The sequence below is a fragment of the Mus caroli genome, unplaced genomic scaffold (assembly GCF_978045245.1).
Source record: "Mus caroli unplaced genomic scaffold, Mus_caroli_1 scaffold_9, whole genome shotgun sequence".
NCBI lineage: Eukaryota > Metazoa > Chordata > Mammalia > Rodentia > Muridae > Mus > Mus caroli.
The window spans coordinates 117774830-117846628 of NW_028227264.1; the positions used below are offsets into that span (position 1 = coordinate 117774830).

Sequence of the window (71799 nt, forward strand, 5' to 3'; positions counted from 1 at the left end):
CTCTCTAGTCCCAATGCAACTCAAGCTCTATAGGACAGACTTCGTTTTAGTCTCTGTGGCAGTTCAGTAACAGGACTCAGCACATAGTAGGAGATTTCAAATGCTGAAGGAATAAATTAATGCATGCGTCCAGTGGGCGATTTAAATTTGAAAACTTGTGTTTTTATTCTAGGTTGGTTGCTTGTGTTGTTTCTTCTGTTGTTTCCTCTGTATCTGTTCTCTTTCCAAACTCCTATCACGGTATCAGAGCCTGGACACTATCAAGTGCCTGGTGGCGTTTTGTAAGCCCACACTTTTTTAAAAAACAAATTATTTTATGTATATGAATATACTGTAGCTGTCTTCAGACATACCAGAAGAAGGCATCAGATCTCATGACAGATGGTTGTGAGCCACCATGTGGTTGCTGGGAATTGAACTCAGAACCTCTGGAAGAGCAGTCGGTGCTCTGAACCTCTGACCCATCTCTCCAGCCCCCACATTTTTTTTAAAGATAAACTCTTGCTAGGTTTTTCTGGGCTGGTCCCAAACTTCTGGGCTCAAACAATCCTCCTGCCTCAGTTTCCCAAGAAGTCGGGACTGCGTGCAAAAACCCTTACCCACTATTTTAAGTTCCAGTAACATGTGTTTGGTCTCTAAGAGTGCTTCTGTGTTCTATCTCACATGGATACAGCCATTTTACAAGCTAGACTGAGCAAGGTAATGCAGATGCAGGATGCTCTGCCCTTCCCCAGCTCTCCCTGTTAAATCCCATCCCTGGCTGTGAGACCCACTGTCTCATCTAGATCTCGGACATGTTAGTCTTATAAGGAAAAAAAAAAGCCATTGGTCACTTTTAGGGACAAGGCAGTGATCTTTAAAGTTCCCAGATAACAAGACTTGTCAATCTTCCCTTCCCAAACTGAGTCCTGACAGCAATGCTTGATCAGGGCTCTGGTTCCTGAAGCTGAGAGATTGTGCGTAGCATGCCTGGCTTCTCTATACCCCTGCTTTCCCGTATCATTGTTGTTTGTTTGTTTTTCTTTTTCTTTTCTTTTTTTTTCTTTAGCTGCTTTTAAAATCAAGTTCTTAAACTTTTCCACTCATGACTTCTTTTTGACTGAGAAAATTTTACATAACTCTGTGTATACAGGTATGTAAGATAGGTATACAAATCAAACTGATAGTAAATCATAATAAAATTTGCTTTTGAACAATCCTCTGGCATGCACAGATCTTACTGTTCATTAAAAAGAAAAGAAAATTTGCATACATGCATATATATATATATATATATATATATATATATATATATATGCGTATATAATCTTGGCTGAATACTCGATCCTGCAGGGGCATAGAGCATCTTCAGTGGTTTCACCCCAGTGCAGAGAATGTCACTTTGCATAAATAAGTAGTTCAAAATGACAGTGTGTTTAGGGTCATTCCAAAATTGTTGGAAATTATGTCCTAACCACAAGACAAAATTTACTTAACTTAAAAAAAAATTCAAGTCAATAATTGAAACAGAAAAATTTAAAGTCAAACACTCTGATACAATTCAGTCCAAAGACACTAATTTGATAATTATCTGCTGAGAAATGTAGGCAGGATAACAAATTAAAGAGTTTTTTTGTAATCAAACCATGGTGTTCCTACAAGAGCAGAAAATGTTCTACATACAGTTAAAGCTCTGCAGCTCATAACATAGAGTAGCCTTGACCCTGAGCTGAGGTTTTTCAGGCACCAACACACACAGTATGACAGCTTGTAAATGCCAAGTGCACGCGCTGTGTATGTTCTAGATGAGTAGAAGTGTATGCCTCAGAAGCTCACCGAGATACCGGCATTATGTTAAAGAGAACTATTGTGACAGGCACCAAGTATTTCTATCGATTTTGAAGAGTCGTTCAAAGTATGATCCTGGTCACCAAACAGGTTTGGGTTTGATGGTCAGCTCTGCAACCACTAGCATGTATTAATCCTAGGCAATGTATTTAACATATGAGATTTTTCTCTGTCCAAAAAAAGTTGCTGGGAGTGCCTACCTTTTATATAGTAGTCTCTGTGCTGGGTGGCTCTTTGCCTCCAGTATCTGTGCAGTCTGGGTCTGGAACTACATTTCCCAGAATCCTCATTTGGTTCTGGGTTTGTGTTTGTTATTAAGACGTTGAGTCTGTGACTCGTGCAAGACTTGGAAGACAGAAGTAAAGGGAGATGCTGTTCTTGGGATATCCATTGCTGAGATTCACCAGTTAGGGTTTCCATGAGCCTGGAAGCTCACAGCCCTTCCTATTCTTTCACTGGATGGTGAGGGGAGGGTTCGCAGACTCCGCCCATGAGCTACTTTCTCAGTGCACAGTCTAGGCTTCAGGCAGAAGACTTCAGTGGCTTTTTCCCTTGTCCATTGTCACCTTCTAGACTTTCTCTCCTTTAACACCCCTACATACTAATGTAACTTTGTATTTGAAATATGAAGCCCCAATTCCTCTGTCCCCAGTTACAGTGCCAACTGTCTCAGGGTGCGCAGCAATTACTTCACAAATAGTAATAAGCCTAAAAGCTATTCTTCAGAATAAATTTGGTGCTAACAGACTAGTGAGGTTCGACTCTAGGAGTCTCATTTCTTAGCAAGAGTGAAGATGAGGGACAGAGCCAAAGGGGACTTTTCAAGGGTGTGTGTGTGTGCTAATATTAAGAATGATTCACATGGAAGGCTCTATGCCCCACTATAGGGGAATGCCAGGACCAGGAATGGGAGTGGGTGGGTTGGGGAGCAGGGGGAGGGGGAGGAGATAGGGGATTTTCGGAGGGGAAAATAGGAAAGGGGATAACATTTGAAATGTAAATAAAGAAAATATTTAGTTAAAAAAAGAATGATTCACATGGAGGCTGGAGAAATGGCTCAATGGTTAAGAGCACTGGAGTTAAATTCCCAGAAAACACATGGTGGCTCACAATCATCTGTAATAGGATCTAACACCCTCTTCTGGTGTGTCTGATGATAGCTACAGTGTACTCCTATACATAAAATAAATAATATTAAAAATGATTCACATTTTATATCACTCTTCTATTCATACTTGCTCACTGGTTATTCACATAGTTGTAGAGTTTAGCTCTCTGATCAGCGGACTGGACATACACTTTGTATATGCATTTGTTATTGACCTGTGTGCTCATTGGGCAAAAGTGGTACTAGCTGGTTTATAAATTCTTGCCAGGGGGATGAATTTTAAGGAATCCACACTACTTTTCTTGGTTCACCAATATCAGCAATTCTTTTTTTGTTGTTTTTGTTTTTGTTTTTTTCGAGACAGGGTTTCTCTGTATAGCCCTGGCTGTCCTGGAACTCACTTTGTAGACCAGGCTGGCCTCAAACTCAGAAATCCGCCTGCCTCTGCCTCCTGAGTGCTGGGATTAAAGGCGTGTGCCACCACACCCAGCCAATTCTTCTTTACACTGTGTCTTTGTTCATCCCTATGGGTGAACAAGAGGCCGGAAGTGGCGCTTCCGAACCAATCTCTTTTTGACTTGACTTCTAGAATCATGCATGGGTCTTTTGATTTTAATGTCCAGTTTCCACCCTTCTTTTGCCCATGGAGATCTTAAGCAGAATGTCCTGCTGTCCCTTGGATCTGCTGTTCTTAGCTTGAATGGCTCCAACACCTCTAGATTCTCTGCTGCAGGCCAGGCTGTGGGCCAGCTGTCCCAGATCTAGGAGCAGAGTGAAGACACAGGGTAAACCTAGGGAAGGGGAGGGATGAAATTCAGAGCGAGTGCTTGGTCACTGGGAGCTTTGAACTAGAGCTACAGAGGCTTTGAGAAGACAGCGACTCTGTCTTAGATCCCAGTGGTACTGGGAGTTAGTTCTTTGTTAAGTCAGGATGAGGTGGTACTTAATTGAAGTCTCGGTAGAGTAGCAAAAGGGACCAGTGCTGACAGGACTGTTCACCACTCCTGAGGACGTTGGGACTAAGACTCTAACTGGTGCTTCCTGGGGACCAAGAAGTAAAAGTCTTAGCTACCTCTGTAGCACCATGTCTGCATAGATGTGACCACGATGAAACTGTAAGCCAACCCCAATGAAATGTTCTCCTTTGTAAGAGTTACTTGGTCATGGTGCCTCTTCAGAGCAATGGAAACCCTAAGATATGTTGTACCACTTCTGTGAGTTTTCTGTGCTGTCAGCCCCCGTGAAGGATGACCTCCTCAGAGAAGAGAAACACTTGGCCCAAGGCTGTGGCCTTCCTGAGACATCGAGGAAAGGCAATTCTGAAAAGCCACCTATTTCAGAATTCCTCCTCTGGTTGGACGAGGCTGGCACTAGCCTGGCTTGTGGCTTGTCTTTGTGTGCCACCTTCTCCTCCTCTGCCCTCCCTTCTACGGTGTTGATCACAAGGGTAGAGATGGCTAGCATCCATCATTCCGTCTTAGTTAGGGTTTCCATTGCTGTGAACAGACACCATGAGCATGACAACTCTTATAAAGGAAAACATTTCATTGAGTCTGACTTACAGTTTCAGAGGTTCACTCTATTACCATCATGGTGCTGGAGGAACCAAGAGTTCTACTTCTTGATCTACAGGCAACAGAAAGGGATGGCGTCACACTGGCCAGATTTGAGCATATATATCAAGCCTCAAAGCCCTGCCTCCACAGTGACACACTTCCTCTAACAAGGCCACACCTCCTCCAATAAGTTTACACCTCCTAATAGTGCCACTTCACGTGGGCTCACCATATTCAAACTATAACACATACCATCTGCTTCTCTGAGGACTCAGTCTACAGCAGGCTCTGCTCTCCAACACTTGCTGCTATCTCTATTTTATCAGTGTCTCCTCTAACATTCTCCGCGACTTTTCCTAGTTTATACTTGATTTATTAACATATCATCATTTTGTGGAGTTTCAAGAGGGAACGGAGAGAAGTGCATATATCTAGCCTGACGTTATATCCGCTAGAAATGAATTGAAGAGGAAATAATTTATTCTAGCTTTGGCAAGGGTTATAGCGCTAAGGAGAAAGGTGGGTGGCTGCCTCTGCTCTGGAGAGAAGGGGCAGGGAGCTGAATAGCATAGGACTTCTTGGGGAAGGAGTTTTCCAGGGTAGAGATTTCCAGGGTGGGGATTGGTGGGATTTCAAGATAAACCCAGCGATTGGTGGGATTTTGAGTTCAGGGATTGGTAGGTTTCAAACCTGGAAGTGGTTTGGGTCCTTTTCGGTATAGCATTCTCACCAAAGAACACTTGTGCAGGAAACTCAGACTGAGATGAACTCTTGCTGTCGGAAGATGAGGGCCCAGGTAGCACGTGAGCATAAGCCTTACTGAGGCCAGCTGGGACCAGACAGTCCAGATACCCTCATCAGCTGACCACAAATTCATGAACACATTTATTGAGATTAACCAAAGTACAATGAGAGCATCAGAGATGGCGAGCTGACCCAGACTCATAGTAGCGAATACACAGCTATAAGTTTAAGCGACGGCCTTCTTACTATATTGCTTATACTATAGCAATGGGAGATTAACAGAAGAGACGGAAAGAACCATTAGATGGAAGTAATCAATAGGAGAATGGAAGGAACAAGGCTCTAGGGTCCCATCGCTGAACACTTGTGAGAAGAGCTACAGTTGGGAAGTTGTAGAACCAAGAAGCTAACTGAGAAGCCATGGCTACAAGCCCTGGCTTGAGTCTGTTTTAAAGAGTCTGTTATGCCCACTCTACAGGAATCTGCCCACTCAAGCGCCACGCCACAGCCACTGTCGCTGTGACTGACAACAGATGCCTGAGTTCTGCTTGTCTGCAGCACAGCCATCTAAGTCCAAGAGGCTAGAGGGATTTTAAAGTTCCCAGATCCCGTGGTTGTAATAGATTTGGACCTAATCAGTTTCAATGTTTGCCACACCTACCACTAGCTAAGATGAACAGGCGACTTCTAAAATTTATTCCATAGCCAGTGGTAAATGATACTAAATCAATTTCTTTGAATTTTTAGGTGCACTGTTTTACAACTGAGTGTTCACTCTCTATACTGTCACGCACCGTTGGCTCATACTGAGAGACTGGAGGGTGAGCAACATAATACTGAGATTTTCTGTGCTCATCCCTCCAGCAATAAATCTGTTAGGATCATTAACAATGAAAACACACACACACACACAAAGCAGAAGAAATTGATGTTATATTCTGAAGTGCACATACATTAACTACGTGGCAAAGAATTAGTTCTAAGTTTATGTTGGCAGTTCTTAGGGGGTTTTGGGTCAGACCCTCGGATGATGCCTTAAGAGACTGGAATGATAGCATTCGGGGGCTGGAATGATGGCTCAGTGGTTAAGAGTACTCATTACTGATAGAGGACCTGGATTTGGCTCCCATCATCTCCATGCTAACTAATGACATCTGGAACTCCACTTCCAGAGGATCCAACACCCTCGTCTGGCTTCCTCAGTTCTCCCTGCACATGGTGCACATACATACAAGTTAGCAAGACTTGAATACATATAAATACCTATAAATGTATACAAAATACAATAAAAGTTTAAAACATATTATTGAAAGAAATATGGCACCTGGGCCCTACACAGAGCATATAAGAAAACAACTGGATTCATCGATTTATTGAAATAAAGGAGGAGGTGGGGAGGGAACTGGGAGTGAGTCTGAGAGGAGTTAGGAGGAGGAGTAAGAGGCAGGTGATGGATATGACCCAAACACAAATTTGTATGAAATTCTCAAATGATTAATAAAACTATATGTATAATACACACACACCCACACATTACACACACACACACATTACACACACACACACATTACACACACACACACATTACACACACACACACATTACACACACACACACATTACACACACACACCCATTACACACACACACACATTACACACCCATTACACAGATGCCATTTTCTATATATGAAATGGCATCTGGTTTTATGAGGAAAGAAAACGCTTCCAAATCTGCAGTGAGCAATTCTGCAGGGAAATGTATGCCCCTGTGGGTGCTCTGTGAAGGGACGGTGACTTAAGACAATGGGGAATCAGGGAAGGAAAAGGAAGCAAAGTCATCAACAGTGTCAGTGTTAAGATGTAAGGCATCTCTGCCCCCAGTTTTGTTCCCTGTGTCTACCATCCGAGGCATATTTTTATTTTGGGATGTGAGACTCAGGGTATTTTTTGCTTCCCTAAGAATTACTTTTCTCAGCCATGGCCTTGTATGATAAGGAGTCCTTCAGCCTCACCCAATGGCAAAAGTCCTGGAATTTCTCCAAGGTCCCCCAAAGCTGCTCCATTTGATACAAAAGCCACACACACACACACACACACACACACACACCCTGACAAGAAACTATTCCTACAATTAAAAACCCAGGACAAATTCAACTTGACTCATTAGCAAGTCTTAACCACAGATCTGCCTATTCAGTTCTGAGGGACACTAATGTGACACTATCAGATGGAGAGCCCCGAGTTGATTTGCTAGTTCAGTTTCTTTCCCAGTTGTACAATCAGAAATTCACTGGTGTGAGGAAACTGAAGGTTGATGCCTGCAGAAAAATATTGAAGAGCTGTTGTGTTCGAGCCATTTCTTTCTTTCTTTCTTTTTTTTTTTTTTTTTTAGTTTTTCGAGACAGGGTTTCTCTGTGTAGCCCTGGCTGTCCTGGAACTCACTCTGTAGACCAGGCTGGTCTCGAACTCAGAAATCTCTGCCTCCTAAGTGCTGGGATTAAATGCGTGTGGAAGATTGTGGAGCTTAAAATTTATTAAGGAACTTTGTAACTCCTTCCATGGGTATTTTGTTTCCTACAGAGACAAAGTTCGGAGCTGAGATGGAAGAAGGGACCATCCAGAGACTGCCCCACCCAGGGATCCATCCCGTATACAACCACCAAATCCAGACAGTATTGCATATGCCAGCAAGATTTTGCTGACAGGACCCTGATATAACTATCTCTTGTGAGGCTATGTCAGTGCCTGGCAAATACAGAAGTGGATGCTCACAGTCATCTATTGGATGAACACAGGACCCCTAATGAAGAAGCTAGAGAAAGTACCCAAGGAGCTAAAGGGGTCTGCAACCCTATAGGAGGATCAACAATATGAACTAACCAGTACCCCCCAGAACTGTGTCTCTAGTTGCATATGTAGCAGAGGATGGCCTAGTTGGCCATCAATGGGAGGAGAGGCCCTGGTCTTGTGAAGATTATATGCCCCAGTACAGGAGAATGCCAGGGCCAGGAAACAGGAGTGGGTGGGTTGGGGAGCAGGGCGGGGGGCGGGGAGGGTATAGGGGACATTCAGGATAGCATTTGAAATGTAAATGAAGAAAATATCTAATAAAAATTTTACTAAGGATAATCCCAGAAAGTTGAACTGGGAGCAGGGACACCTACAGCTTCAGTCACTTCATAAGGCATCCCAGAGAACACAGGAGGCCGCTCACTCTGTGCACTGGGTTTCCGAAACCAGCCTCACCGTGATTTCCAAAGCAGCAAGGAGAGGGGGCGGGAGATATTGTGATAGGACACAGCGATTTGCACTTGGTGGAGCGAATGTTAGTTACATCTTCCCAAGGAAGGATCCAGATAGCATCCGCCCGATGTGCTACTTGGGGACAGAACAAAGAAAAAGTGAAAGGCCCTAGATCAGGTGTTTCTGAGGGTGGCATTTAAAAGCAGCTTCATTGTCCCACCTCGTCTTTAGTCTCGCCTCCGTGGAACTTTCCGGCAGAAGATTTAAAAGCATCGTTATCATATCCAGGTGCGCACAGGCAGCCCTTGCCCGGTTCTCGCCTTTCCGTTTATTTCCTGCATTCTTTGTCTGCGTGTCCCTCCCCGTGCGAGATTGTAATCGGCTTTGACATCAGGGCCTCCTCTCAGTCATCTCTGCAACACCTTTCCCCATCCCTTGTCATCTGGTGCTTTACCGTGTATGGTTTTGTGTTGTTAAATAAAAGCAAATAGACTCAGAAGCAAATGCAGGTTCTCCAATATTGCTACCAGGAGAAGAGACAAAGGCTGCATTTGCAAGGCGATGAGCTCCTGTGTTTAATTGGATGATATGCAAGTAAAATAAAAGAGCAATAAAAAGTTGCCTCAAAGGATTTCTGTTACTGTTTTAGTGTTTTAAGAAAGCTGGCAGTATTGTTGTAGTGTATGTAAATTAGAATGGCCCCAGGAGGGACCTGTGGAAGGAATTAATTTATTTAAGGAAAACGACCCTAAAGGCAACTGTTAGTACTGACTCCAAAAAGCTGTCCTCTGACCTCCACATATACAGCATACCAACATGTGTGCCTCCTCCATTAAAAGTAATTTGCATACTCTTATAAGTGGGTTTCGTAAAACACCTCTCTCTCTCTCTCTCTCTCTTGCTGCTGCTAATAGGGTTCCGGTCACCCTGTGAATGTCATCGTATCATGACACACATCTTTTCCTGTATTTGTCCTTTATTTCAACTGTTGGCAGATCATATTTGTACTCTGCTTCTTGTTTTTATCTCTGAGATTCTTGCACACTAACTCATGGAGACACCCCTGCCTCCTTTGTTTTCTCAAGAGACTCTCTGCAGTCCTGGAATTTGCTCTGTAAATCAGACTGGGTTCGAACTCATAGAGATCTGCCTCTGCCTCTGGAGTGCTGGGATTAAAAGTGTGGGCCACCACTGCCGGGCTGGGCTGCCTCTTTTTTTTTTTAAAGGATTATATGGGTGTGGGCAAGTTGCCTGCCAGTTTCTGCCATCTCAGTTCAGACTCTGCAAACCATAAGACCAGCACCCTGTTAGGTTTGCTAAGAAAGAACCCCAGAGAGAGGCCGGTATGCTCTGAATGGAGCTGTTGGCCCTCTCAGTGGTACCCAGAGACCTCATAGCCCCTGGTGGCAATCTACCCTAGGCTCCAGCTTCCCGCTTTCTTTTCGCCCTAACCCTAACCTTTCCTTGGTAGCCTCCTGCGGTTTCCTCAGGGTGTTGGCATCACGTTGGCAGTGATACTTTCTCAGAGGCCCGTTTCATAGGCTTCTCTTGTAAACCTCTTCCGGGTAGGAATCCTTTATGGACATACCTAAGACACGCTCGCTCCTAGCCACGGGTGAGGTGTGAGCTGCTTCCTGCTAAATTACTAATCCCTCTTTCTCCTTTTTTGCGTTGAAAGTTCTCCAGGAACCAAGAAAATAAAGCCCATGAATTTTCTCTTGGCAGAAATGCCTGGGCAGTTTCTGTTTTCTTGCAGGACTCTAACAGATACCGTATTCGATACCGGAAGACCCAACACACTCAGGGCTGCTGTATCAGAGACCCTAAGTAGCAGAGCACCTGACACTTCTCTATCTGCTGAAAAGCCTGTTCTTTCCCCGGGCCTCAGATGAGCCATATATATTTAGCTTGTCCCCGTGGATGGACAGTTAGATTGTCTCTTACTGTATGAGTTACACCTCTCATTGCTTTAAACAGACGGTGCTCTACTGCCTGTGCCTCTTTGCTGTTGGCAGAAGCAACTTAAAGGAGGGAGGGATTTATGCTGGTGCACAGTTTAATAAGGGATGTAGTCGGTCACTGTGGGAAGAAATGGCGGTGGGAACATGAGGCAGCTGGTCACGTGGTCACGTGCAGGCAGCAAAGAGCAGATGGATGCTGCTAAAGTCCGTTTTTTTTTTTTTCCTTATCCCGCCCTCTTTCCCTGCTTCCTGAAGTCCCAGCCATGGAACTTCATGCCCCCGTGCAGGCTGAGTCTTTTTCTTCCTTTCTCTGGAAACACAGAGACTCACTCAGAGGTACGGCCGAGGTGGTCTTTAACTCACCTTTCATGATCGGCAACAATGCATCAAACAATCTTTTTTTTTCCATAATTTTTATTGATTCTTTGTGAATTTCGCATCATGCGACCCAATTCCACCCATCTCCCAGTCCTTTCATACCTGTCCTCAACCCTTGTAACCTCTCCCAAAATAAAAAATAAAAATTAGAAATTAAAAAACAAAACACTCTCTCCTGGAGGCTGGGATGTGTCATAGTATACACACCTCTTTACTTGCAAATGTTCATTGCTGTAAGTCACTGGTCTGACTTGAGGCCTCTGGTTTCTGCTATACCATCAATTCTGGGCCCTCGCTGGACTCCTCTCAGATATCCGATTGTTGCCCCAGTCATGGAGATCCTGTAGCTTTGGTTCTGCAGGACCTGCCTTTTCAAGCACTCTAGCAGCACAGAGGGTGGATGTTAGGGTGAGCCAGCTTGATGCTCCGGATCTGGGCCTGGATGTTAACTGAGTTGGTCAGCCCACACCACTGGGCTAGCCAACTCTCCTGTGCTCACACCATCAGGTCAACATCAAACAACATTAAGTGTATATTTTTTCCCATATCATAAGATAAATTTGTAGAAGAGGAATTGATGTGTCAAAAGGACGGTCAAATTGCTCTTGTTTGGGGTTGTAGGAATTCTACTTGGAGGGGAAATGGAGGCTCGTACATAGAGAAGCAGGAAGCAGGTACGGTACATTTCCTGTCCCACTGTGGGAAGCGCAACATGGAATCTATCCTAAAAGGACTCACTTTCTGGATTAGTTTCCAATGGGCTTCACTCTGAGACCTTTGGAGATCAGAAAACCAAAAACCAAAGCAAAGCAAAGCAAAGCAAAGCAAAGCAAAGCAAAGCAAAGCAAAGCAAAGCAAAGCAAAGCAAAGAGCTCTCTAAGATGCTTTACCATTTGCTTAGTAGAGAGAAAGAGAGGAGAGAGGGTCCTCTGTGACATAGCTGCAGGCTAAAGTGTCTTTTTCTCTAGTGGAGACTTAGTAGCCAGCTACCATGGTTGTAGCCGGCAGTAATAGCACATCTATAGATATATGGCTGTTGGAGAGAGTCTCTGTGATGCTGCTGGGCATACCGTGCATGGCTGTACATACCAGTGAGGCAGTTCACACCGAGTCCTGAAAAATGTGTGTGGGAGTTTGGAATCCACTCCATCCTTGTGGTTTTTTTTTTTTTTTTTTTGTAGCAGAGAAGGCAAGAGTTGAGTTGGTAACACAGAGACTACATAATTTATTCAGTGTTCAAACCTTTTTTTTAAAATCCCATATCTTTGATTCATTTCCCTGGGGTGGGGGATGGGGGGAGTTGATTTTTGCTTAACCGTGACAAAGTAAACATTTCTCCCTTGAGTCCCTGTAATACATCTCTAGCAAAGCTGGGTGTCACCAAGTCATCTTTACCAACGGCCACTTGCGTTTCCTGTCATTGATTCCCTGCCCAGCAGAGCTTTATCCCAATCGCCTTTGTTCCTTTTTAAACAGACAGGCTATGCTCTTCTACCTACTTCCCCTGAGACTGTGTGGTGACAAAGCTTTGTGTACAATCAGAACTGGCTCTGTCTTATCCTGTAAGGTCCTGGCTGGCTTCCTGCAGGGGGTTTTGTTTCATGTTCCACTGTGTCTTGCCTGTGTCATTTTTAATTCACAGGAGTGGGGTTCTGCCCTCACTGATTAACATTAACGAAAGGTCTCCTGGATGCATGACAGCACAGGGACTTATTTAATATTCTCTCTGTTTTAGAAACAAGGTGGCTTCTTCAAATGAATTTTTAAGTTATCTCCGTGATAATAAAGAAGATCGGAGACATCAATTAGGAGCCAAGAAGACAAGTCTGCAGGAAGCGCTTGAAGGGACTGGGAAGGGTTGATGGGAACATCCCAACACAGGACAAAGGTAACAGGTAAATTCATTATTCCTAGAAGAACCGGGGCAACTTTCTCTCCAGACATCTGTCTTCCTTGATCATCCTATCTTCCTCTTCTTGCAGTTGTAATTTTCAAGGCCAAGTCTGAAATTTTCCCCTGAGCCTCTTCTAATCATCTCTACCCTCAGGGTCCACTCTGCTTCAAACTTCCCATTCATGCCTCTCACTTGGAAAGCGAGCCCAGGACACAGTATACTATGATCGACTAAATAATGTATTTAGCATGTCTGGGTAATTTTTTTCTGAACTTTCAGAATTAGCAGTGTTTCACGATGGGCAATAACCTATAAAAGTCAAATGGAATTTTATTTTTATTTATTCTTTCAAGACCGAGTTTTTCTGTGTAGCCCGAAACTGGAACTCACTCTGTAGACCAGGCAGAGATCTCCCTGGCTCTGCCTGCCCAATGTTGGGATTGGTGGTGCATGCCTTTAATCCCAGCACTACGGAGACAGAGCCAGGTAGATATCTTTGAGTTCCAGGCCAGCCTGGTGTACAGAGGGAATTTTACTTTTAAAAAGGATGAGTTGGCTTTGCGGTCTTAATAAACTTTACTTGAATCATCCTAGGTCGTATGTATTTTTGGACCTATCCTTTTTGACCCAAGGCTCGTGTAACGCTTCTCTCCTTAGCAACTTCTTTTCAGCCGGGTACTCTAGGGGCAATTTCCTTTATGGACAAAGAGACTTTGGGTTCTGTCGTGCATTCTGGAATGCCAGGCACACTTTCACGTTCTGTGATGTCAGGGAGCTGGAACCAGTGAGGCAGGCTCTTGCCGAACCCGGCCACAGTACAGAGACAGTCAGCGGTGAGCGCACTGCGGGGACTCTGCCTGCAGCCTCCTGGACAAAGCTCCCGCGGGCTCCGCCCACCGCAGCTCCCGTATCCTCATTGGCCAGCTCTTCGCCCGCCATTAGGGAGCGGGGGCCGTGCCCTTACGAGTGCTGGTTGGTCTAATCGTAATGACGGTGAGGGCTGCCATTGGTCTTCAGGTCTCAAAATGGGCGGAGCAAGGTTGAGAGGCGGTGCGGGAGGGCGGCGCGGAGTGCGCCGGCGCGTCGTCGGGGACGCCGGGTCCAGGATCTTGCTAGGGAACCAGTGTTGTCGCGTCGCCCCGCCCCCTTGGGGCTTTTGCTCCCGTTAACTGTCGGCCGGGCAGGCTCCGCAGCGCAGGGCGACATGCCGGTGCGCTTCAAGGTGAGGCCGGGGTCTGGGCGGCGGGTGGCGGGGACGCCGCGGGGTGGGTGCGTGACGCGCCTGTGCCGTACCGAGCCTCCTGGCCGGAGCCTGTGCGGGGCGGAGGATGCTCCGGCCCGTGGCCCAGCGCGGAGGGGCGGGTGGGGAGAGTTCGATGGGGGCCTGACGGCGTCAGTCTGGGGTCGCCAGGAGCGGAGGCGGAAGGAGGGCCCTTGACAGTGGGACGAAAGGCTGCTGTCGGTGTAGGACACCTGTGGTTCCTCCGAGGATAGCATTCAGCTCCTTTCCTGCAAAACTTGAAAGCGCGCGGGTCTTTTAAACGCTTGGGAAGCGGGCCCCAGTAAGAGGCGAGCGTGGGTAGGTGTGCAGCCTGCTAGTTGCACGTTTGCTTTAGGTTTTGCTCACAGTTCCAGATAGCTGTCTGTGTCTAGCGCCTTTCCACGCAACAGGTGGCCACCGTGTTCCTGTAATCCCCGACTCTTTAATTCTAAAGTGCTTGCCAGACAGAGTGGGAGGGGACCACGTCTTTCTCTAATTGCCTTTTATTAAAAGGAACTACGCATAAGCCATAGCATTATGCACTCGATGAATTTAGGATAAATCTCTGGTGGTGAGGACTTAGGTTTGTTACCACACCTTGGAATCAGAGAACCAGTTATAGCGCAGCCTCACTGAGGGACTCCGGCTTGTCTGTCTCGGGTGGTTGTGAGGATTAAGGGGCTACTTAGCCCAGGGCTGGGTAAATATTAGCTATTATTAAGGAGCTTGACTGGGGTTTAATTCTCATTCTTGGGCCTTTCAAGAACACTCTTCAGAGGTTGAGGTTTTTTTGTTTTTGTTTTTGTTTTTGTTTTTCTTTCTGATGCTGGATTTTAAAACACCTCTTCATTACACTGTGCTCAAATTGCACTTTTCATTATAGGGCCTGAGTGAATACCAGAGAAACTTCCTGTGGAAAAAGTCCTATTTGTCAGAATCTTATAATCCCTCAGTGGGACAAAAGTACTCATGGGCAGGACTTAGATCGGATCAGTTGGGTAAGTCGAGCAAACCAATAGCTGTCATAACTTGAATAAACCTTGGGTTCTGTTTACAAAACAATTAAAATCCACCTGTGTTGGCTGACTAGCTCATGTATAATTGGCAAATATTTATTGATGCTATACTGCGATCCCAGAATCCCTTATGTACAAACAAACAAAAACAAACAAACAAACAAAAAACCCAAAGAAACTCAACAAACCGGGTTGTATATAAAATAGCATGATAGCAAAAAAGGTTGAATAGTAAAACTGAAGGGGAAACGCCTGAGATTGGTTGCTCCGGAAGAGGCTTTTCTGGAAATGTTTGAGTGGAGAGGAGCGAGCCCGGGGATGAGGACTTTCAAAGTCTTGAAGAATGGAAGGGTAGGTAACAGAGGCATGGCTGGAACTTGCTGGTTTTGGTCAGTGCCATGAGTTCAGAAATCATGTTCTTCCTCTAACATAGGCTGCATCTCCTGACCTCAGAGAATTTGAGCCCTCGGGCCAAGGTTTCCTACTGCACATTGAAAGAGTGGACTGACTGTTGTAGCTACTGTTTCTCTCTCACCAGCTAGGATATTGGAGAGTAGCCCTCTGTCTCCTTGTTTGTCAGTGGAGGTGCGAGGCTTTGAGACACCCTACTTTAACTTATTTTTATTTTTTATTAATGCGAGTACACCTGTGTGATATGCATGCAGAGGCCAGAGAACTATCCTGGGTGTTGCTCCTCAGGAAGGCTGCCCACTCCATTTTAATACAAGGTCTCTCACTGCCCTGGAGCTCACCAGTTAGACTAGGCCTCCTGGCCAGAGAACCCCAGGGGTCCACCTGTCTCTGCCTCTCCAGTGCTCAGAGTATAAGAGCATGCGGCCACACTTAGCTTTTTTGCATGGGTCCTATGGGGTTAAATTCAGGGTTTTGTGCTTACAAGGCAACTGATCATATTATCAGCCCTAAAACCAGATTTTAAATTAATGAATACATCTGAATTTAGATATACAATAATTATAATTTTGAGCAAATCAAACTTGCAAAGTGGGCTGTAGGAAGCTACACTATCCTGGGTTGAAGGAGGCCTTGCTTGGTAAGGATTTTGTGTACATAGGTCAGTACTTAGTGTCCTATGGATGATGTGTGAGAATGATGTATAAACCCCTCAAATGTTAGGTGTTTGAAGCCAGGGAAAAACAAGACTTACCATGAGGGCACGAGTCTGGGAAGGCAGTAAAATAAGGAGCGTGTTTACATCAGATTTGGAGAACAGAAAAGAGTGTGGGTAGCTCTTTAGGGCTCCTCTGCTGCGTACATAGTGCTGGACTTCAGAGATAGGATGTTTCCTGATTCTCCGGCAGTATCCCGGAAAAACCTCTCTGCTTATAAGTTCTGCACTTTGGAGGGTTCGCTAGATCGAGAATACAAAATAAACTGTCTTCAGGCATAACCACTTCACTGAAAGCTATGGGGTGGGGAGTGATAACTGCACACCAGACAACTGGTCAACCTGATTAACTGCCCCTCAGCATTTTAGCTGAGACCAGCTGCGTTCAGGTGGCCAGTGTGAGAAGAGTCCGGGCAAGTGAAGCCATTCTGGAGCAGGGTACATTGTGAAGGAAGTCATGGTGTAAGGCAGGAAGGCTCCTGGGAGTTCTCAGTAAGCACAAGTGATAGTGCAGGAGTCTCAGGCTGATCAGCAGGGGAGGGAGGAGGTTAACGAGGAGAGCAGGCTTCCCTAGAACTGGCCGGCCATTCTGGCAGTGCAGTGCATCCCTCACTGCCTGGAGCACTTGCTGGAGCTGGGAGGACAGAGGGCCCACTGGCTGGAGAGTCTTCCTCTCTTCATGCTTCCTGTAAGAACTTAAGAGGGGCTGGGGCAATGGCTCGGTGGTTGAGAGCCATTGCAGAGGACCTAGGGTTAGTTTCTGCCCCCACATGGCAGCTCACAACTCTATGTAACTATATCTGGGAGCTCTAACTCCCTCTCCCGGGCCCTGCAGGCACCAGGCATGTATGTAGTATATACACACACAGGCAGGCAAAACGCTCATGCATATAAGCTAAGGATTAACAGAGAATGGGGAGGATAGCCGGGAGTGCTCCCCACAACGTTAGGAAAATCTTGTTAACCCTCCTCCCACTTTAAAGTTGATCTTTACTTTTTTCTAAGCTTTTACAAGTAGTTTCAAAGGATATAGATTTTGGTAGAGTGTATATATGTCATATATATATATATAATCTGTTCAAACTTTTGAGCTGCCACCTCGGCTCATTCAGTTATAGAAAATGTTTATAGTCTAATTTGCAAAGCCACTCTAAACAGCAAACGGGCTTTCTGAGAGACAAGTCTAACTTTACGCCCTGATTCAGGGCTCAGATGTATGGTGCACTTTGCATGCCGGCGCTCCACCCTGAACTTTGTGGGTGGATGGGCAAACGGGAACTGGCCACCACTCCTCTATTACTTCTATTCTGTGTCTTTGCTTTCCTGTGACAGTGTCCCTTAGGACACTTGTGCTTTCTTGTCCTGTTGTCTCCCTAGCCCTGAGATCTTGTACTATGTCACACATAGTCTGAGGCCGCTTGAGATGCGTGCCTGTCTGTTGTGCAGTGGAAGCAGGACCATGTAGGCTGTAGCAGATAGAAACACAGATGACAGGTCCAGCAAGAGCACACATGGAATTCAGAATTGCCCCTTTCTGCCCACCCTGTCCCCAGGATGTCTCTGTGTGCCTGTCCATTGAGGGTTACTAGTCAGGGAAGCCCGTGAGCTCGGGACTCTTGCTTCAGTGGCAGAAAGAGCTCGGAGAGAGGTTCGAGAGTGATGGCTTTACCTCATGTCAGCTTTTCTGTCACCTCCTCTTCCCTTCGGTGGCCGTGCTCTTTCTGTGGCGGGAGCAGCTCTCCTCCTGTTTAAAGAATGGCCAGAACTAGGGCATTCGCTCAGCCCACACACCTCGGCAGAAGGCCGAGGTCCTGGATGTTTGCCTCCTGGACAGAGATGTAGAGAAATTGTACCTTCGCTCTTGTCAAAGGTTCATTCTTTTTAATCCTCAGGAAACCAAGGCAGAGGAGGGCCGAGGTCTAGCATGGGGACACCTCATCTCCTTTCATCTTGGTCTGTTCTGCTTAAGAGAAGCTTTGGGAAAAGTTCCAAGTGTGGACAGACCAGGGCTTATTGTTATGTTAAGTAGCGCAGGAAGGTAACCAGAAACTGAGGGAGCATGCACTTGCTGGCGCCAGGTCTCTTGCCTAGTGACCCCTGTGACTTGTATGAGAACAACTTGGACACTGACCTCAGCATTCAACTTTAATACTTCTTCAAAGCAAAAATAATTTGATATTGAAAGCTATATCTTGTTAGGTTTTACAGGTACTACAATCTGGAGGAGGGTGTGTGTGTGTGTGTGTGTGTGTGTGTGTGTGTGTGTCTGTCTGTCTGCATGCATGCATGTGTGCACCACAGGCATGTGTAGAAGCCACAGAACAACTTGTGGGAGTTGACTTTCCTTTCTCCCAGAGGGGTCCTGAGGACTGAACTCAGGTTGTCAGGCTTGGTGGCAAGTGCCATCTTGCTCTCTCAACTGAATGTTAAACTCCATCTCTCTCAGGCTTTTTAAAAAGCTCTTCTTGACCATGAGCATTAGTAGCAGCTACTTTCATGTTCTATGTTTTGTAGGGATCACGAAAGAACCAGGTTTTATTTCAAAAAGAAGAGTTCCCTACCATGACCCTCAGATTTCAAAATACCTGGAGTGGAATGGAACCGTCAGAGAGAAGGGTGTGCTTGTCCCACCAGAACCCCAGACCATTGGAACTCCAAAGCCACAAGAGGCTGAGCAAGGAGGAGATGCCAACCAAGAAACAGTTCTCTCACTAGAGGCCTCCAGGGTTCCCAAGAGAACTCGGTCTCATTCTGCGGACTCCAGAGCTGAAGGGGCTTCAGACACTGTGGAAAAGCACCAGGGTGTCACGAGAAGCCATGCGCCAGTTAGCGCAGATGTGGAGCTGAGACCTTCCAGCAAACCTCTCTCCGAGAGCATAGATCCCAGGGTAGGAAGAGCCACCATGTTGCTTTTAAATGAATATTTAGGTTTCTTATTGGTTCTTCTCTTGTCTTGTGTCTCTGGCATAGACGCCAGCAGGCTGCTGTAAGTTACTGAGAAGGGCTCTGTTCTTACTGGTTGCTGTTGTGTACTGGATGTACTAAGACATGCCGTCCCTACATGGGCAGTCTGCCTCTGGATTTTATTCATCAGAGACTAGCAGCCGAGTCCCCAGGACGAGGTCGTGCTGAGGCAGAAGGGCAGTAGGCCGTTTCTCTGGCCGGGAGCTCAGCTGACTTGGGCCTATCCTTGTTTGACTTTCCTATTGTACCAGCAAGAAAGCAAACAATCTCAGCTGTCAGGAGGCAAAAGGAAGAGAGTTCTGGCTGGCTCTCAAAGATCTTGCCGTTCTGTCCTCTTATGTCACAGCTGGCTTGCAGCAGGTCCCCAAAAGCACATAAGCAGAGGTGTCAGGGGCATGTGTGGGACATCTCACTGCCTTCCACAGTTCGTTCTCCAGGCACTTGCCCTCTTCCTAATTTACTGCAGCCACTGACTGGAAGCCTGGAGCCACCCAGGAGTGCTGGAGGAGAATCTGTGACTTGTTGAGAAAGCCAGGGCATGCAGGGGTCCATGGAAGGTGATGTGTGAGATTGGTGGGCAGAGGGAAGGGGGCCACAGAGGTGTGTGGACAGGGCGAGGTGCTATGATTTATTTATTTATATTTGATAGTAGATTTACTTGTGAATGATTGGCAGAAAGGAACTGAGCAATGGCTCTACTCTATTTTTTTTTTTGAGATGCATTAGTAGCATAATAGCAGGCTTAAATATTTAGATAGTGTAAAAGTGATGATTTCAAAGTTAAAAGTTTGCCATGCTGCTGTCTGAATGTAGTTAGCAAAACTGTAAGGTACACTTAAAACTTAAAGGGATGAAGCTCGTGTCGCATGCTTTACAGCGCAATTTAGATTTAAAAGGAGTTTGTGTAGCAAATCTTAATACCTTTAAGTGGGTTTTTTCCCCCAACAGTTGGATAGGCATCTTCGTAAGAAAGCTGGATTGGCCGTTGCTCCCACGAATAATGCCTTGAGAAATTCTGAATACCAAAGGCAGTTTGTTTGGAAGACCTGTAAAGAAAGCGCTCCAGTGTTTGCATCCAATCAGGTAGCTCAAGAGATGCGTTTCTGAGTGTTCTCACCTGACTTATGTGTGAGTACAGGCTACGTGGAAAGAGTCGGTACTGACCTGGGCCTGGCTCTGAGTTCTGGAAGAGTTTGGCTAGGCTCTTGCTCTCCCTCATGATCTACAGTGGCAATACTACACAGTCCTGTGCTATTGGTGATCAGCATTGCCAGGCCCTCTAAGTGGGAGGTGGGGCAGTGACAGCGAGGGGGAGTGGCGAGTTCACACGCCAGAGGATGTTTTTATGTCACTGTCTTCTTAATCATCCAATTGGTTATGTTCTAAATTGTTTATTAACGTTTTTGCAGGATGTCTATTTTTTAAGGAAGACTAACTGCTTTGGACATCTATATATTGAAAGTAGCACTGCATATAATTGTCCCCTTGAGTCAGTTAAATGATGGCAGTAATTGAGTTTTTATTTGCAAAAATTCAAAAGGCATAATGGACTAATTTGTGAGACAAATTTCATTATATTTTGTGCAATTTTAGTATTTTATTATCTTGCTAATAAATATTCTGATAAGTGCTGCTGTCCTCTGGGGTGTCCTTAGACTGAATCCTTTCTTATGTTTTTGACTATACTTTCAGCTTCGGAAGCCCATGACAGCTTTATCTTTTTCCTGATTTTTTTTTTTAAATAAGTCTACACATACCTCCACATGCCCTCAATTCATTTTGCCTGTATTGCATGTTCCTTGTATACTCTGTACCTAAGATCTAACAGGAAGATGTAGATGCAGCGGGGCAACAGCATCTGTGCGCTTCGGCGGACACTCCACTGACCATGTCAATTGTGAAAGCTTTGCTTACTTGTTATCACAATACGTCTTAGGGTCATGTGAGGTATAATGCAAAGTGACGTGACCTCTTTCTGTGACCTGCTAAGTATGAGCAGTGCCTCTGTTGCCTGCTCTCAAGTGTTCTTAGGTACCAAGTGCTCCTGAAGATATTTTTGCCTTTCTTGAAAATTGTGTTTTGTTTTTGTAGAGCATTTGAGCTATAAGCTAGAGCTGATTCTAATCAAAGCCTGCTTGACAAAATTTACATGCCAGTGAGAGCATTTGGCAGAAATGTCCCTTTCAGAGGGCCAGAAGCACAGTGTAAAATAAACTACTAGCAACCTCCTCGGTCCTGAGCCCGTTGCTCCCGTAAGTGAGGCGTTCAGAGGGCTGCTTTGGAGCAAGCGCTCTTTGTGAGTTCAAAGCACATGTGCTTTGAGGTCATGGAAGCTCGCTGACAAGCTTTCAGTGCCCCTCTAAGGAGCCACACGTGTGCTTTTAATCAGGTGCCTTTTCTGGTAAGGTTGTCATATTAATATTTAAAGGAGTTGGATTTGTTTTGGCTGGAAAGCCCTGGAGGTTGTGTTGTCCCTAGAAGATGTACTGTTCAGATTGGGTCTGTGCTAGTCAGTGTTGCGAGGCAGGGGTCATGGATGTCTTACCTGGCACCCTCCCTTTCTTTGTGACTTCACTGTCAGCAGTGGCACGACACCAGCACATGGAAACCATATTGAATATTGTGGATGAAAGAGAATTTCTAAAAGAGAAATATAGGAATTCTTGGGTGTTCTCTCTTACCTCAATGAAAATGCTAAATATAAGCAGGCAAGGGGCAAGAAGAGAAAGTCCCAGCTTGAACATCTCAGCATCATCTTAGGTTCTCTCAGAAAACGGGAAATTCAGACAAGGAAAAGATAATTTGTGGAGCTGACAACAATTACTTTAATAAAACTAATGTCTGTTCATATTATGAAAATACACTTAACTTCATTTATCTCATTACTAAAGTGGTGGGAGGAGGTGGAGGACCTCTGGGAAGGAGAGATCAGATAAGGAGTTTGGGGTATTTTTGCTTATGTAAGAGTTTGATCATGGTTTGACTGTTTACTCAAAACATAGTAACAGGTACAGACATTTGACCATTGGCTACTAATGACACACGTGAAGCCAAAATGCAGTCATATACAATTTTTCTTTTTGTGTATTATAATTCAACGTTTTATGGGTTTTTGTTGGACATTAGTAAGAGGAGTGGCCCTTGGGCCTGAGGGTGTTGGATGCCCCAGTGTAGGAGAATGCTAGGGTGGGAAGGTGCGAGTGGGTGGGTGGGTGAGCAACCTCATAGAGGCAGGGGGAGGGGGATGAGATAGGGGAGTTTCTGAAGGGGAGACCTAGAAAGGGGAAACCAATTGAAATGTGAATAAGGAAAATACCCAATTTAAAAAAAACACAAAAGACATACTATACTAAAGACATACTATATACTAAAGCTGAATTTTAAGAACACACTGAGGACCTATGAAATAGCTCAATAGGAAAACACATTTGCTGCCAGTCATGATAGCCTAAGTTTGATCCTTAGAGCTCACATGGTGGAAGAACAGACTCCTATGAGTTATCCTCTGACCTTCATACACAAGTCATAGCACACACACACACACACGTACACACATACATATACACACACATGCACACACACACACACACACATACACTCACATACACACACACATACACGCACACACACATCATATACACACACATGCACACACACACACACACATACACTCACATACACACACACATACACGCACACACATACATATACACACACATGCACACACACACATACACACACACGTACACGCACACATGCGCACACACACACACACATTAAAAAAAAAGATCAATTAACCACCTAAGTTCTGTACCACTTAGTAACCAACCAAAAATGTAACTATTTTTTGTTTGTTTTAAGGTTTTCCGTAATAAAAGCCAAATTATTCCACAGTTCCAAGGCAATACATTCATCCATGAGACTGAATACAAGCGAAATTTCAAGGGTTTAACTCCAGTGAAGGAACCAAAGTCAAGAGAGTATTTGAAAGGAAACAGCAGTTTGGAGATGTTGACTCCAGAAAAGAAGGTACCCACCAGCTCTGACCTCCTCCCCGAGGTCTCAGCCTCTGCATGCCTGCCTTTGTTTCTGCCTGAGGCTCTCTCTCTTCTAGCATTGATTCATTTGTTCAGTAGATGCCAGGTGGTCGTTGACTCCTTCCGTGGAGCCAGGTCCTGTGTAGACTGAGAGGACAGGATGCAGACATGCCAAGGCTCCGCAGCGCTTAGGCTGCTGGGAGACAGATACATAGATAACTAAAATTAATGCAGCATGACCATACCTAGCAGGGCAGCAGGTAAGTCTCCCAAGTCCAAGGTCAGACGACTGGGCTTACAGTAGTGTGAGCCGCAGGGCAGCAGGAAGGATGGAGACGTGTATTCTAAAGAAGTAGCCGTTAAACAGAGCACACACTTATCTTAAGGGAAAATTTCTACTATGCTAAATTATAGTTAGCATAATTAATATCATTTACTTCAGTGAAAATAAGCCCCTGAGTTTGTGTGTGAATTTACAGATATTCTGAGTTATGACATTAGGCTAGAGACATCGCAGAGTGTAGAAAATGTATGACTAAAAGTAAAATTATGTACCTGTGTGTGTATGTGTGTGTGTGTGTGTGTGTGTGTGTATGCACACATACACATGCATTACACACAGCACACACACACACTTTTTTATTGACCTATGACATTCTTGAGGGGGAGTGTTATTTTGTATAACAATGTGCTAATTAGCAAAGCTTTAATAACTGATCACTTGACTATAAATTTAAGGGCTAATTCAAAATCTTTGTTCAATATGTGGTAGCATTGTTTAATATTTTGATGATATTTGTTGATTTTTAAATTCATCTTTAAAAAACCCCATAAAATCAGGGATCTAAACTCCTTGGTTTCAAAACTTGTTGATTTGGGTTTGTTTGTTTGTTTGTTTGTTTGCTTCAGTAGCTAAACATCTACAAGCAAAAAATGTAGTAGAGTTTCCAGGCCTACCTTTATAACATGTATGTTTTTACTTGTATGTCTGACATCTCTAAGCATAAACGCTCAAATTATTTCCATTTCAATACAATAAGGCAGATGAGCCTTTAGACTTAGAAGTAGACATGGCGTCGGAAGACTCAGACCAGTCCGTAAAGAAGCCTGCTTCATGGCGACACCAAAGGCTTGGGTACGTAGCTCATCAGGAAACGGTCATGTCTGGGTGGTCAACTTGCTAAAATACTTAACTTGCGTTCTGTCTCTCTCAGAAAAGTGAATTCTGAATATAGAGCAAAGTTCCTGAGCCCAGCCCAGTATTTCTATAAAGCTGGAGCTTGGACCCGGGTGAAGGAGAACCTGTCAAACCAGGTGAGTCTGATCGCACACGCTCTTCCGGCTGAGCCAGCCACTGCACCATGAGTTTCATTCACAGTGTGAGGATGGATGGTCCAATAATAGCACCCCAAATCCCACCATCTTAAAATCGTAGTTGTCACCTTACCGGTGTGTGTACTGTTTTTATAGCAGTGACCCCCATGGAGATTGACATTGGTTATCAAAGTCATTTTTTTAAGCCATTAAGTATCAGATAGTTCTAATGAGTTCAATTTGCAGGACGATGGCCTTCTTGGTTGGGTCCTCATGCCATCCGGACCTACTTTGAACTAAAAGTTCTCTCTATCAATAATGAATGGTCCAGGAAGGTTGCTACAGTGTGCACCCCTGCAGCGTGTAGGAAAGGGGCGTGTGCAGCTCGAGGTTCGAGTTCTACTCTCGGGGTGTCCTGATGTAGCAGGAAGCTGGGGATCTAAAGATAGGGCAGAGGAGAGGGCAGTTATAGCCTCCTGTTGAGAAGCGGGGCTTCTAGTCAAAGGACAAATGGTAGAAAGTCTATATTACTGTATAATTCGTGTCTTAAAACTTATCTGGACACTTTTCAGCCCTTCTCATGTGCACAAGCTAAATTAAACCATTTTTTGGGTTGGATTGTATAATAACAGATATTCTTTTCTGTCTATCTTTGCAAAGAGGGTAGATTGGGTCTGGTCTTTGTGAGCTGCTGGTTCCGTGAGACAAGTGGCCTGCCACACCCTCCTCAGCGCTCTGTTTCAGGGGGCTCTCAGACTTTTCCACTGCAGCTACTCTCAGAACTGTCTACCCAAGCTTCGCTCAGACTGCACGGGACAGGAGCAGCTAGCCTAGCCCAGGCTGTGCAGGACAGGAGCAGCTAGCCTAGCCCAGGCTGTGCAGGACAGGAGCAGCTAGTCTAGCCCAGGCTGCACAGGACAGGAGCAGCTAGCCTAGCCCAGGCTGCGCAGGACAGGAGCAGCTAGCCCAGCCCAGGCTGTGCAGGACAGGAGCAGCTAGCCCAGCCCAGGCTGTGCAGGACAGGAGCAGCTAGCCTAGCCCAGGCTGTGCAGGACAGGAGCAGCTAGCCTAGCCCAGGCTGTGCAGGACAGGAGCAGCTAGCCTAGCCCAGGCTGTGCAGGACAGGAGCAGCTAACCTAGCCCAGGCTGCGCAGGACAGGAGCAGCTAGCCTAGCAGCTCCTGGTCATCTGGGCATTTGTCCATTCACTCTGGTAAAATCAAATAAAAAGTTTGAGTTTCACAAGCAGCCATAATGGAAAAATGACTGAATCCCCTAAGCTCTTGCACAGTTGAGTAGTATTCTAGGCCTTGGCAAAGAGATTATTTCTGGGGGATTGGGCAGGGCAGGAGAAAACGGGACCACTGAACCATGTGGCTGAAGAGGGCCCGTGGACAGGCCTGAGGAAGTTGCTTTGGGAAGACTCTTGGCTAGTGTATGGTTTCTTCACACTGAGGTGAGTTGGTATTTAGGCCTCAACATCTAGTGCGTTTGGAGGGCTGGAGATGTTGAAGTCAGGTGGAATTCTCTGTTGTCCCGGGGAGGAGGATGCTGTGCTGTAATGTAGAGGCTGCTTTCTCAGTTTCACCCGATGTGGTGTCCCCACGCTGGAACCTTGTCAGAGATGTATTAGTTGCTACTGGAAGTTTATAAATTAGGGTGAAATTTGCATCAGCCTTTTATCAAAAAACCAAAACTTAAGTTGGCAAGAGGAGGGCATAGCAATTCTCAGAGAAGCCAGTGATCAGTTTTTTTTTTTTTTTAAGATTTATTTATTATTATATCTAAGTACACTGTAGCTGTCTTCGGATGCACCAGAGAGGGCGTCAAATCTCATTACAGATGGTAGTGAGCCACCACGTGTTTGCTGGGATTTGAACTCTGGACCTTCGGAAGAACAGTCACTGCTCTTTACCTCTGGGCCATCTCTCCAGCCCCAGTGATCAGTTCTTATTAACCAAGTTATAGACATTTAATAGGGGCCACGTTTTGGCTAAATACTAGATTTTTTTTCCTGGACTACTGTTTGTGGTATGTGGCTGATACTGAGTGACCTGAATATCAAGTATTCTGCCATCTTCTCCCTGCCCCCAGCATTTTTGGCATGTATTCTGTGTATGTGTGGTGTGTGCAGTGTACATACGTGGCTGTGCATGTGGAGGCCACGGGTGGAGCTGCTTGCTACCTTACTTTTTGTGACAGTATGTCTCACAGAACTCAGATCTCACTGATCGGCTGTGTGCCTGGCTACTGAACTCCCAGGGCCTCCTTTACCTTCCAGTGCTGGAATTATGCAGGGGGTGAGTGGGCAAGCGCTGTAACCCACCGAGCCGTCTCTCCAGCCACAATCCTATCACTGACACACTTTCTGCTCATAGTTCAGATACTAACTTCATTCCTTTTGAATTGTCTACATGCTATACTTTGGGAATCTGTTTTGAGCAAAGCTACTGGGTGCTCTGTCTTAAGGCCTGCGTGCTTACTCATGGAATAGACATCCTGTGCGAGCTGTGCGAGCTGGTTTTGATTGTGGCTATGTGTCCCACACCTGCATCATTTCAGTTACACACTGCTGCTTTATAATGGTCATATAAGACTGCCTTTAATAATGGAATCTGTTTTAAGTTAATTTGGTTTTTGAAAAGGTCTAACCTTAGCCTCATAGCAGTCCTCCTGCCTCAGCCTCTCCCATGCAGGCTTAACAGGTGTGTGTCACGATGGCTCGCTGGCATGTCCGTCTTCTTGTCTTGGTTATGGATGTGACTGTTGAGGCCAGTCAGGACTTCGATTCTAGATAAAGTGCTGCATTTGAGATCCACCCTGTAACCTGACAGATGCTGTAAGGACCAGGTGTAAGATCTCTCCTCGTTCATTCTTGCTGTTTTCTGAATTCGATTTTTCCCCACATAAATTTTAAATGATTCAGTTCAAATTGGGAAAAATAATTCAGTAATGAAAACATTCTACTTACAGTGTTTAGATTGTGTGCGTGTGTTTGCATGTGTGTTCATGTGTCTGTGCCTGTGCCCATGGAGGCCAGAAGAGGGCAGTGTATCCCTAGGAACTGGAGTTATAGGCAGCTGTAAGCCACTTAATGTGGGCGCTGAGAGCTGAACTGGTTCTGTACAGGAGCGGCAAGTGCTTTTAGCCTCTGAGCCATCTCTCTCCCCTTGGCTTATAAAATATCCCGTCATTGGGTGACATTGTTGGGAATAATGCATTCTTATCCTTTATAGCAGTCCTGGTCACTGGCCCTAGGGGTCATTTCTGAAATCTACACTCAAATTTCCCCTCTTGCCAGTAGAGGACCTTACTTTGAGAGACAGTTTTTTATCTTTGTTTAGGATTATAGACACTTAAATATAAAACTGAGTGTTAGCATTTTTAGGAAGGATGGCTAATGAAGACTTGTGAAAGCATTGGAGTTCATAGGTCATTAATAAATAGAACTGAATAGGCATACTGAAGTGCCTGCGCTCTGTCCTTTCTAAACGGCTATGGGCTCTTCCCCCATTCTCAGTCTTTAAGCACACGGAGCTCCTGTGTGAACAGGACGCAGTCTCCTTGTCTGTCTTTACACTGCTCAGCATGGAAGGCTGTGTTGATTGGAGCCCTTTGAACTGGCCCTTCAGTTCATGTCCTTGTTTGTCTGCTAGGACACAGGTTGTGGCAGTGCTGGGGTGGCAGTTACATACTGCTGCTGAAGAATGAGGCCCCAATAGAATACATAAAACATCTCTCCCTGTGAAGGCCAAACTATTAACTAAAATAGTTGAGGGATAAAAGATTATACAAAAGTGTGGGAACTCTGTTTTTAAAAATATAGTTATTAATAGTAACAAACATGGCTAAATATAATAACATTTAAAGCAGAATTGTAACAAGTCAGCTTTTTTCTTTTTTGGCACTGTATAGGTGCATTTAGAGAAACCAGCAGGTGGCAGTGTTATGTGTAAAATAAAAAGGTTTCCAATGGTAGTTGGGTTCTTTTCATATAAAAGTACATTATTTGCAAATTAGAGAATTCAAAGTATTTTATAGTTCCTCGTGATTTAAAAAAATCTTATTTTGTTGAATATATCACCATTATTTGGAAGGGATTTATTTTCGGTTATATAGTGTGATTTTGTTTGTTTTGTTTGTTTTTGTTTTTGTCCTTTTTTTTTTTTTAACTTAAGGTTTTGCTGACTTCAAGGGAAACTAAAGGATTTGGAGAAAGAATCTCACAGTAGTTAGTGGGGTCTTGTGTAATAGGAGAGGCTGGCAGAGAGCTGGGGGATTAAGCTAGACTAGGAGTCACTGGCATGGAGCCACTCTTCTAGAGATGGGGAACAAGGAATAGCAGTCAGTTACCTATCAGCAGCACCATCACAGCCAGAGATGAGGAGAGAGGGATGGCAATCAATTATCTATCACCAGCACCACAGCTTCGCAAGAGCGTGGCTGGTCCTCGAGCAGCGTTAAGATGTCTTGGTTACTGAGTTCACTATTGCTAAGGATACAAGAAATGTAATTGTATTGACAAGTTGGTATCTGTGTAGAAGGAAGAATAATAAGGTCCACTATCTCATTGATTCCCATTGATACTCGTGTGTGGCATTAACCTGTCATTAAGTGTGTCTCTGTATTCCTCCCCTAGGGCTCTCTAAATGCCATGTGGTATGCAGAGGTTGGTTGCTTTTGAGTTCTTAAAAACTATAATAATGCATAGAATACTTGTGTAATTTCAGTTGAAGTAAAAAAGTATTTGTCAAAATTGTTCTTAGCTACTACAAATGTCTCCTTGCCTAGTAGTTCGGAATAAAATAGCTGCATTATGCTTTTGCTTAATTGTTTTAATATCTGCTGAGATGCTTATTCTGATGAGTGTCTGTGGCTGTTATTTTGCCTGCCTTTCTCATTGGACTGTGGCTGTATCCTGCTTTGGCTATCTTATGTATTTGTCAGTATTTGTAAAAGATCCTTGGCAATAATGGAAGGCATCTGGACTCTCTGCATAGGTCAAGGAACTCCGAGAAAAGGCCGAATCTTACAGGAAGCGAGTTCAGGGGACACATTTTTCTCGGGACCATCTGAACCAGATTATGTCGGACAGCAACTGCTGTTGGGATGTCTCCTCAGTCACAAGCTCGGAAGGCACCGTCAGTAGCAACATCCGAGCACTGGATCTTGCTGGGTGAGATGTTCTTTGTGGAAAGTGAGAAGGCTGTGTTATAGCTTGTGTGCATCATAGGATGATGTAGGAAAATGGCCCAACTTACTCACAATCTGCTCTTTAGCCAAATGGGTCTCTTATTTCATTTTTTAAAACTTACTCTCTGTGGTAAATGTAGCTATATTATACTTGCTTTTTGTGTTTCTGTATGAATAATAAATAACTCTGGGCAGCTAACTTTTGCAATATTCTTCGTAACAACAGAACAAGATAAGATAGATGTAAAAGAACTTTAAGAAGTTAAAGAGCAGCCATAAAAACTTAATGAAAATATAAGCTAGTGATATATATCGATTATCATTTGTTAATGAATTTTGCGGCTCATGTGGAACTGGCCCTCTAGTTATAGAGAATTCTCTGCTGTTTTAAATTTTAAACTGAGCACAGTTTAACTATTTGTAAGGGAAATTACACATTGATTTGTAGCTAATAAAATAGAGCATTCTCATATAGTCACATATACCTAATTCATTTATAAATTCTACTATGTGATCTTGCTTTAAAAGTTCACAAAATACTCTTTAATAATATTTTGGAAAGATGAATCTAAAATATAAAAATTTGAATCTGCATACTTGTGCATGAATATGAGTTTAGTTATGACAAATTTGCCTCGTTGGAGTTAGTTCTTTTCATTTTGAGAGTAACCTTTTACCCTTTTGTCACCAGAAGTGCAAGTGTGAGTGTGTGTAGTAGGTAACTATTACTTTTTGGAATATTTAGTGGACACTTGGGCAGAGCTTTCTCTTGCTCTATTGCACAATAACTTCACTACCCAGACAAGGCCTTCAGTATGGAAACGAAGAGACAGGAAGTCTCACACTTGCTAACCCAGTATAAACTGAGACACTCAAATGCAGATTTGCAATAAATTTTTTTTTTTTGAAATGCAGAGACCTTAAAAACCACAGGACCCCCCAGAAACACCCTCCTACCAAACTAGAAGAAAGAAAAGTTACCTCAGGAGAGCAGCCCCTGAAAAGCCCCACCAGGAGACTGGAGATGCCAGAGCCTGCCGCCTCGGTCAGGAGGAAGCTGGCTTGGGATGCTGAGGAGAGCACGAAGGAAGACACCCAGGAGGAGCCCAGGGCGGAGGAGGATGGGAGAGAGGAGAGAGGACAGGGCAAGCAGACCTGTGCGGGAGAGCTGGAGAAACCGGACACACAGACACCCAAGGCAGACAGACCGACAGAAGGGTGAGACCTAAGTTCCTTAGCGTATAGGACATTCTAGTACGTGACGGATGCGTATGTGCTGTCACTGGGTACACGGTTGCACCGGCACCTCTGTGACTAGCAAAGAGCAGTGACATAGGTGCTGCCACATGGAGTGTGCTGGGATCACACAAAGTGCGAGGAGCACTGGAGCACTGGAGCACTGTGCTCTGCCAGGGGCAGTCAGATAGTTCTCACACGCGCCCTGTGCTGAGGATTCTCCAGATTTGTAGTGTGTCAGGTAGGATGACTTCACTGGGGAAGCTGGGATTCATTAATATCAGACGCTTCTGTCAAGAAAGAACGGCCACTCCCTTGTAATATTTTTAAAGTGGTTTCTGAAAATAGCCAACAAGGGCGGTTTCATGTGCAGACCACTTTGGAGGAGTGGCTCTTTGCCTTTGTTGACAGTCCACTTTGTCTGTAGCCAGGCCCTTTGTTCGTTCATGGATGCAGGCGATGGGAACTCGTGCTGACTAACTGGAAGCCGTCTTCATTATGGATGGCTGGTGTACAGTGATCTCCCCTCCTTTCTAGGCTTAGCTTCTCTAACTTCTTATGGATTAAGAAGTTTTAAAAGGATTGTTTTTCAGTCGAGACTTCCCTATATAGTCAGAGCTGGCTTGGAACTCATGACTCTCCTGAGGCTGCCTCCTAAACACTGGGTCATAGGCTCCCTCCATGAGGGAGCCTGAATTTTTTTTTTCAAGAAACAAAACTAGACTTCTCTTAGATGGTTTATGTTTTCTTACTGCGCTACTTAACAGTAATGAGACAGTTTTGATCAAATTTTCTGGAAGAAAGGCTTCCTAATAAATTGTCTTGTTAGGTCGGAGACATCTTCTGTTTCATCAGGGAAGGGAGGCAGGCTTCCTACACCGAGGCTGAGAGAACTTGGTATCCAGCGGACGCACCATGATCTCACGACGCCAGCTGTTGGTAATGGTCAAACCCTGCAACCTGTCATCTGCCCTTTTAGAATGTAGCTTAGTGTGACCGACATGCGCTTTTCATGGGATCTTCTAGGTGGCGCAGTCTTAGTGTCTCCATCTAAAGTGAAGCCACCAGTCCTCGAGCAGAGGAGGAGAGCGTCCTCCCAAGATGGCTTAGAAACTCTGAAGAAAGACATTACTAAGGTAGTTATTTGTATTTCAGAGGAAAACCTCATCTTGCGTTTCCATAGTTTCGTGATAAATGACACATAGGCTCAGACTTCAGAAGACCCCACCGATTGCATGCAGAAGTATCCCTGTTAGCTCTCAGTAAGGCAAGACTAAGGCACTGGGGTTTCTTTGCTTATTTAGTTGGTCTTGACATTGTGTTGCTGCTGATAAGCATTCACATGTTCTTAGTGTGACTCGTCAGGAAGGAAGAACAATACAGTCTGTTGTCTGCTAGTTGTGTTCCAGCCACATTCCAGGCACTGTGTAGTACTGGAGATAAAAGCTAAGACCAGGACTCATCCAGCCGTCAGCCTAGCAGGGGGCAAAGCCACGGTCATGATATTGGAGGTAAAACACATCAGGTAGGTGTCAGTACCATGAGAAAAACAGGCAGGCGATAAGCAGGAAGTGGTCAGGGAGGTTCTCACCAGCAAGGGTATGAATAGAATCTGGAAAAGATGCAGGACTGATCTGGGCATGGGAGATGGTGTTTTGGACAAAGAGAACAGAAATGCAGAGTCTCTGAGGTGAGAGGACCAGTCATGTGTTCTTGTGTCAGGAACAGAGACTTGTCTGGGCAATGGGTTTTGAGACATAGTGCTGTGCTAAATTGTGTAGGGCTTCGTAGAGCATGGGAACAGCACACATGTTCTTCCCAGTGAGACGGGAGGATCGGAAGGGCAGAGCAGTGACTTGATTTGGCTCAGACATTTTCAGTCACTACTTCCATTGCATTGAGAGTGGACAGCAGGGAACACGTGTGAAAGCAGCTAGCAGTCAGTTACCAGACCCAGGGAGACATGGTGGTGCTGTGGATTGTAGGGGTAGGTGGTGAGGGTCTTCTGTGTGTACACTGAAAGGTGTGTGTGCCAAGAGATGCTGGAAGGGGATACGGTACAGGGAGAATTAGGATAACTCAAAAAAATTTGGGCTGAGGAAGAGGAATGGGATTGTTTAACTGAGATAGGAAAGATGGATAAGACAAGACTTGTCAGAAAATAGCAAGGGTTGTCTTTAGGACACGTTCAACTTGAGAAGACTACAAGCTGCATGCTGAGTCGACATGTTGCTGTGAGCTGACTATGCACATTTGAAAAGCTGGGCTGCAGAGAGATATGGGTATATGTATATGCGTGTGTGTATATGCATATATATGCACACACATATGCACACACATATGCATATATATACATGTTTGTACACACACACACACACACACACACACACACACTATTAAACAGGTATTCGAGACTTGGGCAATCCAGGGAATAAATATTCATGGAGAATGGGTGGAGACACATCTAGGCCCCAGGACTTAGTATCAGGTAGGTGAGAAGTAACCTGAAGGGGACAATATCAGTGACGTAGTGAGAGTCAGCAGTGACGTCAGAGAGGAAGGAGCATCAAGAGGCTGCACTATAACTTGGTGGTGGAATGTGTATGTCTACTGTGCACCAAGTGAAACGGCTAACTCCAGCCCCTGGGGATCTAGTGCCCTCTTCTGGCCTCTGGTATTATTCCCATAAATGGCATTCATAAGTACACACACACACACACACACACACACACACGAAAAGTGAGTGTTGGTGCTAAGTCAGTAGGGATGAGACTTAGAGTCAGTCAGAATCTTGTAAAAGCTGCCGTGCAAGAGATTGGAGAGAAAAGTCAGGCTGAGTCAGGGACACCTCTGTGGCTTTGCAGCTTTGTTTGTAGTTGGTAGTGGTAGGAGTTGATCCTGTGGGCGTGGGCGTGGTTGGCAAATGCTACACCATTGGCTGCATTCCCAGCCTCCAGATATAAGTCATTCAAGATCTCTGTCCAAGAAAGGAAGCAAAGAGCAGTGGGTGTCTGGTGAGACTGACGTGCGCCATCTGTGTGTGGTGTTTGCTACCCCACCTTAACTTAAGCTCGGAGAATGGGCTGCACTGCCAGCCCCTGCCCAGGCTCCCTTAGATCTGAGGATGAAACACACACACACACATACACACACACACACACACACCCACACCCACATTGTTCAATGCCAACCTGTCTTATTGGCTTAATTGCTGGGCACTTGTAATCTACTGCAGCTAATGTACCCTTTCCAATATTCTTAGTGCAACACCCTAAAAATCCATCCTCAGCTTCAGTTGCTCAGTTACTTTTAGTCCCAGCTCAATACCCTAATCTCCCACCTAGAGGAGCGGCCTAAGGTCATTCCCAGAAAGATCTCATGTGGCTGGTCGGTCACCTTTTCCTCCTCCAAAACACTGTAAGAGTTCCTCTCCTCCACTGCATCTCCTCACTTCCCCTGTAGGGACCTAGAAGTCCCACTTCCTTCCTTCCTCCCTCCCAGCAGTCCCTGCACTTCAGATCTCTGAGGGGCTCCCAACACCATCAAATGACACCCTCCTGAGACATCCTTACTGATAGATCAAGAACCAATTCTGTCTTAACATCAGACCCACCCCCTACAAGTGCTCATCTGTTGATGAAGATAATCGTACAGAAAAGTTTCACACACATGCTGTGTATTTCTATCATACTTAGTCCTCATCGCCCCCTCTTGCTCACCACCTACTCGCCTCCTTCCTCCAGCTAATGTCCTTTCCAGTCTGCCCTTCCTTCTTTCTCCTTTCCTCCTTCTTTCTCTCTCCTTTCCTCCTCCTTACCCCTGTTGTTTTGGTGAGGCCCCACAGTGTTCTATTAGGGTTTGAGTAGGGTTTGTACAGGAGCCCTGCTGCCTACCAGTCATGCTTACTGAAGAAAAATGTCTCTCCCTTCCCAGAGGCCATGACTGCTTACACATCCCCAAGGAGGGGTGAGCCCCTCCCCCACAGTTACCACAGTGTACTTGTGAGTCCCCAAGGAAGAGTGCTGAGTGTGAGTGTGTGTGTGTGTGTGTGTGTGTAAGAGAGAGAGAGGGAGGGAGGGAGAGAGAGAGAGAGAGGAGAAAGAAGAGGAGGAGGAGGAAAAGGAGAAAGTGTGTGGGTTCTTCTCTACAGGGAAGAGCAGGAGGAAATGAGACTGGAAAGGTGGGTAGGGTGAGGAGTTTGGGTGTTGTCCTGATGGCGTTGGGAGCCCCTCGGAGATCTGAAGTGCAAAAGCCAGTGTGTTTGACTCACAGAGAAAATCAAGTCACTGGCTGCTCTGGGAAACTCTTTTCTTCAAGGAGAGTTGGAAGAGTGTGCCAGCAAAGGCTTGAGGTTCAGAACTAGACCAGTCAGTTTGATTGAGTCTGAGGATCCCTTCAGTTAAAATGTTTTGTCTTATTCAGCTCCTTTTAACAGGAGTGAAAGCAAGATGGCAGAGTATATCCATATCCAAGCCATATGGGAAGAAAAACAAAACGTTTTTTAGTGTGACTTGTAATTTATTAAGTGTAAAGGAGAAAGAGGAAGCAAATGGGAGATTTCTGTTCTTTTCCTGGACCTTAAGTTCTCTTGGGAGGAAGCCCTCAGCTGAGCTCTTTGGTCACAGAGCCTTCCTGTGTTTGGAAACTGTCAATGTCACATCCATGGGCTCAGATGAGGACTCTATGGGAGTCCAAGCAATGACTAAAACTGTTGTGTCTGTGTGTGACTTTGGTGCGTTGCCACCTATCAAAAAGTACCATTGGCCAGGCAGTGGTGGTTCATGACTTTAATCCTAGCACTCGGGAGGCAGAGGCAGGTGGTTCTCTGAGTTTCGAGGCCAGCCTGGTCTACAGAGTGAGTTCCAGGACAGCCAGGGCTACACAGAGAAACCCTGTTTCAACCTCCCCAGCCCCACCCTACCCATCCAACAAAGGAGAAAGGAGTCCAGTCATGGGGGCTCTCAGGGTCAAGCTGCATTGTTGCTGTGGAAAGTTGAAAATATGGACGAGTGAGAAAGGACTGTTCTCCCACTGATGCTGTGGCGAGCGACGGTCGCTGTGGGCTCCTGAGGGTCTTGTGGCAGTGTGGACATAAGTGGTAGCCTACAGGCAAGGCTTCACAGTCTGTTTTTCCCTCTTGCTTCTTGTATGCTAGCTTTGTTTGAGCTCGTGTACATGGTTCTGTGTTGACTTGATTCTTACTGCGCTCGCAGTGCACACACTTTTGCATCCTTAGGCATCACTCACTCTCATGGCAGAATGGATGCTAGCTGTCGTTCATAAGTGTTAAACCAGACCCTATTGTTCAAATACAATTTCCAGATTTGTGTCATTTCAATTTTATTTGAACAATCTAAAGCTACATTTTGGTTCATTCGGTGTTATCATCTCATCTGAGTGTTCCCAAGTATTAACACAGTTCAAGTAGACACAGTTGCCGAGTTGTGAAGCGTAGGCTGTGCTTTGCTGGACTTTGAAAGACCGAACTCTGTGGAAGGACCCCCTGTCTTTCTTCTTCTTTGCCATATCTGCATATTATATTCAATTTAGTTAATTTCTACAGTTTGGTAAGTGAACATTACTACTTCAGTGCTTTTATTCTGTGATTTAAAAAGGCTAGTGAGGTAGACTGTCACTCCATTTATATCCATCTGAAGTACTTACATATGCCCCTTTCTGCTTAGTAATGAGAGCTGCTATTGCTCTAGGCTTACTATTGCTATTGCTCTAGGGGTCTCTGTTAGTGTAATAATTACTCTTTGTTGATGTCTCCACATGCATTGTCGGTTCAGTGCATTGTTAATGTTCATTTTACTGTCCTAAAATGTACACAGGTCTATTCTCTGTCGGTGGTTAAGCCGTCTCTCCAGGGACTCTGTCACTTCCCCCACACCTTCTGTGACGTGTGACTGGTTACATCTGAATGTTGATCCGTTCTTTACTTTTGTACACACATGTGCGTCTTTTTTGTCATCCAGAAAGGAAAACCCCGTCCCATGTCCCTGTTGACTTCTCCGGCTGCTGGCATGAAGACAGTTGATCCCCTGCCTCTGCGAGAAGATTGTGAAGCCAGTGTGCTCAGATTTGCTGAGGGTACTCTTCCTGTTTCGAAAATTTTGGACCGTCAGGCCAGCACCCCTGGGCAGCTGCCTCCATGTGCCCCGCCTTACTGTCATCCGTCCAGCAGGATCCAGGGCCGTCTGCGAGACCCTGAGTTTCAGCACAACAGTAAGTATTTTGGTTTTAATTTCTTATCTCTTAAAAAGAAAAGTATTATACTGATAGATCCATGCTATAAGAGGAACCACTTGCTGGCAAGCTCTGTTAGGTGTTTTACTTTTTCTCTTTTCTTTTGTCTTTTTAATTTATAATGGACTCCCCTTCCTTCCCCCTCTCCCTCCCTCTCTCCCCTCTTTCTCCTTTATTTTTAATTTCTGTGATGGGTTTCTGTGAGTGGAGCAGGTTTCACTGGACTCTGCTGCTGCGCCCAGGTTCACAGTTCTCACTCCATGCAGTGAAAGGCGCATCCCGTGTCTTACCAAGGGATGCAGGAGACTGGCCAGGTGTGGCGGGTGTGGCGGGAAACAGGAAAGAAGAACCACGAAGCCCCCGCGCTCCCTCCAGCTTCTCTTGACCTCCAACGCTCTGCAGGACCAGAGTTCCCGAGTTCCCTTCGCTGCCTGCCAGCCCCACACAACCGTCCGTCCCACAGTCAGATGCCACAGCACCCAGCAACCTGGTTAGAAACAAAACTCTAGAAGCTTATAATTAACAAGTCAGATTTATAGATCAATAAATTCTCAGTTCACAAGATGCCCACACAGTAATTTCAGAACCAAGTGATAATGGTATAAGCTGCCCACCTAGATTAGACAGGTAATCTCAATTGCTCTATCATTTATGATATCATAGCCACCTGTGGCTATTTAAAGCCACCCTGGCTCAGGATCTTCTTTCTGTCCGTGCTCCATCTCGCTTTTCCTCTCTTAATCCGCTGCTCTCTGTCCCTGCAACTCTTAGTGCTGCCTCCCTTTTCCCTGTCCAATCACAGGCCTCCTGCTGCACTAATATTTTAATGTAATTGGACAGGGAAAATCCGGCCACGCCAGGTGTCACTGGTGCTTCTTTTTCAGGCAGGACAACAAAAACTGTCCCTGGACATTGCCCGGTGTTGCTTGGATGTGGAATTCAAGATTTGTAAATTCGAGGAAATTGTGGTTTCCTTAGGTTTTGTTAGACATTGCTCTGCTGTTTGGTGTCTCCCTCTGTCACAGCTGGAAATTCTCCGGCAGCTTTTGTCCTGTCACTTTCGTATGTGGTGGCTGCTCTCTGATGGCTTTGGGATTGTCTTTATGGTCATGCAAATGTTACTGCCACTTTACATTGGGTGTCTCCCCACTCGTTCTCCTGGTTCCCTGTGGGCCTTTCCACCAGATCAGGTCTTCTCTGACTCTGAGGTTTTCTTGAGCAGTAATTTCAGAAGCTCTAGAAAGCTTTAGGCATGTATTTGTCGCACTCCTGGGAGAGGCAGTTATCCAGCTGGGTAAACTTGGAGAAGATGATGTGTTCTAGCCAGTGCATAAAGAGCTTCTCAGAGTTCCCTGCTTCATCTTACCGTCACTACAGCTCCAGAGGAGACCCAGCTATCTCCAACACCCTTAGCCCCCAACCCACACCCCCGTCACCTGGGGACAGACAGGGGGTGCTGCTTCTTAGTTCCCCCACTCTGCTGACATAAGACTTCTGCCCCCTCAGGTAAATCCCGTGTTACTCTCCCCCCTCTTGCTTTCCATCCTCCAGCTTGGTTACTGTTTGCTAGGCTTTCGTTTCCTTCGTTCTGTGAACTTCTGCTGTCTCTCTAAATGTGTGTATTGAGTTTTTGCTTCTCAATAGAAGCTTACTTTGTCTCTTTGAAGTTACATCAATGTTCTCATTGGACACGATCCTAGGCACCTAGCCATAATGTATGTCCTTGCTAAACACGTGACATTTACCCAGTGGCCCTTGGATGTCATAGTTTCCATCAATATACAGACGTAACGGATACACTTTCTCATGATTTACTTTCGAGATAGTTTACTGATTTGCTGTGTCACATCACCTAAGATTGGTCAGTGTATCACGGACAGAGATGAGTGTCTCATGGGCACTAGAAGCTGGGAAGTGCCCGACAGAGGGGCTGGCATCTAGCTGAGGTGTCCTTGCTGTGTCGTCTCCTGGCAGGAAGTGGAGAGAAGGAGGGGCAGGCCCTCCCTGAGACAGCTTTAGGTCACAGCCTGTCCACTTCTGAAGGTCCAGTCTCCTCTTGTGATCACAGCAGCAATTCAGTTTCCCTGTGAATGTTTGGAGGGGTCAGACCTGCAAGCCATTCCACTAACGTGATGTTTAGTAGCTAAAGAATAATGTCTTCTGCCTTTTTTCTTCAAGTGGGAAAACCAAGGACGAACAATTTGCAGCTACATCCACACGATGCCTTTAATGATGAAGGTATTTTAGTAGTTACTTAAGCAGCATATCGGCACCTCCCAGCTCGCAGAGTGCTTCTGCAGGTGCTCCTACATTAGGTCCTTGAGGTCCCAAGATAAGGATGAAGTCCTTCTTGTCTGACACAGGGGTCCCCTGTGTGCTGGCCCTGTCTGCTGTCTGTCTAGAATCTGGCCTGATGTACCTGTAGCCTGTATATTCTTATCATGTTCATCTCTAAAAATATGTGTAATTGATGAAAATAGACACTTCTTCCTGTATATTCTTCATCCTGTCAGATTTTTTGATTGGGCAGGAGGCCTTTTGAAGACTTGAGGTAAAGCATCGAAATGACTGTTGTCCCGTCCTGAGAAGCACGGCTGTAATCTGGGAAGTGCCAGTCATTCCTGAATTTATTGACTTTGAATTCGGAAATAAATTTAAATTTAATGCTCTTTCCATTGCATGCTAAGTACATTAGAAAGTTTTTCTCTTTTAGTTAGTAACTTTGTGGCTCTTTATTCAGAGAACTAGAAAGCGAGTTATGTTTTGAAATACAAACCTGGCCACTTTGAATCCACTACTGCTTTGTCTGGATGACAAATAACAGTTTTTATACCTATGTGGTGGGTTTGCTCACTCAGAATATGGAATTTCAGTACTGAAAAGGGTAGCTTAGTGCCAGATATTTTCCCACTACATTTAGGGAGATTTTCAAAAAATGATATAACAAAACATGTTAATATATAGCATTTTGAAAAGATTTATTTTTATTACTTTTGATAATGTGTGTGTGAGCATGTACACATGTATGCAGGTGTGTGTGAGCATGTGTGCATGTGTGTGTGAGCATGTGCACATGTGTGCTTGTGTGTATGAGCATGTGCAGATGTGTGTGTGAGAGTATGTGCACATGTGTGCATGTGTGTGAGAGCATGTGCACTGTATGCATGTGTGTGTGAGAGCATGTGCACATGTGTGCATGTGTGTGAGAGTATGTGCACATGTGTGCTTGTGTGTGTGAGACTGTGCACATGTGTGTGAGACTATGTGCACATGTGTGCATGTGTGAGAGCATGTGCACATGTGTGTGAGTATATGCACATGTGTGCATGTGTGTGAGAGTATGTGCACATGTGTGCTTGTGTGTGTGAGCATGTACACATGTGTGCATGTGTGTGAGAGTATGTGCACATGTGTGCTTGTGTGTGAGCATGTGCACATGTGTGCATGTGTGTGAGAGCATGTACACATGTATGCAGGTGCCCTGGGCCAGAGGCAGGAAATCCCTGGAGTTGGAGGTGCGGGTGGTTGTGAGCCACCCAATGTGGATGCGATGAGTTGAACTCAGGTCCTCTGGGATAGCAGCATGTGCCCTTAGCCTCTGAGCCATCTCTCCAGCCCCAGCATTTTGCTTTTTAAATTGAAAACCTGTTTTTGCTCCAAATAGTTGTACTTCTGAAAGTAGGATGGCTTCCCTGATAATATGGCAATCAGAAGCTGTGCTTAATTAATGACATTATGGGATTCCAATGATGTAAAAAAGTTCCCAATCCATTGGCATGTTGACCTCTGGTAAATGTGGGAAACGGCCACGAAAGATGATGAGCTAAACACTTCACTTCCCAGGCTCCCTGTTTCCTCATAGACAACATCAGTATTAAGTCTCGATGGGTGCAGTTCCCTGGCAGTGGCACTTTAAGCATAATTCTGTTCTGTCGATGATTTACATGGATGTAATCCTGGGATTCTCTCATTACAGATGCAGATAGACTGTCTGAGATCTCTGCTCGCTCTGCAGTTTCCAGCCTCCGGGCTTTCCAGACTCTAGCCCGAGCTCAGAAAAGAAAGGAGAATTTCTGGGGCAAACCATAAACCTCTCATCTTATCTAAAGACAAGCTGGCTCATCTTTACTTACTCAGTGTGTTAAGATTTTCAGAGGGTTTGGATTTTCTTCTAACACTTCTGACTCAGATAATTTGAATTTTCAGTGGCTCATCTTAGCCAGAAAATTGTCATGCAGCTGTGTCTAAGTTTAATTCTTGTCTGAGTACAAAGGTGTGGGATTATGCATTTCTTCTCACACTCTGACTTTTGTATCAGGTGCTGGGGGTTGCTAGTTGAAGCCTGAAAGTCATCTACAGAATATTCTAAAGGGAGAAAATGAAGTCAACATTAAGATCTTCCAACTTAATTCTCCCTTAGATTGGTCTTAGGCATTTTAATAGCTGTAGGTGTCATGAAAAGAATCTCACTGTTTTTATTAGCACCTTCTGTATACACAGGTGCAGTGTTAAGATGATTGGACTTTGAAAAGCTGGCTGTACATATTTTTCTTATTTATGTAACAAAATTTGCTGAGAGAATATGTATATTTTTGATCTTTTTATGTATTTTATTTGTATAATAACTGGCATACATTTGAATAATGTCTAGATTTTGAAAAATGACTTGTGAAATGGAGAATTAAAATTTTGTAGACATTTAAAAATGAAAATTAAGTGTGCTTGGCTTCTTCAGGAAGTTATCATGTGGAATAAATATCTTCTAGAAGCATTCTATTAGAACTGCTTAATCAAAAATTATACTACTATTGCAGCTGCTAAATGCAGTGAAACTGAGTCTACAGTATTTTTTTTCACAAATATGAGGTTTTAAAAACAGATTCATTAAAAAATTTAAACACCAACTTGATGCTTCTGTTTTCCTTTTGCAGGAGATATTTAACTGTTGTTTATGAATCAGGATAAATTAAAGTTTCTAATAAGAATGGGTTTCATAAACATGTTAAACACAATCTCTGTAGTGGTTCCTGTAAATGGCTTGGGTTTTCTTCTTTTTGATCAAGAGAGGGTCTCTGTTTCTAAGACTGTCCGCAGGCTCACTCATGATCCAGTATGATCCTCTGTGTTTGCCTCCTGAGCCTCGGAATTACAGGCAGGTGCCATCCTGCCTGATGAAGGTGCGCACCTTCCGCGACATCCCTCAGATGCTGTGTGTTGGGAGGTTGAAACCCATTCAATAGCACTGTTCGGGGAAGGAGGAGACCAGGAGAGAGGCTGGCTCACTGGGGGTGTGCCTGTGAAGGGTATGTTTTGTTAGCAGGTGTTGACCTTTGCTGACCCATGCAGATCGATTTGCAAGACCGGGGAGTCGGGGTGGGGGGGCTCTGAAGACCTTAAAGGATGAGGCTGACTACAGTCTAAGGCTGACAACCTTAAGACAACCTCAGGGTCAGTGTACTTCGGTACACAAACGTAACAAGGAAAGCGATGCTCCAAGGAAGGTTGAGCTCAGAAAACCATGTAAATCAACACTAGGAAGACACACTAAATAGTAGCACAGCCACCCTTTCTCAGGGCAGACCAACTGAAGCACAATTGCCTGGCACTGTAGATTATATCTGGGAAAGCACGAGATCAAGGTAGAGGGCCATATCCAGACTCAGGACACCCTGAAGACAACACTCAACATGTCCCTTCGCCAGATGGTGCTCTGTAGCTGTGATCTGACATCCAACAAAAGGGAGCGTATCTTATAAGTTGAATGGAGATGTTTAACATGGTAGGCATGAGATCATGTCCAAGGACAATCGGAACAAAATTCACCTGAGGTAAAGGGCTTCTGGCTTTTTCCTGGAGTCTGAGTAATGAGAACAGGCCATGAAGTTTCCTGATATCCAGAAGGAGCTGTGGGCTTGACTTCGCTTTAAATCAATTTTTATCTGGGCATGCTTTAAGAAGCTGATACTGTTGCTATTCTGTTTTGATGAGTTTGGACAGATTTCCACATCTGAAACCAGTGCAGGTACCGAGGGATGGTTCTGTCTGTGGTGTTTCCTGGTCCTCAAGGCAGCCATGACTCAGAGTTCAGAAACTTTCTCTGGATTTCACCTATCATTTTGAGATCGCTCGTGCTTTTGGTGTGGATATTTCCTTTTTAATTTACCACTGGCAAAGCCATTTTGGATGGCTTGTAGTTTGAGACTATACCAAACATTTGCTGTTTGCATTTGAGTCCCTGTGTGGAGCTTTCTGCTCTCTTCAGAAACACTCTCTCCCCACCCTGACTGTCTCTCTCTGTAGTCTTGGCTGACCTGGAACCGGCCTCTGCCTTGTGTTAGATACGTGCCACCATCTCTGACTTGAGTATACCTTTATTATTTATTTATTTATTTATTTATTTATTTATTTATTTATTTATTTTTGAGCATATGTGTTAGAGGTACAATATGGCCAAATGGATATAATAATAACCTGGAGACTTTGTGTTTTTGTTGAAATTAGCATTTCATGAGCCATACTCAGGAGTGAACATTGACATTTAAACCCCTGTAAGAGCTTTTCCCCCAGATGCACACTTTCCTCTTCTCTGCAGCCCCACATCCACTCCAGGAGCTGACTTTCTCTCTGTCCCCCTGGTTGAGAACCCAGGACAAGTGCCTATGTGTGCATACATATCAGACATGGTTTATATGCTAATCTTTGGTCCACCTCTGGATCCCTTTGGGAGTCTGAATTCCAAGGTAAGAGCATTTGAAGAACAACTAAGAGCATGATGAGTATGTTTGGTGTGTTAGTAGGGAATAGCATGCAATTTGAGCAGAATCATCTTTACTTTATAAATAAAACAAATTTAATAACGACCCAAGATCCCGCTGTCCAGTGAGTTAAATCTAGGCCTTCTTACTTGAATTCCTCCCACAATACTTTCTCTGAAGTGTTTTGCTCACATTTAATATCTACTATGAATCATGTTTCTGGTTGATTCACTTGGGAGTTAGTTTTTCTCCTTGACTTCTTGGAAGATAAAATATCTTTCTTTTCGAGTCAGGAAAACAAGAGAACGTGGGCACTGGTTATCATGCGAGTGGACTCAGCCAGGATGAAAGGGAGTTGATTCACAAAGTCAGTTTGTTCTTCCGCAGAGCAGTGTCAAAGCTAGGCTTTCCTGAGACGCTCAAGGATACGCTATATGTATGCACCTTTGCTGTGGTTGTGAACACAGAGCAGACACAGCACAGTTACAAAATGTGTTGACAAATAATCCAAAATGGTGGATGGACCTAGAGGTGATCGATTGGATCTGGGAATATGCTAGGATGCTTTTTCCATGTGCTGGGCTGTAGTCTGACGGTGTGCTTGGAGCCTCCTTAGGACTTGTCAGGCTGCCACAATACAGTTATCCTATTTCCCCAAGTAGAATGGTTTCTCTGTCTGCCTCATCATAGCTCATCATAGCTCCACCCTCCAGCTAGTCTTGCAGATTGAAAGCAGGCCAGTGGCTTCCCAGCTCTCCAGTGGAGGGCTTTCATGGTGGTGATGCTGCCCTTGACCGAGGATAGACACTTGGTCTTTTTCCTGTGGTGAGTACAGGCACAGGAAGACCCACCCCTCACTCTCATCTTCAGAACCAAGTTTTCTTAGTCCCATTTCACATTTCTTCCTGCTCTGGTGCTCCCAAGCAAGGACCGCTCCCCAGTCCCGAGAGTACTGACATACAGCGGGTAAAAGCAAGCAGCTACCCTTAAGGCGGCCTCCATTTTCTTTCTGCCAGTGACTCATCCACTAGTTTAATTCATAGGTATATGACACCCCAGACTCTGTCAGAATATTTCCTAGGAAACAGTGAGAAATGAAGATTTGGGGGACATGGAACTACCTTTGAGAGTCGGGCCCTGATCCCAAATAGGTAGAGTGATTTGGGGGGGGGGGAGACTCACATCAATTCAAGACAAACAATATTCATATTATGCTGTGAAATTTCTCCATATATTCTATGTCTGATAGTATGCTAGAGCTCGCTTACGGGCCCCTGGTTAAGTACTCAATAACTCTGAACAGGTTGATAAACCATCAACAGTTTGAAACTGCCCCATCAGCAAGCCATGTAAACCAGAGCACTCTGACCTCCCTCCCGGAGAAGGGGTGCACCAGCTCTGCCCTGCTGTGCTCTGTCCATCACTGCTGTTCTATCCGTATCGTTTCCCGGATGGAGAAAACATCCACTCCACCCCCTACATCTCTCGGCAAACACAACTGCTTGCTCTAGTTTTCTTTCTTGGGAGAAATCCATCTAGAAACAAAATAAGCCACCACAAGGTGACAAGGCAGTGTGGCCTTCCACAGGAGCATCTACGATAGACCCGTGGTCCAGCCTAGAGATGGGCCTAAGGTTCTGTCTCTATGATCTTCTAGATCATTCCGAGGCTAAGATACTTGGGAACCACGGGCTTTGGCTTGTAGTAGCCCATAGCCTAATCTCAGCAAGTCTATTCAGCTTTGAGCCTGTGTTCTTCATCTTGTCAATGAGTTCATTTAGTCTTAAGGTTAAATGCTGTAATGCCTGTAAAGGAACATGACATTCAAATGTTCAGCTCAAAGTATTTTATTGGCAACCTTTTTAAATAAAAAGTTTTTTTTTTAAAAAAAGTACTCTTTTTAAAAAAGAGTAGACAAAGGGGGCTCATTTCAGGGACACTCAGGATAAGGCTAGTAAACAGGGGCACAGTGCCCTGAAACAAAACTATGGTACATCTCTCTGCACAGACCTATCTTTTATGACCTACATTCAGCTCACACGGAGAGGCAGTTTTGGGAAGAGATGCTGAAATGATTTGTCTATTTCCGTTATGTGGTAAAGAAAAAAAAAAAAGATTCTGACTACAGTGTTGTGACTCAGCGATTGCACAGGGCAGAATCAATTACCTGATGTATGCAAAGCATATTAGCGTAACCATGAATTGGAGATGTTATCTGGCCCGAGTCAGGAACCACAAAGTGCAGGAGCCCTGGAGACTGCTGATGAAAGACTGGCAAGCTTGCTCTGTGAATGACTGTATGTCCAATATCAAAGGCTTCCCATGTGTGCTGCTAGTTATTTCTAAGACAAAAGTAAGCTCTGTAATTTCAAGACGAAAATAAAAGCTAACCTCAATGACATGTATTATGGGAAAATGTAGATGACCCTCTCAGACTTCAGTGAGAGTCCTGGTTCAGATCCTGTCTTCACTCAGGAAAGTTGCCCACAATGACTAACTTAGCGTGTGGTGTTCCCATTAAAAAATGTATTCGGGTCAAGACAGATGATGGGGAAACCAACACAAAATTGAAAATGGGTTGTGCAACGATGCTTAGTCTGGACCCATCACGGGAGAGAGTTTGCCTTGTAGTTTTGCCAAGATGGAATGTATGCTTGGGATTAGTAACATTCAAGCTGGCTTCTGTGGGTTGTGGCTGAGACTTGACAAATATGGTGAATCCATGTTCCAAGACCATGCCATTTCCTCTGATCATTCACGATCCAGGGAAGGAGACCAAGGGAAGAAATCTGCCCACATTGACTTTATACTTTGGAGCAGCTGAAGCTCAGAGCAGTAGAAGCAGAAGGTGCACACACACCTCAGGAGGGGCCATAAGACAGCAATGGGGGTAACTGATGGAGAAGCGTTTGAAAAGACTGGATATCTTCCTTAAGCAGATTCAGTGGGGGGTTTTCACTCATTAACTCATTCATTCATTCATCCACTCATTCAACATTCATTCACTCATTCATTCATCCACTCATTCAAGCACTCCATTCATTCATTCACCCACTCATTCATTCATTCATTCATTCATTCACTTATTCACTCAAACTGCATGGAAAAGTTCAACAGACCATCTCCAATGTGCACAACAGTTAGTTAAATAAACCCTGGCAGCAAGTTGACGGTCTCATAGATGTTGGCTTCTATGTTTTGTCTAAGGAGGAAGACTATTTTCCACTCAGACTTCATGGATTTCTGGTGACAGGAAGTTTCCATTTCCTCCCTGTCCCCGAAGGATAGTAAAGCCGGAAAGTCTGACTTTTTCCCACGTCTCACTCACTCCCTTTGTTAAATGGTTTCCTACCCACTGCTGACAAAAGCCCATCTAAGCCGCAGCCATCTAGGCACGGTCTGAGTGTATGTGAGAACCTGTTTGAGTGTGTATTAGTGACTCACACACACTCCTTTTGTCATCTGCCACAATGGCTCTGCCTAAGAGACACATGCAGAAGTAAGTTAAAAAGACAATAGCCATGTGTGTTCACTTTCCTCTGCCAGTAGCACACCTGCTTTAAAGGACACACACTTTGCCTTTGTCCATCAGGGACACGTCTCCTTCTGAGTCTCGAGATACCAATCAGTTGCTTTAGGACTCTAGAAATCACCTTTCCTGGTCTTCTAAAGGACCCAAAAAGCCAGGCGTGGCAACAGTACACAGTCCGTGTATTTGGAAATGCTTTGACTTGCCGTTCCCTCTTCTTCAGTCTCCACAGTCTTTCTATAGAGCAGTGGTTCTCACCTGGGGATGGGGGAGGTGGGGGGTTTGACCCCTTTGGGATGTTGCATATCAGATATCCTGCATATCTGCTATTTACATTACGATTAATAACACTAGCAAAACTGCAGTTATGAAGTACCAACTAAAATAATTTTATGGTTGGGGGTCACCACAACATGAGGAACTGTATTCCTCACGTCCCAGCTTTGGGGGTCACAGCATTAGGAAGATTGAGAACCGTTACTCGAGCAGGCTTTCTTCAACAGACCACAAGAAATTGGAGGAGGTGGGTGGGGAGGGGGGCGACCAGAAACAACCATAATCAGACAGTAGTGTGTGAATCTGGGTTCTACCATGTTAGCTGTGTGATCCTGGGCAGGTTACTTAACTTCTCTGAGCTCTTGTGCCTGAGTGTGCTAACTGTAGGTTAAATAATCCTAAACCATCTCAGAGAATGGGATCAGTAAACATGATGGCTAATCTTGGTGGTCGCTTGACCACATCTGGAACCAACTCAAACCCAAGCATCTGGGCACAGCTGTAAAGGGTTTTCTTGGTTGGATCATTTGAAGTGAGAAGAAGCATCCAGAATCTAGGCTGCACCTGTTGGCGGCAGCCTATGTAAAAAGATGTGGAAAGAGAATTTTTGGTTTTGTTTTTGGGTTTGTTTTTGTTGTTTGTTTGTTTGGGGTTTTTTTGTGTGTGTTTTTGGGTTTGTTTTGTTTTGTTTTGTTTGTTTTTTTGCCTGTTCCTCTTCACACTCCTTGGAAAGCTCATCCATTTTGTTCCTGAGTTGTTCCTCCATTGGTGTTAGAACCTACTTCAGGATTTCAATGTAGACTGGAATCCCGCAGCTCTCCAGGACTGCCCCTTCCCTGCCTTCTTCCCTGCAGGACTCTAGCACCAGATTGAGATTGCTAAGGGTTGAACCATTTCCACATCCTTGACCTTTCTGTCAGGAGGTAGCCATTGTTGAATTGCTCATCCCGCAGCCTCTAGGTAGGCCATGCTAATAAACCCTTTGAATGTGTATATTGTCCTTCTGAGCTCTGTTCCTTTAATAGGTGTATTATAAATGTATTTATATATTGTCCTGAGTTCTGTTCCTTTAGAGAACTCTGACTAGTACAGATCTGCTGTAACAGGAATTGTTCTAGAGAACCAGGGTCTTTTTTTTTTTTTTTTTTTTTTTTTTTTTGCCAATAATGGTGCTTGGTGCTTCTGCCATATGTAAATCTACGCCATCTTGGAATTATATATTGCTTTTATGCACTTTCTCAAAATAAGATTTTTCATAGTAAATATTTTTTTAATTTATTTTTTATTAGGTATTTTCCTCGTTTACATTTTCAATGCTATCCCAAAAGTCCCCCATACCCACCCCCCCAATCCCCTACCCACCCACTCCCCCTTTTTGGCCTCGCTGAGAGCTTCTACTTCTAAGTCTGAGTCCAGTCAAAAATGAGTCTTTAAGAGCAACAAATAAATAATGACCTTGAAAAAAAAAAAAGAGAACCAGGGTCTTAAGGATAAACAAACTGATTGTCTGGAACAGGTTTTGCAGCTCACCAACACAGTCGCTCTTCTGGTAGTATGGAGAACGCTGAAAGCCCATGGCTAAGACATATTTAAGGAAGGGCTTGGTGCAGGGAAAAGGGAGCTTCGAGTTCGAGGCCAGCCTGGTCTACAGAGTGAGCGCCAGGACAGCCAGGGCTACATAGAGAAACCCTGTCTCGAAAAACCAAAAAAAAAAAAAAAGAATTTTGATAGTTTGTGGGGACAAAAGGGGAATAATGACATTGGCTGGATGCTTCTAACATTTCTGGATAAACTGACAAGGGAGAAGAATGAGCTCTGTGATAAAATTACCCAGCTCCTGGCTTCTCAGGATACTGGGACAAGGGAAGAAAGAACTCAGTGCTACAACTGGCCAGCATCAAAACAATCTAAAGGTTTCTAAGTGTGCCCTGGGAAAAGAACCTTCTTCCCAGCATCCATAGAGGTCAGGCTGTAGAAAGTCCAACTGAAGTCCTCACTCTAATGTTGGCTTAGTTACAGCAAAAATTCAAATCCTCACCCCACCCCCAGGGTATCGGGGTGGTTAAAGTAAGGAAAATGCTTAGTAAAGAAGGGAATCCCATAAATTGGGATGAAGATGTGGGTGTCAGGGGACCTTACTGAGACTGAGGACTTTGAACCCTCAGATTCGAAAAGGTTTTTATCTCACCAGAGGAAGCAGTCTCTCCACCGTCAGCAGAGGATAACCCCCCCTCCAGTCCCTCTGCAATAGTGCCCTCTCTGCCTTTGACTGAGAAAATTAATCCTTAATTGTCTCTTAAACCCTTGGTGACTTTCCTTGAGGGAGATGTCAGGCAAGACATTCCTGATGTCACTTAGGGCCCCACCAATAGTCAGTCACCTATAGACCTATAACCAGAGTTAAAGCAAAGCAGGTTCCTAGAGGGAGGTTGAAAGTGTGGTCCACAAGGCATGCTACTAAGGAGATTCATGAGGTTGCTAATTTATTCAAGCCTAACTCTGGGGAATAGTTATAGGAATGAATTTTAAGGGTGCAGGATAATGGTGGAAGAAACGTAAGACTGGATCAGGCTGAGTTTATCAACAGGAGCCCTCTGAATGGAGACTCTAGGTCTAATATGGAAACTCACACAGTAAAAAGGGCATCAAGTGTTTGAGTGGTTGGCTGAAGCATTTGGTCAAAAGATGGCCTACTGAAAAGGAGTTGAAGATGCCTGATAACTCTTGGCTTACTGTTGATGAAGGGATTTTATGGCTCAGGGAAATGACAATATTCAAGTGGGTACTATGGGAAAAACCTAATTCTTTGAAAGGGAAGGCCCAGAAGACGTGACTATCACTAACCCTACAGGGCACAGAGTGGCACAGGCACGTTTGAAGAGCGCCGGTCGCTGTCGCCATTTTCCTTGTGCCAGGCCTTAGGTTGGAGATACTGCCACTCCGAGGGATGAGTTAAAACGTGTTGTGTTTAATTAGACCCCGAGGTAGCAGGAGACAGGTGGCAGCACCGAATCACCAAAGGTAAGGTTATTATAATTATTTCCATGGGCTGTTTCATTAAAACAGCATAATTTAATAAGTTATGAAAGAGCCGGTTTTGAGACAGTGTCTAGACTGGCCTAGACCTGACTGTAGTCCAGGCTGGTCTGTAACTTATACAACACCCATATCTTCCTTTCATGAGAGCTATAGTTACAGATTAGAGCCACCATGTGTGTCAGATATTTTGTATAGAGAAGAGGAGAAGCCCTTTTCTCAGGCCTTCCACCGAGAAGGAAGTGCATCCTGTCAATACTCTGCCCTATAACACCTACACATTGCTTTTTAGGCATCAATATACTGCAGTGCCAGGGTTTCAGCCTCACCAACGACCTTGTGAGGGAGATGGCAATGGCTGTGAGCTGTCTGCAGCTGGACGCGATGGAAAGTGGTTAACTCGCTCGGCAGGGCGAGCGGTGGGTGAGATGTGTGTGAGCAGAGGCAGATTTTGCTTTCTGAGGATATTTGGAACAGCTCCTAGAAAGGAGCCTTACAGGGGCAGGGTGGGGACATTTATAACTCCATGCCACCAAACGATATCCAGGTTGAAAGTCTTATGCTTTATGGTCATCTTTTAGAATTGTAAAACTCCTCACTGATATTTAAAAAAAACATAAGTCTGAGAAAGAAAAGTAAATTTGCCCCTGAGTTTTGCCTAACAAGCTCCCCGAACCATTTCTTCTTGTCCACTAAGTTCTCAAGAAATGGCCGTGTGTGGTGGGGAGGGGGTGGGGGAGGGTTGCTGGCCACAGCAGCAGCAGGACCAGCAGCACCAGCTGCACCAGCAGGACATATACAGATGCAATGGTTTCATTTCTAGACATGGCTATGGAATGAAGCTAACTTTAGAGAAATACACATGGGAGCCGAAGAGATGGCTCAGATGTTAACAGCCCCTGCTGCTCTTGCAAAAGACCCAGGTTCCATTTCCAGTCACAACCATCTGTAACTCAACTTCTAGATCCAACATCCTCTTCTGACTTCCTTGGGCATCAAGTACACATGTGCACATAGGCATTCGAACAAAACACTCTGCTACATACGTACCTGGAGCCATTGATCCCTCCATGTGTACTCTTTGGTTGGTGGTTTAGTCCCTAGGAGCTCTGGGTGGTCTGGTTGGTTGATATTGTTGTTCTTCCTATGGGGTTGCAATCCCCTTCGCTCCTCCAGTCCTTCCCCGAGCTCTTTGGGGTCCCTGGGCTCAGTCCAATGGTTGGCTGTAAGTATCTGCATCTGTATTGGTCAGGTACTGGCATCAATGGGAAGGGAGGCCCTTGGTTCTGTGGAGGTTTGATGCCCCAGCCTAGGGGGATGCTAGAGTGGTGAGGCAGGAGTGTGTGAATGGGTGGAGGAGCACCCTCATAGAGGCAAAGGGGAAGGGGGATAAAGGAGATGGGATGAGGAGTTTATGGAGGGGAAACGGGGAAGGGGGATATCATTTGAAATGTGAATGAATAAAATGACTAATAAAGAAAAAACAAAATAAAATGATAATAAAATATTTCATAGTTCAAGATGAAAAAAACCATTCACACACATAAAATGAAATGAATAAATCTATTTTTTTTTAAAGAGAGAAATATACAAGCTGCATGAAATGGATTTGAGAGGGTGCCCCAGGTACCTTTCCACAGGCCATGCTGTAGTGGCTCCATGTACCTGCTGCCATGTCTGATTTATCTCTGCATGCCAGTCCATCAAGCTCCATGGAAGTTAGCACAGATGGGCTCAGTGATCTCAAACTGAGCATGCAGTAGGTGCGGACTACAGCTGCCAGTGCGTGCCTGAGGGAGTGTGAGCTGTGACCGGGGGTGGGGGAGGCAGGAAACCCTTTGCTCTTGATATTACAAATCTCAGAGTCACTTTCTTTCTCAGCAGGGACTTGGCTTATTAATCACCAGATTATCTGTGGTTTGTTTCAGGCGCCCTTGGTGCCCCCACAGTGGGAATACTTCCCTTTTTTTTCTCACTGTCTTCTCTTCAGCCACTTAGCTTAACTATCCTTTCTTCATCTTTCAGACGAGCCTGCTGTTTGGAGGTCCTCAAACTTCCTCATTAGACATATTGTTTGGTCCATGACTCATGGCCATGGAATCTCTTTTTCTCTTCTTCTTCACAAAGGAAATACATAAATACACACAATAAAATGAAATAAAATAAAAATATGCCGGTGAAGTGAAGATCTTCTGCAGAGAAAAACACTTTAACTGTTGAGTGGCTCTCAATATTTTCAATGCCGGGTGACTATTTTTATTCTATAAAAATGGAGCTATGCTCTATGTATCATGTTCGTATGCTGCTTTCTTCACTTGGGAAGTCTACCCAGCCCCTTCTTACTGAAATCCCCGCCATAATGGTGCAGACTGTCTTTTGGGTCCCTATTACTTCCAGTTATCACCTAGCTTCGACCCATGTGATACAGAGGAAGGGACACTGAAGTAAGAAGAAGGAGCCACACGCTTCTAGCATATTCCTGCCACTAGCTGGCTGGGAGATGGAGACACATTCCGTTGGCTGGTAACTTTGAAAGTCCCTCCCAGTTCTATCAGGCTGATGGAGGCATGGTATGAATTACAATGTTTCAGGCACTGCTCTAGGAGCTGTGTAACCAGCAGGAGATTCATACCAACTTCCCCTATAACCAGCACAGCTGAGCTCCCTAAAACAATCTTGTCTTCTCTCCCTCCATTTCTCTACTTTAGTCTCCAATCATAATAGCAACTAAGCTTTTGTTCCAATCATTCCCAGGAAAGATACTTAGCAAGTGCAGACAAAGGCTTTTGGTTGGTGCTGTCCCCTGGATTCCACCCAGACTCCCTTTTGTGTAACTGGACTGTGAAATGTAACATGATTGTTCCTTTTATCCTTTTACTAAGAGTCTCCCCTGGACCGACGTGTCTCGAGAATGCCCACTCTTTCCTTTGAATGTATATACAGTCAACTCATTATGATTCTATGTATGAACTCATCTCTGCTAACATTTATTTGTAACTCTAAAATCAACATAGATGGGACTTTTGGGGGTTATTTGTAGAAGTAGGTGGAGCAATGAAAACTGAGCATTCACAGCTGGGCTGAGTTTGTTTCTTTGTTGCGATTAAATCCTCTGACAGAGGCGACTTAGAGGAGGAAGGGTTTATTCTGGCTCACGGTTCAGGGCTCCTTGGCAGGAAAGCCAAGGCCCCAGGAACCTGAGGCAGCTGCCGTGTTGATTCTACACTCCTGGAGCTAAAAGCAATGAATGCTTTCAGAGGGCTCTCTTTCCTTTCTCCTCTAATACAGGTAGGGAGTGGCCTCACCCTCAGGCATACTCAGAGGACCATGTCCCAGGCCATGCTAAATTCTGTTAAGCTGACAATACCCACTACCACACTCATCTCCTGCCTTCTTGTTTCATCTCTCAAACTATAAACAATGTATTTGTTAAGTTTCTTTTTTAAAATTGCACTATGTTTAGTGGCTATGTTGCACACTTTGATTCTTTTGCTTGTTTTGTTTTAGCTATGATTTTATTATTTAAGATGGCCCCCAAGTAATATTTGGAAAAAAAATAAACCTAAGAAGCTGTCCTGTGTTTTATGGAGAAAAGATGTTCCAGGTCTTACCTGCAGTCAGGGCTTCTGCACCTTTGCTGTTTGGCACTATGAGGCCAGAGAAGGCATTCCAGTAACTTGTTAGGAAACCCACACTCCATGCCTCCATGGCCCAGACCTTGTGTTAGAGATCAGTGCATTTTGTAACCCTGTGTACAGTTATACACATTAGAAAGGAGACTCAAAGGAGACAGAGACTCATGGGTAACGAAACCCTAGCTCCCAAGTACTGGGGCATCAGATTCTTCATGATGCAGCCCCTGGCTACTCTGCCAGCTTCATGTCTCTGTTCCCTAAGCATCTTGTGTTTCTGCTCACCTCCACACTGCTCTCTGGAGTGGTCCCTGCTTGCCCTCTTGTTCCCCTGGTCTGCCTGTTGAGTATTTACCAAACTGATCGCACTTGGCTTACACATCATCTCCTCGAAGAAAACGTATGGACTTTCCAGGGAAAGCTGACCATGACCTCTCTGTTGCCCCCACCATTCCCCCTAGAGCATCTCTCAAAGCTTTGCTTTACCACACTTGGCGAGAACATCTCCCTTTCTCTCTAGGTTGTCTCTTTTCACGCAACATGAGCTCACCCTTGCTCATGACTCTCTGACCATCAGGATGACAGGTCCCTGATTCAGAGCTGTGGCTCCCTGGCCTCTGCTTCACCCCTGCTCTTGCCCTTACCCTTTCTTTTATCAGAATGACATAAACAAGTTAGCAATTTTATTTCCTCACCCTCTTCTTCCACCAGATTTAGCCCCCAATGTTCGAGCCAGGAAGTTTAGATCTGTCAACTCTCTCCTCACATCCACCTGTCTCTCAATCTGTTTAGCTCAGTCCAATCCTCTCCATCCTTTGCATTCCTTCCATCCCAATGACCTACCCCAGGCTACCATTTCTCCATGCTATCGCACCAGCCTGCTGATGAGTTTTTCTGCCTGGTCTTTAGCCAGAGATCTCTTCCTCGTTCTTACCAGAATGCTGTCTCAATGGGGCAGATGGGACCTCACTGGTTCGCTCCATTGTCCTCCATTGACATCTGGCTGGCCTCGCAGGATGAAGTGTGAAGATCCCTTTGGGCTTTTTCTCTTAAGCCTTCTCTTTCTCTGCTCGACCCCTCCGACGCAGCACAGGCTCTCAGCCTTGCTTACCTGTGCATGCATCACCAAGCTGCACTTGTGCCTGTCGATTCTTCTGGGACTGAGTGCATTATTTCCCACCCGTGGCTTTGACCCAGCAGATCTTCAGCTCCGGCATCTCCTCTACCTCTAGCCTTTAAATACCTGGAAGGTAGGAGCTGTCTATCACCCTAAGAACATAGCCTGGTAGCCAGCACAATGAGGATAAGGTAGTGATTTGCTGAATGAAGACGTTAGCCCAAGAGTTTCAGGTGGTTGGTCACAGATATTGTTGACTCAATCCTTACCTGTCTGACCAGCAAGCAGGTTACTCAAGTATCCAGTCCTTTTGACCATACTGGGCTGCAGTTGACAGGAAAGCACGTTTCTAGAATGTAGACATTCTTCCTTCCTGGGGCTGCTCTTGTAAGCTCCGCCATGCTTTCTCTCCCCTTCTGAGTTTTACTAAAGAAATTCCATATAGCACAAAGTAGGCAACCAGTTGCCTTTTGCATTATTTGAATAATACAGAATATTTCTATGTCACTTTGTTTTTTGTTGTTGTTGTTTTTTTTTCCCGGAGAAACAGTGAATTCATGACATTAAGATCACATGCACCACAGGACTTTATTTTTGTTAAATAAGAATGATCTAGTTAGCGTATCTTGGAAAACTATGGTGGATGTGGGGACTTAAAAGGGACCCTTCACATTTAGCACTACTTATATCTGGTTTTGCCATGCCAACCAAAACATCTGCAGAAAGTTCTAGAATCGTTTTTGTTTATAGCTTTGTCTTGGATTGCCCTTAGCTGTCTTCATCCTCTGAATATAAGGGTTGTCTCAAACAACCGATTAACAACCAGCTGAGTGACTTTGATGCTTAAGAAGTGACTGTGGGCCAGCCTGGAGTCGGAGCCCAGAGCATCACCTCATCTTTTACTTAAATATCTGGGAATCAGAAATTCTTGAACAATATGATAGTAATATAAAAGTTTCAGCTCTTTGAAGTTCAGTCAATAATGATTTTCTTAAAAAGCTAAAAATCTGTCAAACACTTAAACCATATTGTGCAAGCAGTGAGGCTACTTCAACTCCAGGGTAAGGCTGGGGCATCGTCAGCTGTGACATGGGTGGGGTCTTTGTTATTGCAGAATGGGTCACCCTGGGTGTCAGACAGAAGCTCAAACATCTCAACCTGTGTAAGACATACCACATTTGTAACATGGTGACATGCCACCAACCTGTTTAAAACTTGTGATAGCTTCCCATGCCCTTTGGGACAAGTCTGCATTCCTTGACATAGTCCTTCCTCATTTGGCCACGTCCATCTCTCCAACTTGGTTCTATTCATTGATGAATCCACCTATTCATTTTCTGCAATCTATTCACCAAATACCGGGTTCTCACTATGTACCAGGCACTGTTTGAAGAGTCAGGACTATTCAATAGCAAATAAAATCGATGAAATTATTGTGCACTGGCATTCCAATGATGCCACCCAAACAGTAAACAGGTTAATGAAATTGATTGAGCAAGGCAGTCATGGATGTCACAGCCCTGAATGCCACGGAGAGAGATATGGTAATTTCCAATCGGTGTGAGTTCTCTGGCTGTCTTTTCTCTAAGAGGTTAAACTTGATTACTGCTCTCCCCACCCCAACCCCTCCCCCACTGTTTTCCCTCCCACCTTCCCCCCCCCCCTGCCCCCAGCATGAGCTGAATGTAGTTACTCATTTCAGATGCTCAAAGCTGAGCAGTCGTGGTGGTGTGTTGCTTTGGGATAGAAGGCACTAAAAATGTAACTCTCTTTCTCTCCCTTACCTTTCTCCTTAGAGGGGTTAGCCACTGTGTTACGAGCATCCCTATAGAGACTATAGAGAGTGCTACCTGCGGAGGACTTGAGACCCCGAACAGTAGTCATGGGAGTGAAATTCCCGCCCACTCAAGCCTTCAGATAAGGCCCTGGCCAACATCTTAACTACCATACCACAACCTAGAGAAGAAACCTTAGAAATGTAAGAAGATGACAAGCATTTGCTGTTTCAAGTGACAGGTTTTGGGGGTCACTTGGTCCTGCGGCGACGTAGTTGTGTTATGTAACTAGTACAAGAGGAAACCAGTTGTGCCTATGGTGGACAGTGTCGGCAGGGAAAATCTCTCTGAGAAGGAGTCTTGGGACCTGTGCCTGAAGAAGGTGAGGCACACACACAGGGGAAGATTCTTTGCTGTGCTTCCTATTGCTCTGGGGTTCCCTTTGCCCAGTTGAGAGGATGTGCCATTTCCTTCTTCACTCAGACCTGTCTCATGTCTTAATTTCTCTTGCCTAAACTCATACTTCCTTTCCTCTTTACATCACCATGTTCTGCTCACAACACTGGCTCCTCATTTATCTCTCGGGTCCTTGCTTAATACACTTCCTACAGAAATCCATTCTCATCCATCCATCCATCCATCCATCCATCCATCCATCCACTGGGGGTAAGACTATCTGCATGTTTCCCCAAGGCTCCATATCATGAAATCTGAGACAGTGTGCACTGCAGGTCTTTGTGAAAGACTTGTGCATAAATCTTTCTCTAAGGACAGGGACATACCATCGTGATCCTAGAATAGCAAGTAACACGTGGTAGGGACTCAGTGAATGTCTAAATGCAACAAGCTACTCTGCTTCTGCTTGAACCAAAGTTCTTCCAATAGCAGCCACACACACCTTCTGAATCCTAGTTCCTCATCTTGGAAATACCGCCCTTGGAGGATTATGGTGAGGCTCATAAACAGGCCGTGTGCAGCACCTTGCAGAGCAAGCTCTGAAGATGTACCAGGAGCCACTTCCTTGTGAGATAGCTTCTTCTCTTATATGCTTGAGCAATCCTGTTCAAGAGAAAAATCTTGTCTTGAAGCTGGGGAGGTAAGTGCCCTCCGAGAGTAGAACACACTTCAGCTTTTCAATCACAATTAGATGGATATTGTCAGACACAAGAGAGAATTCTAGTTAAATCCTTCCTTTCATTAGGTCTGGTGAGATTTGCAACCCCATAGGAAGAACAACAATATCAACCAACCAGAGGAGCTCCCAGGGACTAAACAACCACCAAGGAGTACACATGGAGGGACCCACGGCTCCAGCTGCATAGGTAGCAGAGGATGGGAGAAGAGGCCCTTGGTCCTGTGAAGGCTCGATGCCCATTGTAGGGGAATGCTAGGGAGGGGAGGTGGGAGTGGATGGATGGGTGGGGGCACACCCTCATAGAAGCAGGAGGAGGAGGGATGGGATAGGGGACTTCTGGGGGGCAGAAATTAGGAAAGGGGATAACATTTGAAATGTAAATAAATAAAATATCTAATAAAACACAAATAAATAAATAAATCTACATAAACTGTACCCTTTCAGGAGTAATTTTTTTTTCAAATACATGTAGTCTTATTTTTAAATCAAAAGCTTTCTATGATCCTTCATTGGTAATAACTCAAAGCTGTATTTGCCTTCTTTTTCTGGCAGATTCTTCCATTTCAAATGATTTGAGGCCTGATACTTGCTTACTCTTGGATTGAGCTTTGTGTGTGTTTAGGGGGTGGGGGTGGGGGTGAGGGTGGGGGTGGGGGTGGGCAGGGAGGTATTGCTTAGTCTTTGCCTGCCTGGAAGATTATCATTCAAATGATTCCAATGCTTAACCAGATATTAACCAAATAGTATGATGATACTATTGTATTGATTCTGAATTGAGGAATTTTAAAGAAAAGTTTGAATGTCGGGCTGGGGAGATGCTTTCATGGGGTAAGTGCTTGCCAAACATGAGAGCCTCAGTTTAGGTCATCACCAGCGCACACACACAAAATGTCAGGTGGCAGTATCCATAATCCCAGTGTGAGAGAGCCGCAGATCAGCAGGCCTCTCGTACTCTAAGACCAGCACTTAGATTCGGGGCTCACTGTGAGCTCTTGTGTCTAAGGGCATGGGGAAGCTGTCGTTAGTTTTAAATGGGTTGGTGGCATGTCACCATGTCACCAGTGTGGTATAAATAGTCTTACACAAACTGGGATATTTGAGCTTCTGTCTGACATCCAGGGTTACCCATTCTACAGTGACAAAAGACCCCCATCCCTGTCTCAGCTGAAGATGCCCCAGCCTTACCCTGGAGCTGAAGTAGCCTCACTGCTTGCACATTACGGATGTGCAAGTACTTGACAGATTTTAGCCTCCACAGGAGAGGCACACATCATTCCTGCCTGCACGTGCTCCACACGTGCACACATAACACATACACCGCACACATGCACACCTAGAAAGAATTTGATTTTTCCTCCCACATGATAGGGTCTAAACTAGGAGTGGTTACACAGCAGCCACTCGGTAAATGGCCACAGAGAGACTGGCTTGTGTGGCTTTTCGCAAACACATAGAAAGAAAGCCTTTGCAGATAGACCGGGATATCTGAGCAGAAGGCCCGTTTAGCATGGGAGAGCTTCTAATTTCTTACAGTGAGCAACCTTTTGCCAGTCTGACTGTTTTCTCCTTAATTCGTGAAATAAATCACCTTGCAACGGCGCAGCCGATGTAGATCTCTAGAACGATGGATTATCTGCAAAGATCAAGGCAGTTTGGGTTCTATCTGTGGGTGCAAAATATGAAAGAAGGAAGCATTTGTGGCTCTTGAGGTGAAGTGATGTTAGTTTCCAGCTCTTTCCCTCAGCCCTCCTTAGCTTAAAGTCATTGTCGAGAATACTAAACCACCAGGGTGACACAGGGGGAAAATCCCACAAGTGACCGTGACATTAGCTCATATTCCTGGAGCAGTCTCTGGAAGAGATTTTCTGGACATTGTAGAGGAGTCAATGATAACTCAGTAGGAAGCACATAATGAGGTCTCTGAAACCAGTGTGGTGCTCCCCAACAATCAGCGTGGTGCTCCCCAACAATCAGCGTGGTGCTCCCCACAAAATGCAGCCACCTATTCTAGGATATCAAAGAATATCTACTGTTTGGTTTTTTTTTTTCCATTGTCAATTAGTATACTTAAACAGAGCTCTTTCAAAAGAGGTCACAGAAATGCCACTAGAGAGTCAGAGGATTAGGGCTTAGCCTAATAGAATAAGAGATGAAAAAAGTTGACACCTGTTTTAGCTTTATCCCAATCCTGTCATTTTCATCCACATTTCTGTCCATTGTTCCTTTGAGCGGTGACTCCAAGGACCTTGCAAAACTACCTGCACCTGACTTTTCCTGGCTATTATAATCAGGCATGGGTTAGTTGGCCATTAAAACCTCTGGCACCTGGTGTCATGTATAGCCTTTATAGGATGTAGTGCCTAGCTAGAGCAGTAGTTCTCAACCTGTGGGTCGAGATCCCTTTGGGGGAGGGAGTCAAATGCCCTTTCACAGGGGTCACCTAAGACTATCGGAAAACGCAGATATGTGCATCACGATTCATAACAGCAGCAGAATTACAGATTTGAAGTAGCAGTGGAAATAGCTTTGTGGCTGGAAGTCACCACAGCATGAGGAAACTCTGTTAAAGGGTCTTAGCATTAGAAAGGTTGTGAACCACACTGCTCTAGAGCGTAGGGTGTCAGGTTGGGAGTGTGCCTCCCCTGGGGGAAACTCTGAATATTCTTAGACCGGGGCTGGTTGAAGGCAGAGAGGGAAGGGGTTTTCTGTGAAGAGGCTGTGTATGTTGTCAGTTTGTTTTGTGTCTACAATACCCTGGAGGAGACCTGTGACACTCCCAGACAGCAGTGGGGAACTCTGGTCTCCTTGGTGGCCAAACATGCACATTTAGATAAGGGAGAATTGGAAGCATTTCTTGAGGCAGACATGTCATCTTTCCTGATCCAAGAGTGGGTCCCCCCAGGCCCTGAGTCTGGGGGATTCATGGCCCAGGAGGCCGTCTCACCTGTGTGAGTGCAGGGTCGGTCCCTCACTAAATGGAGAAGTGGGAAGCTGGCCATTCCCTGTTTATCTGTCTCAACGCCCTGTCCACATCTGTTTCTAATGCATGGGAGATTTTTCTATTAAAAAAAAAAGTGACCCAGTGATCATTTGAATAATCCTATAATTTATGGGATTGTATGATCGGAAGTTTGGCTGACTGGTCATATTATCATTTTCTTTTCTCTTTGTTTTTCATCAAGTCATTCTGGGCAAGCATGAAGGGGAGAGAAATGAGAGCAAGAGGAAGGGAGAAGGGAAGTAGGAGGAAGAAACGATGATGATGGTGGCGATGGTGGCAATGCTGGTGGTGGTGGAGGATGACGATGGCAGTGATGATGATGGTGGTGGTGGTGATGGTGATGATGATGGCTTCCTGGAATTACAGAAAGAAGCAATTACAGACTGACCTGTCCATACCACCTGTCCTGAAAGACAGAGAAGGGGTCAGAGTATTTTAATTACAATTGTTCTGTGCTCCGTACGATGGGAGTAGGTTCAGGATACTGCACACAGTGGGGGTGGTATATATTTTCATGAGTTCCAGCGAGTCTCCCTTGCAGACCATGGATGCTCCTGAGAGAGAGGGCTGAGCTGACTTCCCGAGCAGGAAGGGCCCTCCATGGACTCTAGAGCCATCACTGTGTAGCAGTGCAATCTGGAGGAAGCCATTTTGTCTTTCTGAGCCTCGTATTTCTTACCTGCGGAAGTAGAACCACATGATTTGACAGGTTATTATAAAGGTCAAACGAGATGAGATCTAGGGCGAGCTGCTTGAAAATTATGGTTTGGATGAATTCTGTGATTTATGACAGAATAGGATTCATGACTAGGGGACAGAGGAGGCGAAAGCTTCAGGTGACAAAATGGATGAATCTGGGGGAGGGTCAGGCACAAAGTCCCTGTGTCATGCTGTGGCTTTGCTTCAGAGGGCTCTAATCAAAGATAACAGTCATGCAGACATTCAGACAATTGCTTCTACTGTTCATGGAGAAATGGAAAGAAAGACCAGGTATGTGGCCCAGCCAGTGTCATGATAGAGATACACACTGTCTTCCTCCCAACAGTGACTACGACATGGTTCATGTAGTTAGTATGTGTGCATGTGTGACTTAGATGCAAAGGCTGTGTGCGGTTACACAAACACACCTAGGAGAGCGCGTTCATGGATGCCCGAGAACAGCCTGAGCAGCAAGGAGCGAAGGAGACCCAGAGAGCAAAATCAGGGCAGCTGGAGACGACGGGCGGGCCTGAACAGAGGCACTTTATTGCCCTTGGAGGGTTTGGAGTGTGGAAGAGTTTGACCAAAGGCTGCAGCTCTGCTATTTATAAGACAGAAAACTATGTCAGACCAAAGGCTGCCGCAGCTCTTCTGACTTCTTCTGTGGATAAGTCTTACCTTAAGGTGAAGTTGGCGACGAATTCCCTCCCCTTGTTTATCTCTGTTGACAGTGTGGGCAGCTGGAGTAACGGGCACGGAAGTGGCAGAAATCAGTGTCTGTGACTCACGAGGCTCTTGTCAGCCTCTGCTGAGAAATAGAGGGATTTTGATTTTACTCTGCATGTGACCTTGCTCGGGCTCCATCAAGAAGTTGTCAAGACAGGTTGCTGAAAACAAGACTCTCTGCCAACCAAAGATCCTAGCATTCTCCAGCTTAGGTGTGCGGCCCACATCCACGGGGGCTATCTCAGATTCAGGCTTAGGTGTAGAGCCCACATCCGCAGGGTCTATCTCAGAGTCAGGCTTAGCTGTGCAGCCCACATCCACAGGGGCTATCCCAGAGGCAAGCCTTTTTCCCCCCTCAAACTCAGAGGCTCATCAGCCCCCATATTCTTATTTCCATCCTTTGGCCCCGCTCCCCGTTCTGTGGGGAGAACGGTACAGGATTCCTTCTGCTCTGGCTGGCTCCCCACCTACCATCGTAGTGGAAGCAAGAAGGGAAGTGCAGAGACTTTATTCCCCCTGCGCCCAACGAGTCTAGGCAGAGAGGTCAGTGCAAAGTATCCCGGACTAGTGCAGCTGTGGTCAGTCTTGTGAGTCTGTTTTCAGATTGAGCCACCCCTCCCCCACCCCCCTTAAGCACCAGCAGATTTTATCCCGTGAGTCTTTGTCTAAGTGCTCTTTCCTTTCTCAGGGACCTCCGTGGGCCGCATGCGCAATCTGGATGTGTTAGTTAGACGTTAGGTCACTTGAACTGGTCATGCGCACTCTCTGGTATGGAAACAGTTCCTAAAATTTCTTCAGGTTGTTCAAATTAAGGCTAAAGAAAAAGCGTTTTGTGTCATAGGTCGTCATAAGCTAGGGTTAGCTCTAAATTTTGCTCAAGTGTTTGTAGGGCAGTGAGCACTGCCAACTTCTCTCACAGCTGTGATGATACTAAGGACCCTTGTGGCTGCTGCCGTGGTGCCAGTGGCTGCTTGGTCCCTCCATGCTTAGGCAACCTCTCAGGCTTGTCTTCTCTTCTTTCCTTTCTCCCTTCTCCCCCTTGTCTTCAAAGAGCTATACAGTAGCCATTTTATATATGCCTCAAAGCTGAAGACTGCACTGCAGACACAGCAGGTGCCCATCAGTAGCACATACTGCATATAATGTTAGAACTAGCGTGTTTGCTAAGGTGAGGTTCTGTACCAGGAGGGCCATGCAGACTCCCAGTGTACCCTGGTTTAGCAGTGACCTAAGAGGAGACTCCTGAACACACAGTGAAGATCAACTCAGACCACTTCCTGGGAGCAGAGAAAGCCCCAGGGCTATAGCCTAGTTTAGAGAAAAGGAGGGCAGGAGGCCGCTGAAGACGCTCAATTAATTCTGGGGGTCACCTCAAAGATGTTCAAGTGTGAAACACAGAGAAGAGTTTAAAAAAAATGAACACACAGTCTGATGACTCTCTTGCTAGGTAAACTAAACACACCCATACAATCTGCCAACAACAAAAAAAAAAATCCCAGGAGCCCCTCTTCTCCTGTCCTTGGCTCTGCCTAACCTAGAGTTAACCACTTTGATAGATCAGTTTTTCCTTCTTCTTCTTCTTCTTCTTCTTCTTCTTCTTCTTCTTCTTCTTCTTCTTCTTCTTCTTCTTCTTCTTCTTCTTCTTCTTCTTCTTCTTCTTCTCCTCCTCCTCCTCCTCCTCCTCCTCCTCCTCCTCCTCCTCCTCCTCCTCCTTCTCCTTCTTTTTCTTCTTCTTTTTTGGAATGTTACACGAACTCCATTGCCAGGCTTGTATTTTTCTATTTGACATTTTTGTTCAACATCGGTTTAGGACACCCATCTTTATCCTTGCATGGAGAAACAGAATACATTCATTGCCATATGATATTCTAATATACCATCACATGATGCTTTATCCATTTCAGTGGTCTCAGTTTACAGTGATTAGGAATAACGGTGGTGTGCATACGTTGTATGTATATGCTCTTGGTATGCAAGCTCATTTTTGTTGAGTGTGTGGCTAGAAATGCCATAGCTGAGTCACAGATTTTGTGTCTCATATCTGCACTGGTTCAGAATGTGCTGCAAAACAGTATCTGAAAGGATGCACTGTATGAGAGAGAATAAGTAAATAAAAACTTTTAAAAAAGAAAAAAACAACAATATTTCCACTTGCCAGGAACTAATTATTATAAAATTCAATCAATCGATCGATCAATAAAAGAGAGAGAGGTGGTAACAAAGGACTTGTTACAGTTTCATTTTCTTTGATACCTGCAAATATCCTTTTAATAAGTGATCCTGGTGAATGGCTTCTTTCTTTCTATTTATTTTGAGACTTGGTATCATGTAATGGTCCAGGCCGGCCTTGACCTTGCTATGTGGCCAAGGGTGACCTTGAATTTCTGATCCCCTTTCGTCCACTTCTGACATTATAGGCATGTACCACTGCATCTGATTCAGGCTTGTTGCTTTGTAGAACAGAATTCTACCAAGTGAGTCACGCCCCCCAGCCAAGGTGTGTAGCTTTTGACTTTACATTTCTTTGTGCTGATTAAATAAACCTCTTTACATATGTTTGTCAGACAATCTCCTTTGCAAAATACATGCCGGAGTGTCTGCTTTGTTTCATTTTTCCTCATGGAAATATATATATATATATATATATATATATATATATATATATATATATAATGTATTCTGGATTTGAGAAAGGTACATTGCAAATATCTCTGGGGTAATTTTAAACAGCAACCTACTTGTAGTGGCTCTCTAAAATGGAAAACATTGGTGGATATTTATTGTCCAAAAGAAAAAGAAAAAAAGACTGGAGATGTAACCATGGCTCCTAGCACCACAGGAAAACATTATGCTTTTTATCTGAAAAAATGTGGAACAGATCCTGAATCAAGACATGTTTCAAAAGAAACAAAGGAAAGGGGACAATTTGACAAGAGAGAGTGCAGACTTGTGCTGAGGTTTCGAGTGAGGAGAAGGGTCAGTGATTGGGCAGAGCTGATCTACACAAGACAGAGAGTCCAGTTCTGTCGCTGAATCTCTAGCTCCCGACTCTCCAGTCGCTTGTTCTGTATCTTATCCCTAAAGAAGCTCCCACGAACGTCACATGTTTCTCAAACCTGCTTGACAAGCGACCTTGAGAAATTTATGCAGTGTCAACCATTCCAGAAGATAGGTGGTATTATAGTCATCTTTTTATAGAATGATGAGGAATAAAGGCATAGAGTTAGGAAGAGAACCAGAACCTTAGATCCAGGCTGGACCGAGAGAGACTCCCACATTCTCTATGGTATCTTTCAGCAAATGAAGGTCAACTTTATACAGACCACAGGACCTTCTTCTGTAATTCCAATAAATGCAAGCTTCTGGCCAATGCAGGACTTGTGTTCTTCTTCATCAGCGATCAGTAGAGGACGTAAAAGAGAAAAGACAGATGGGCCGTAGCCGCACTGAGTTATAAGACCTGAATTTCGTTCAGAAATTTTCATGATGGCCAGTCAACTTTGGGAAAATTACAAACAAACTTAAATCTCTATAATTATAAAGAAGGGGACAATATGTTCACCTTCACTGCAGAGACTTTGCAATGACAAGATAAAGGGCTCAGAATCACATTTTCAATAAACATCCAATTGCCCTTTCAAGAAGGGAGCTGCTATTAAAAGTTCGCTGGATATCAGCCATCGTGCAGTGACCTCAGTAGATGGGATGGATCAGGAAGAGGGAGCGGACACCCACCCTTCACTTTCTTAGTCAACATTCGTGTTTCACGATAACAAAAGAAATAAAGGAAGAAAAATAGGAAGGCAGAATTTAAATTACTCCCATTTACAGAGGATATGATTCTACACTTATAAAGGACTTCACCAATAAACTCCTCATTCGGATAAATGATTTCTTCATAATAAGATATGAAGTCAGCATGCAAGTTCCTTTTCTGCATACAAATAATGAACATGCCAGGAGATAAATGAGGAACACAGTCCCACTTACAATAGAGTCACAAGAGGCCAAGGCATAAATGCAACCAAGGAGGACAAAAACAAAACCAAAAACCCCAACAACGAGAACTTTTAAACCTTGCAGGGAGGAAAAATGAAGACATTCAAAGATAGACAACATTTCATGCTTACAGATCGTCAGAGTTGGTATTGTGAAAAATGACTTTAGTAGTCAAAGAGGCTGATGCATTCAACACAACACTCATCAGAACACCCATGACGGTCTTCACAGAAGGAGAAAAACAAAAACAAAAACAAACCAAATTTTATATGAAGCCCCAAAGATGCAGAAGAGGCAGAGAAACCTTAGGTAGAGAGAGCAACGCTTGAGCTGTCATAATGCCTACTGGCAATTTGCACTACAGAGCCAGAGTAATGGAACGCCTAAAATAGTAACATTAAAGAAGATACATAGACCAGTGGGACCCAGGACCTGGACATTAACCCACACGGGTAGAACCATTGAATTTTTGGCAATTGTGTTAAAAGAATGAAAGAAAAGCCAACCTCTCCACAAATGTTGCTGATAAAACTACGATCTTGTTGGGTATAGTGCTTCATGCTTTTAATCCCATTGAGGAGGCAGAGGCAGGTGGATATCTATGAGTTTAAGGCCAGCCTACTCTACCCTAGTCAGTCCCTGGCCAGGGCGAGCTAAATAGTGGGAACCTTTCTCAAAATAAAGCAATAAGAGAAAAAAAAACCCCAAACTCTTGAATATCTTCATGTAAAGGCAGAATATATATGTGTATATATATATATATATATATATATATATATATATATATATATACCATATCTCATACACAAGACATAAAACATAGTAACTATTGGAGAATAGAACATAGAGAAACATTTGTAGATCTGGGCAAGGCAAAGACTTTTGGGATAAGAGTTGAGTCAAGCCCAGGAATATTCGCAAGAATCAGAAAACATGAGGGCGTAAGTAAGAAAGTGTTCATATGTCAAAAGAGACAGTTACACATGGAAGCGAAAGTCTCTATAGAGAGAACATTTTTTTTTTTTTTTTTTTTTTTTTTTTTTTTTGCCAGATGCAAACCTGACAGGGGATTAGCAGCTTGCATATACAAATAACTAAAATCGTTACTCCTCCCACACCCCCAACCAAACACCAATCACTCAGCCAACGAATGGGCAAAAATATTTGAACAAATAGTTCCATTTGAACAAATAGTTCCTGAAAGAAATAGGAATTGTCAAAAGTGCATGGAAAACTGTCCAGCATCCTTAGACATCAGAGAAATAGAAATACAGAATACTAAACCTATGTGGAGAGCCCATCTTGCCCCTGTTGGAATGATTCTCATTAAAAAAAAAAATCAAACAACAAATGCTGGTGAGGACAGGGGGAAAGGGGACGCTTAGACATTGTGGGCGGGAATGCGAATCAGCACAGCAGTTATGGAAATCAATAGAGAGGTGCCCCCCCGCCCCCCCCCCCCGACCACAAGTACCGCACAGCCAAGCTCTCCCATCCCTGGGCATCCACCAAGGGCATAGATACAGAGACGCTTGCTTCCCCAGGCTTCTTGTTGACAGCACTCATGACTGGGGGGGCGGGCTCTGGACTCAGCCTCAGTGTCTGCCTGTGGGAAGCGCGCGCAAGATCTGCCGACTTCTGAATGGGTAGAGAAAGTGTGTTGTTATTCAGCTATAAAGAGCAAACCTGTAGGATTTTCAGAAAAACAGATGGAACCGAAGACCCTCCTGTTAAGTAAAACAGGCCGCATGACCTGACCACTACCTCAGTTAGTGACATCATCGAGGTGTTGACAACCATGTGATTTTACTGACCTGTTAGTTAATACAACCACATGGCATAAGCTAAAACGGTGGTGGCCATCAATCTTCCTGGTACCGCTGAGACCTCTGGAGATCCTCTTACCGTTTGAATTTCCTGTGCCAAGGGCATTCAGTCTCTCTCTCCTCTCTCTCTCTCTCTCTCTCTCTCTCTCTCTCTCTCTCTCTCTCTCTCTCTCTCTCTCTCTCTCTCTCTCTCAGTTCTTTTTTTTAATCTTTTTGGTTTTCACCCTTGTGGATGCTCATGGGACCCAGGCAGGCCATGATAAAGTCACTGCACTTCCTTTATCACTAGGGACCTAATATCAGACCTCAATTGTGGATTAAAAAACAAAACAAAACAAAAACAAAGTTGACACATTGTTTTGCATGGTATGTTTACTGGTTTCTAAAGGTGACTAAGATTTCCCCCAGCCTTCTGCCATCAACACTAGACAGCAACCAGTGGGAGCTTGTACTCTGGACTGGGTAGACCCCGAAGCTCATGTCAGTGTGTAGCTGCTGAGGCCAAGTCTCAGGAGAACACAAAACCCAAACCTGAAGTGTACATTGCTAGACAAGCTGTGGCCAGCACACAGGGTCCAGCTGCTTAGGCTGAAGGCTGGGGTGTGGCTCCTCTGGGTCCTAATGCCTTACACTTCCATCTGGTATCTCTAAGTCTGCTTTTCTCTAGCTGAGATGGAATATTCTTTCTTTCACTGCTGCCTGCTCTTATTTCTGCCCCACTGAGTGCAGGGTAACCCTGTTTTTAATTTTACTTCCCAATTACAGAGACATAGTTGGGCTAAGGGGACAAAAAGAAGAAGAGGTTGATATCATCTCTTTCCAAGTTCTTTTAGATGTTACTGTTTTTCTATGCTCTGTATTCTCTAGATTATGGGTACTTAATCCAAAGTTACATGAAGTAAATTATAATATGACCCCTCCCCCCACATCCAACACATCCTGACAGCCCTTTCAAATGGAGAATTCACTCTGAGTTCTTATTGAGTTTGCTTCCTACTTAGACTGGCAAACACAGTAGGGACTGACAAATTATAAACTGGAGGGCAAGGGTCAAAGAGAATGTTTAAGGGGATATTGGAGGCTCAAGTTACCAGGAAGATGAACAAAGAAACAGAAAAATAATTAAGTGGTCTCAACCTAACGCAGGGCAGCCCATACGCCTTGCTATGAATTGGGATTGTGAACACCTAACTTATATAATTATTAGAAGTCAGTTGATATGTGAGATTTATTTACTCCAGAGAACTCTTTTCAATGATAGATCCTGAGCAGATAGGAGATGACTGACCAGGCAAAATGCAGAGAGAATCCATCATCAGCCAGACTGAATGCAGAAAGAATTCACTAAAGGCTCAGGTTATTAAAGAGTCCTATAAATAAAGATGAATAATTCAAGCAGGCCCCCTCCTTTATGGGTGCTAATGAGGAAGCAGAGGACTAAGGTGTCCAGGACCAAGTGGGTAAAAGAGGTCACTAATACCATAGGTGACCCCTTGTCTCATTAACAAAGAATCAAGGTCTAGGAAAGTCTCCATAGGATGCTCTGGAGAGGAAGATAAAGAAAGTCTGGAAGATGTTCCAATGTACTGTCTGCTGTCTTACAGATGGGTAGACATCAGCCACGGCTCCCCTAGACTGTGTCCTTACCCATTAGCCTCTCTCAGAGCCACCGGACTGAGAAAAGGAGCAGCTGCTCTTTTCCTGCATTCAAGCTTAGACTAGGTGCTTATGGGAAAAAGTGGCCTCTAATGGGGAAATATCAATGAGAGCAACCCACTGTCCTACAGCTTGGTGTCTTTGTAGTAAGGAGGTTATTTATTAAGCCTTTTAGGTTGCCTCCATTTTACAGACACAAACTCATCAGTTGTTGGTGTCATATAAGCAGTTGGTTATGTCCGGTCTAGCCAGTGAGGGTCAAATACTGTTTAGAGACTGGTAAAGGCAGATAGCTCTGTTGTCTTGAGCTCCCTTGATCATGGGTGCAGACAGTAACTCAGCTGTGAGCCTATACAGTGCTATCAGAGGGTAGCCCTTCAACATCAATCGTTCTGTCTCTGACAGGACTCTACAAGGAAGAACACACTTCCTATTCCTTGTCGGCTCCTCTTCCCAGCCCACAGATCATAAGACACATTCGGACAAATCTAGACAGGTTATAGGGAGGAGAGGTGCTGTGGTTTCATCTGGTTATCACTAGACTCTGGTTAGCATGTCTCCTGTCCAGTAGGGACCACTCTGTTCAGCTGGACCGAGAAGCAAATGTCTTCCGTGTAGACACTACACCGATGAGCCTCCATGTGCTATTATTAGAGGTCACTGGGGAGCTGGCTTTAAAATAGGATTTGTCTCTCCTGCCTCTGATATGACACGCTTATCTCAAAATGTCCTTCAAAGTCCCTCTTCTGAGTCAGGATGCCCCTCTGATTCTGTGACAGGGAGAAAGGACAGTAAGAGGATAGTGGTAGAGGAAAGGGACTGCATTTTTAAGGGTGGCTGAAGGGTAGGAGGAGGAGTGGGTCTGGGGGGAGGGGAGGGTGAGGTGGTAGGGAGGACTCAGAAGAGAGGAGGGAGAGAAAGCTGTGCTAGGGATGTAAAATATGGAACTACATGATAAATAGATGATAATCATAAATGAATATGTATTTATTGACTTAGAGATGATGACAATGTATTGTGAAGTATAGACATTATTTTTAAATGTTGTTTACTAAGATCTCCTAATAGGAAAATGTGAGTGAATATTAGGGAGAAGTGCGAAGTACATTTTAAAAAAAAGATTTATTTACTTTTTAAAGTACACTATAACTGTCTTCCGACACACTGGAAGAGGGCATTAGATCTCATTATAGACGATTGTGAGCCACCATGTGATTGCTAAGAACTGAACTCAGGACCTCTAGAAGAGCAGTCAGTGCTCTTAACCACTGAGCCATCTTTCCAGCCCCACAAATTACATATATATACACACATACATATATATATATATGTATGTGTATGATATATTATATAACACATAAAAAAGGAGAGTAGATGAAGAGCAAATTATTCCCAAGAGCAATTGCTACTGCTTAACTCATGATAGAAGAATGACCACTGTAAGGCAGTTGAGATGTTCATCCATAGAGAAGACAGAGAAGACCGTCTATCACCATCACCATCACCACCACCACTGTCACCATCACCACC

General features: G+C 44.7%; 1 protein-coding gene across 9 annotated transcripts; it reads left to right on the forward strand.

The window, feature by feature from the left end:
• Nucleotides 1-13630: 13630 nt before the first annotated feature.
• Nucleotides 13631-41996, forward strand: Saxo6 (stabilizer of axonemal microtubules 6). 9 transcript variants are annotated; one of them, XM_021173913.3, is made up of 15 exons: nucleotides 13631-13705; nucleotides 14857-14971; nucleotides 18630-19003; nucleotides 20028-20162; nucleotides 22941-23108; nucleotides 24157-24251; nucleotides 24331-24430; nucleotides 29069-29098; nucleotides 29430-29605; nucleotides 30538-30840; nucleotides 31688-31797; nucleotides 31885-31994; nucleotides 36837-37086; nucleotides 39286-39345; nucleotides 41084-41996. In XM_021173913.3, the coding sequence occupies exons 1-15, from the start codon at nucleotides 13700-13702 to the stop codon at nucleotides 41194-41196; spliced, it is 2145 nt and encodes a 714-aa protein (XP_021029572.1). In that variant the 5' UTR covers nucleotides 13631-13699; the 3' UTR covers nucleotides 41197-41996. The 9 variants fall into 9 exon arrangements, with proteins under 9 accessions (XP_021029572.1, XP_029338771.1, XP_085699320.1 ...); XM_021173915.3 differs by lacking the exon at nucleotides 13631-13705 and adding an exon at nucleotides 13758-13934 and having other exon boundaries at nucleotides 22974-23108; XM_021173912.3 differs by lacking the exon at nucleotides 13631-13705 and adding an exon at nucleotides 13759-13934.
• The last annotated feature ends 29803 nt before the right edge of the window (nucleotides 41997-71799 follow it).

What these genes read in the sequence shown, in the direction of transcription:
- Saxo6 (XM_021173912.3), top strand. An exon ending in ACTTAGATCGGATCAGTTGG is followed by an intron (nt 14,972 to 18,629) that starts GTAAGTCGAGCA and finishes TATGTTTTGTAG; the next exon opens with GGATCACGAAAGAACCAGGT. An exon ending in CCGAGAGCATAGATCCCAGG is followed by an intron (nt 19,004 to 20,027) that starts GTAGGAAGAGCC and finishes TTCCCCCAACAG; the next exon opens with TTGGATAGGCATCTTCGTAA.